This window comes from Pristiophorus japonicus, chromosome 14 (assembly GCF_044704955.1).
Source record: "Pristiophorus japonicus isolate sPriJap1 chromosome 14, sPriJap1.hap1, whole genome shotgun sequence".
NCBI classification, from domain to species: Eukaryota; Metazoa; Chordata; class Chondrichthyes; family Pristiophoridae; genus Pristiophorus; species Pristiophorus japonicus.
This window is the reverse complement of record NC_091990.1, coordinates 28,475,266-28,547,354: the sequence shown is the minus strand read 5'-3', so window position 1 is coordinate 28,547,354 and position 72,089 is coordinate 28,475,266. Positions and strand designations below refer to the sequence as shown.

The 72,089-nt window shown below is 47.2% G+C and overlaps 1 protein-coding gene across 1 annotated transcript; it reads right to left on the bottom strand.

The window, feature by feature from the left end:
- Nucleotides 1–11,819: 11,819 nt before the first annotated feature.
- Nucleotides 11,820–67,595, bottom strand: LOC139279824 (amine sulfotransferase-like). Its single transcript, XM_070899071.1, has 9 exons — nucleotides 67,439–67,595; nucleotides 57,668–58,173; nucleotides 50,263–50,569; nucleotides 36,229–36,428; nucleotides 33,354–33,480; nucleotides 31,421–31,515; nucleotides 16,012–16,189; nucleotides 15,190–15,283; nucleotides 11,820–15,082 (listed from the first exon to the last, which is right to left on the bottom strand). The coding sequence occupies exons 4-9, from the start codon at nucleotides 36,415–36,417 to the stop codon at nucleotides 15,037–15,039; spliced, it is 729 nt and encodes a 242-aa protein (XP_070755172.1). The 5' UTR covers nucleotides 36,418–36,428; nucleotides 50,263–50,569; nucleotides 57,668–58,173; nucleotides 67,439–67,595; the 3' UTR covers nucleotides 11,820–15,036.
- Between the last annotated feature and the right edge of the window lie 4,494 nt (nucleotides 67,596–72,089).

Below are 72,089 nucleotides of genomic sequence, written 5' to 3'. Positions count from 1 at the left end.
CCCTTTAGCACCCCTCCCCTTCCCCCCCCGCGCTAACGGAAGGCGCTAACCTACCGAATTTCTAGCCCAAAGTTAATCATGGGGATTGTGGCAGCCTGTGTGAAATAACTAAAGTTGCTGTTAGTGATGTAGCATTATTGGAGTCAGTATTGATCTCACCGGAGAGGAGTTATCAATAAGTTTAAAAGTTTCTGGATCCTATTAGTAGGGCATAAACTTATGTAATTGCAATGAAGAAATCCTCAAAAGTGCTTAAAATGAGCAGAATGGAACTGAGTAATACAGACCAAGAAAATCCTGTGCTAAGCTATTGATTTCAGCCAGACCAATAGTATTAACACCGCAATTGGATTCACCACCCTTGCATTCCAAAGAAAAATATCAGACAGGGTTCCCACAACTGATCACTGACCAGTAATATCCACTGAAAGTATGCCTGTGTAGAACTCAGATGGGCAAGATGCAAGTGAAACTCTCTTCCGTAAACGGCAGTTGATGCTCGGTCAATTAATTTTAAATCTGAGATGGTTAGATTTTTCTTAACCAAAGGTATTAAGGGATATGGGGCAACGGTGGGTATATGAAGTTAGTTCACAGATCAGCATGATCTCATTGAATGGCGGAACAGGCTCGAGGGGCTAAATCGCCTAGTCCTGCTCCTATGTTCCTATGATAGCTGGAGCCCATGCTTTCTGAAGAGGAAGGGAGAATTTATTGAAGAAAAATAGAAAGAGTGGCCTCTTAAATTTGATGGTAAATTTTACAAAATTAATTAAAGAACAATGTTTAAAACAAAAGCAACAACTTGCATTTGTATAGCGTCTTTAACATATGCACTTCACAGGGGGAAAAACTGACACCAATCAAAAAAAAAGTAGGCATTAGGGTAGGTGATCAAACATTTGGTCAGACTGATGGGTGGCAAAGTACTTGAGACGATTCTCCAGGAATTGAAATCAGCGAAGTTTTATTCAATGTCTGTTGATTCAACGCCAGATTTCACACACTCAGATTTCACACATTCAGATCAGCTGACATTTGTCGTCCGCTTTGTTCTACCAACTGGTCCTGAGGAAAGATTCCTAAAGTTCTTGCCGATAATCGGTCATACTGACAAGAAATAGCAGAAATAATACTGGTCTTTCTGGATGAGAACGGGATCAACATACAAAAATGTCACAGACAATCTTATGATAATGCTTCAAACATGCGTTGGAAATACATTGGTGTCCAAACTATCATCAAAGAGCAATGCCCATATGCGATGTTTATACCATGCGCAGCGCACTCACTCAACCTTGTGGGGAAAAACAGTGCTGAACACAACCCAGTGATCCTCAGATTTTTTGACATTGTACAAAAGTTGTACACTTTTCCCTCTGCATCGACATATTGCTGGCGACTGCTTTATGAAAAACTAAAGCCTTTAGGGCTGTCAGTGGTCAAACAGCTTTCTACTACTCATGGTCAGCAAGGTTCAAAGGTTACACTCCCATATGCAAAGTGTTGCAATCCCTGGCAACTGAAATGAAACAGAACGTTGAATGCCAAAATGAAGCTCAGTTGAACCTTGACAAACTGGGAGAAATAGATTCAGCTATTCTCATTGTTATTTGGAACACGGTCTTGAAGCACTTTCACCTGACCAATTCCTCGCTTCAAGAGACCAGCTTGAATCTAAGTAAGAACATAAGAAATAGGAGCAGTAGTAGGCCATTTGGCCCCTCGAGCCTGCTCTGCCATTTAATAAGATCATGGCTGATCTGCTCATAGACTCACCTCCACTTCCCTGCCCACTCCCCATAACCCTTTATTCCCTTATTACTCAAAATGTCATGATGTCCTTACCCGAGTCCTTTGACGATGTTGTCAAGACCCAGTGGACAGAGTTTGAGGACTTTGAAGACCTAGGGATTAAATTGTGTGGCCATAACGAGTACAATTCAGCTCCGAGGCGCATCCAGGCCACTAGGACAATGGAGATACTGAAAACACTGCTGTCAACCAAGGAGAAATTCAAAATTGAAGTGTTCCTTGTCATTATTCAGTACTTTGAAATACCACCTTAAAACATACAAGGAAATCAACTGTAAGTTTGGATTCCTGTCCAAGTTAGCCGCACTCTCGACTCAAGAGATCAAGTAAGCCGCAGCAAATTTTGCCCGCTACTATCCCAAAGATCTGGAACCTATGATTGAAAATGAATTCATTCAGTTTTCTAGCTTGGTGACATCCTCAACAGAGCTTCAAACCTCAATTTATGTCAAATACACTCAGCCAGCAGAGCTGAGAATGTACCAATTCCTCCATGCATACATCCTCACCCAAACCTTTTCTAACATTGAAATAGCTCTTCGGATAGATCTGTCGATGATGGTATCAAATTGCAGTGGTGAGCGGTCTTTCTCGAAACTAAAACACATCAAGGATGAAGTCAGGAACCGAATGGGACAAGATCGACTTCATAGTCTTTCAATCATGAGCATTGAGAGCTGTCTTCTTCTAAATTGTTGTCATTGTCGATTTAGTTTCAAAATGTAAGGATTATTTAAAATTAAAGTGTTTTTGTTTACTATTTATACAGAGTTTCATCAAGGTATTAGTTTGATTGTTTGGAAACATGATAAAATATGAAATGAGTGTCGTCATAGTATCAATGAGAGCATAACCTGAGATGTAGACCTGACCTGACCTTGACCTGATGCATACTTAGTATAGTGCCCTGTGACTTAGCTCACTAACGTCATTTACTGCAGGATGTGAATGGGAGTAGGGGACCCATGGCCAGGGTACTGCCCAGGACCCGAGGCACACTTAATCCATCCCTGGGCATCCTACTCTAAAGTCAAGCCTGGAGTGTGTGGTCACCTCAGTGGATGCTGAAACTCAGCCCTCCTAGGCCCACAGCTGTGACACCTGTAATAGCATTTTACAGAAATGCTCATCTGTGACATGCAGGGTCTGGGCTCCACAATCTTCTCCACCTTGGACCAGCTGGGAGACAGAATGGAAAAGGGCTTCAAGCGGGTCACAGTCCTACAACTTGCTCCTCGCAGATCAATGGGGGAGGCAGTCTTTTGGCGGAAAGGGAACATTCTGTCTCCCAGCTGGTCCAAGGTGGAGAAGATTGTGGAGCCCAGACCCTGCATGTCACAGATGAGCATTTCTGTAAAATGCTGCTATCTCTCAGGATGTCATAACGTCTGGACTCTCACCACTGTCCGCCCCCCCGCCCCCACAACCAACGCTTCGGTCCCAGGAAGCCAGCCTGGATATACTGTCCCAGCAAACGCAGAGTTATTGCAGTCAGCAGCTAGGCCCTCTCATGCCTGAATGCTCCGTCGCTGACCCCTTATCTGTGCCACAGCAGCCTTCCACCTCCCATGCTGCAGCCACTGGGAGAACATGCGAGTGGGAACACGAGTATAAGTAAGAGAGCACTTACAGACGTACCACATGGGGCAGTAGCGGAACAAAAATCACTCCAACTAGGTGATGTGAAGACTGCATCCCATTGCTTGTCGGGACCTTGTAAGAGAATTCGGATTGGAGACCAAATATGGTTGCAAAAAATCTGTTTATCGTGTCATGACAAGATGCTTCAGCAGATGTCCTTCTAGCGGAAATAAGGTCCAGAAGTGAAGGTCTCCTCGAGACGGAGGGCAAGAAGCCCATTCCAGAAGGTGGTCCAGATTTTATGGTGGAAGATGGGGCAGAGAGTGCAACTCCACCACCCCACAAACTGCTACACAGTCCAGGAAGGGATTTAATTACCTCACAATGATGGCCATGCATGCCGACCCCTCCACTGCCTCCGATTTGCCACGCTGCCTGTCCGACATCGTGTCTTGAAAGAGCAGAAATTTCCTCCAAATAAATATTGGGAAGACCGAAGCCATTGGTTCCCCACCACAAACTCTAGCCACCAACTTCATTCCTCTCCTTGGTCACTGTCTGAGGCTGACCCAGACCGTTCACAACCTTGACAACCTATTTGACTCTGAGGTGAGCTTCTGACCGCATATCCTCACCATCACCAAGACTGCCTACTTAACATAACAAAAACAGATTATCTGGTCATTATCACATTGCTGTTTGTGGGAGCTTGCAGTACGCAAGTTGGCTGCTGCATTTCCCACATTGTAACATTATACTTCAAAAGTACTTCATAGGCTGTAAAGCTCTTTGAGGCGTCTGGTGGTCATTAAAGGCGCGATATAAATGCAAGTATTTCTTTTTTTTTACTTCCACCTCCTGTAACAGCGCCCATCTCCGCCTCTGCCTCAGCTCAGCTGCTGCTGGAACCTTCATCCATGCCTTTGTTCTCTCTAGACTTGACTCTTCCAATGCTCTCTTGGCTGGCCTCCCATTTTCCACCATCCATAAACAAGCTCATCCAAAACTCTGCTTCTTATATGCTAACTCACACCAATTCCCTTTCACCCATCACCCCTGTGCTCACTGACCTACATTGGCTCCTGGTTCAGCAACGCCTCCAGTAAAAAAACTTCTCATCGTTGTTTTCAAATCCCTTCATGGCCTCACCCCTCCCTATCTCTGTAACCTCCTCTAGCCCTACAACCCTCCGAGATTTCTGTGCTCCTCCAATTCTGGCCTCTTGCGCATTCCCAATTTTAATCGCTCCACCAATGACAGCCGTGCCTTCAGCTGCCTAGGCCCCAAGCTCTAGAATTCTTTCCATAAGCCCCTCCGCCTCTAAGACTCTCCTTAAAAGTTACCTCTTTGACCAAGCTTTTGGTCACCAGTCCTAATATCTCCTTATGTGACTAGGTGTCAAATTTTGTTTGATGACGGTCCTGTGAAGCACCTTGGAACGTTTTACTATGTAAAAGGTGCTAGATAATTGCAAGTTGTTGTTATGGGAAGGCACTGTTCCCCATGGACACCCTGCCGGAGTGATAGAGGCATGAAACACCTGCAACAGCAACGTCCCAATTTTCCAACAACCACCTTTCTCAATATTTTTCAGTATTTTTCCATAACCTTGACATACAAGGTCTGAAAAGTTACTGGACTTCAACCTCTGGGTAAATAGCGGGATGTGCCCGCTAGGAGCCTCTGCCACTGGCACCATCGGAATACCTGGGGTCAGGGGAGGTGTCGTCATTTGCATTTTGCAGGCAGGCATCTGCGCCATTGTGGGTGAAAATCGGGCATCTGCCAGAGCTGGGGTTGTGGGAGGAGCAGCACAAGCAGCCACACTCTATAACACCCACAGCCCAGACCACCAAAAACTGCTCCATGGCCCGCATTGAAGGCTGGAGGCTTGTTTTCGAGGAGAGGCTGAAAGCACGCCTCCAACTCTCAGAAACTTTAGATCTTTGCCATTTAACTTCAATGGAAATAAAATGGAGATGTGAAGCTGGCTGTCGTTTCGCTATCACTATTACACTAAAGAAAGAAAAGAAAAACTTGGAGTTACATAGCATCTTTCACAATCACTGGATGTCTCAAAGAGCTTTACAGTCAATTAAGTACTTTTGGAGTGTAGTCATAGTTGTAATATGGGAAACGTGGCAGCCAATATGCGCACAGCAAACTTCCACAAACAGCAATGTGATAATGACTAGATAATGTGTTTTTGATATGTTGATTGAGGGATAAATATTGGCCAGGACACCGGGGATAACTCCCTGCTCTTCTTCAAAATAGTGCCATGGGATCTTTTATGTCATAACTATGGCACAACCTCTGGGTAAATAGGGGGAATCATCAGCCACGATTGGAGCACCTGATCACTGTTCAGTGATTCCTGCTGCAGAATTTGTGCAAATGTGTGTCTGAAAGAAAGGGGGAGAAATCGGGTGCATTTGTGCCTCCCATTAGTGGGGCACAAATGACTTTGCGACCGGACACTGCACCGCTAACGACTGCCACATTACAAGAGTGACTACACTTCAAAAGTACTTCATTGACTGTAAAGCACTTTGGGATATCCAATGTTTGTGAAAGGCGCTATATAAATGCAAATCTTTCTTTACTTCTTTCCACTTGTTGAGGGGTCCATAAGCCATGGTACAATCCTAATCTGGGAACTACTGCAGTATCTGGGAGGTAGCATTTAGAGCACTGCACACAAACGCTGCCCTGTTACACATGTCTTTCATTGTGTCAAGCCTACACGCGCACTCCCTGGAATTGTCTGCTCTCGGTCTTTGGGTTTCACTCCCACTGCTCCTCGCTCTTTGCTGGTATACTGGATCCGCTGTTGCGCACTGCTTGTGCCCAAGGCCACGATGCATCTCCACTGGACCTTTGGATTAACCTCTGCTGGCTCATGGTTCAACCTGTCAGTGGGAGGCATTCAAGGAGGCGATCCGGAAGGCTCAGGCCAAACATGTGCCCTTAAAGAAAAAGGCTGGGGAAAATAATTCGAGCCCCCTGGATGTCTAGGACTTACAGGGGAGGATTAAGAAAAAAAGGGCGCTTATGTCATATACCAACGGCTATATACTTTAGAAACTTTAGAGGAATATAGAAAGTTAAGAGGCAAAATTAAAAAGCATTTTAGGAATGTTAAGAGAGAGCACGAAAAATTCTTGGCCAGTAAAATTAAGGAAAACCCTAAGATATTCTATAAATATATTAAGAGTAAGAGGGTAACTAAAGAAAGGGTAGGGCCTATTAGAGACCATGAGGGTAATCTTTGTGTGGAGGTGGAAGATGTTGGTAGGGTTCTTAACGAATACTTTGCATCTGTTTTCACAAAGGAAAGGGGTAATGCAGATACTGCTATTGAGGGGGAGTGTGATATTCTTGAAATGAAATAATGACACAATGAAAGACATGTGAAATAAATATAGTGAGAGAGAAAGTATTAAGGGGTTGAGCAGCTTTGAAAGAGACAAGTTCCCAGGCATGGATGAAATGCATTCAAGGCTGTTGAACGAAGTAAAAGAGGAAATAGCAAAGGCCCTGACCATCATTTTCCAGTCGCCTTTGGATCTGGGCATGGTGCCAGAGGATTGGAGGACTGCTAATGTAGTACCCTTGTTTAAGAAGGGAAAAATGGATAGGCCAAGTAATTACAGGCCTATCAGCCTAACCGCAGTGGTGGGAAAATTGTTGGAAAAAATCCTGAAAGACAGGATAAATCTGCATTTGGAAAGGCAAGGATTAATTAGGGCAAGCCAGCACGGATCCATTAAGGGAAGATCATGTTTGACTCACCTGACTGAATTTTTTGAGCAGGTAACCAAGGGGGTCGATAAGGTAATGCGTACGATGTAGTATATATGGACTTTAGCAAGGCTTTTGATAAGGTCCCACATGGTAGACTTGTCATGAAGGTTAAAGCCCATGTGTTCCAGGGCAACGTGGCAAGTTGGATCCAAAATTGGCTTGGAGGTAGGAAGGAAAGGGCAATGATAAATGGATGTTTTGTGACTGGAAGGATATTTCCAGCATGGTTCCGCAGGGCTCAGTTCTGGGTCCCTTGCTTTTTTGTGGTATATATCAATGATTTAGATTTGAATATAGGGAGTATGATTAAGAAGTTTGCAGACTTCACGAAATTGGCTGTGTGGTTGATAAAGAAGAGGAATGTCATGGACTGCAGGAGGATATCAATTTACTGATCAGGTGGGCAGAGCAGTGGCAAATGGACTTTAATTCCAAGAAGTGTGAGGTGATGCACTTTGGGAGGGCTAATAAGGGAAAGGTCTCCACATTAAGCTGTAGGCCACTTAATAGTGTAGATGAACAAAGGGACCTTGGAGTGCTTATTCAGATCCCTGAAAGTAGCAGGCCAGGTGGATAAGGTAGTTAAGAAGGCATACGGAATGCTTGCCTTTATTGGACGAGGCACAGAATATAAGAGCAGGGAGGTTATGCTTAAATTGTATAATACTTTGGTTAGGTCACGGTTGGAGTACTGCATGCAGTTCTGGTCACCGTATTATCGGAAGGACATGATTGCACTAGACAGGGTGCAGAGGTGATTTACTAGGATGCTGCCTGGAATGGAGTATCTTAGTTATGAGGACAGATTGGATAGGCTGGGTTTGTTCTCATTGGAACAGAGGAAGTTGAGAGGAGACCTCATTGAGGTGTACAAATTATTGAGGGACCTGGACAGAGTGGATAGTAAGGGTCTATTTCCAGTGGTGGAGGGTTCTATTAGGAGGGGGCATAGTTTTAAGGTGGTTGATGGAATGTTTTGAGGGGAGGGGGGGCTTCTTTACGCAGAGGGCTGTGGGGATCTGCAACTCGCTGCCTGGAAGAGTGGTGGATGCAGAAACCCTCACCACTTTTAAGAGATGGTTGGATGGGCACTTAAAGTGCAGTAACCTGCAGCGTTACGGACCTAGAGCTGGTAATTGGGATTAAACTGGATGACCTTTTGTTGGACGGCGCAGATATAATGGTCAGTACTGCAGGGAATAGAATATGGCCAGGGTGATCTCCTGGACTACTTTTGATCGCCTAGATGGGTCGGAGAGGAATTTTCCCAGATATTTTCTCCCTCGGCACTCTGTTTCCACTGGGCGACCTCCTGCAGTGCACCAGCTGATACTCTGCTCCTTGAACAGCTTCTAAATTCACTCCCTTTCCACTGCTGTCTCTCAAACTGGACATTGGTTCATTGATGCTCCAAGTTGACCACTCTGTCTACAAATGAACATCACCCACCAGAGAACCTCAGACTTTAATTTTGGACTCTCTCATGTTGTCTCTTCCCTGTATTTACAACCAGAGCATGTCTCTCGTAATGGCTGCCACCCCAATGTAACCTGACTGCCCTCTATGTCCATTTGTGTGCGCATTTGGGCTGATGTTCCGGACCCGAGCCCATTACTTCCATCTCCCTATTTTTTATTTTTTATTGGCCTCTCTCGGGCACTACTCATCTCTCGGGAACTTCCCTTCGATCTCCTCACCTTCAAGTCACCCAGTCATGCCACCTATAATTTCTTCCTCCACTTTAATCCCTACACCAACCCATCATTACTTCTCTGCCTGCCTATTCTCCTGCCACTGTCATAAGAAATAGGAGCAGGAGTAGGCCATTTGGCCCCTCGAGCCTGCTCCACCATTCAATAAGATCATGGCTGATCTGATCTTGGCCTCAACTCCACTTCCCTGCCCGTTCCCCATAACTCTTGACTCCCTTATCATTCAAAAATCTGTCTATCTCCACCTTAAATATATTCAATGACCCAGCCTCCACAGTACTTGAGTAGAGAATTCCAAAGATTTGTGACCCTCTAAAAAATGAAATTCCTCCTCATTTCCATTTTAAATGGGTGACCCTTTATTCTGAAACTATGCCCCTTAGTTCTAGATTCCCCATGAGGGGAAACATCCTCTCTGCATCTACCCTGTCAAGCCCCCTCAGAATCTTATACGTGTCAATAAGATCACCTCTCATTCTTCTAAACTCCAATGAGTATAGGCTCAATCTTTCTTCATAAGACAACCCCTTCATCTCAGGAATCCACCTTGTGAACCATCTCTGAACTGCCTCCAATGTAAATATATCCTTCCTTAAATAAGGAGACCAAAACTGTACACAGTACTCCAGGTGTGGTCTCACCAATGCCCTGTACATTTGTAGCAGAACTTTCCTACTATTCTATTCCATCCCCCTTGCAATAAAGGCCATTGTTCCATTTGCCTTCGTAATTACTTGCTGTACCTGCATGCTAACTTTTTGTGTTTCATGTACAAGGACCCCTAGATCTCTCTGTACCTCGGCATTTTGTCATCTCTCCCCATTTAAATACTAATTTGCTTTTTCATTTTTCCTACCAAAGTGGATAACTTCACATTTTACCACATTATACTCCATCTGCCAAATGTTTGCCCACTCACTTAGCCTCTCAATATCCCTTTGCAGACTCTTTGTGTCCTCCTCATGACTTGCTTTCCCACCTATTTTTGTATTATCAGCAAATGTGGCTCCATTACACTCGGTCCCTCCATCGCAGGCTTGAATCCCCCTTCGATAATCACACAGCTACCCTCTGTGCCTCTCTCACCATTCCCCAAAACGCTCATCGACGCCAGTCACTGCCTCATTACGATCAGCAGCTCCAACTGCCCCATCCCCTTCCCTCACGGATCTTCCCACCCAGCTTGGCCGCGGGATGTTAATCTCGCTAAATTCCTTTCTATGCTGCTTTTTCCAACTGTACGGCCAATCTCTCGTTAAGAAAGCCTACTTGAGTGGGCTCAGTTCCAGGATTACCAGTGCACTTTATATACTCCATCTACCAAATGTTTGCCCACTCAATGTGAAGTTATCCACTTTGGTAGGAAAAATAAAAAAAGTAAATTATCAGTTTATATGATGAGCACAGCACTGCAGGCAAACATGTAAAATCTGCCTAGTTCCTCATTTGAATATTTTTCAAGCCTTTAATCAGGCTCCAATGGGTGGCGGTCCCGACCTGCGAGAGACCATCAGCGGCAGGTCGGGACCATTGAAAGGAGCGGCGAGCAGCGGCCATTGACAGTGTGGCAGCGTACCACTGCAAGGTACAGCGCGAGCTGGTGCAGGAGGGCGACGGCAGCGAAGAGGGACATCATCAAGGTCCAGGTCGGTGATTGGAGCGTGGGCGCATTCCATACATCCTTGGACTTTGCTGAATTATTCTAGTCAAGAGTATTTGACTAGTCATTAATTCTGTGTGTGAAGGTTTGCATCACTAAGTACAATTCCTACGTTGAATGGTTTGTTAGTTGATTTTTAAGTGAGGTCATCATAAGTCACATGTTGAGAGTTTCTATTCAATAATGCAACAATTATTCATTGCATTAAATTAACATACAAAATTGAACGGGTAAGTAGCATGTACTTCTAGTCACTGGAATGCACTGGCAACTACAGTTATCAATAAAAATAGAACTTAAAGTAAAAATACATAAAGACTATGAATTTCCTCACTTAAACTGGTGCACTGAAAAAAGTTTTGTATTTATATAGCACCTTAACAACCTCAGGATGTCCCAAAATGCATTACAGACAATGAAGTACATTTGGAGTGTAGTCACTGTTGTAATGTAGGAAATGTGGCAGACAATATACGCACAACGTCGACCATTTCCCATACCTCGGGAGCCTCTTATCAACAAGAGCAGACATTTGACGACGAGATTCAACACCGCCTCCAGTGCGCTAGCGCAGCCTTCGGCCGCCTGAGGAAATAAGTGAAGACTAGGCTCTCAAATCCACCAGCAAGCTCATGATCTACAGGGCTGTAGTAATACCCGCCCTCCTGTATGGCTCAGAGACATGGACCATGTACAGTAGACACCTCAAGTCGCTGGAGAAATACCACCAACAATGCCTCCGCAAGATCCTACAAATTCCCTGGGAGGACAGATGCACCAACGTTAGCGTCCTCGACCAGGCCAACATCCCCAGCATTGAAGCACTGACCACACTTGATCAACTCCGCTGCGAAGGCCACATCGTTCGCATGCCAGACACCAGGCTCCCAAAGCATGCGCTGTACTTGGAACGCCTTCACAGCAACGAGCCAAAGGTGGCCAAAGCAAACATTACAAAGACACCCTCAAAGCTTCCCTGATAAAGTGCAACATCCCCACCAACACGTGGGAGTCCCTGGCCAAAGACCGCCCTCAGTGGAGGAAGTGCATCCGGGAGGCGCTGAGCACCTTGCATCTCATCAATGAAAGCATGCAGAAATCAAGCGCAGACAGCGGAAAGAGCGTAGGGCAAACCAATCCCACCCACCCTTTCCCTCAACGACTGTCTGTCCTGTTGTAACGGCTGTCTTACTCTTTTCGCTTCGTTGCTTTAAACATCAAATTACACACGCACTCAGTTGTAGTAAAGGCAGGATCATGTCTTTTATTTAAACATTCATATTAAACAAACCCAGTATGAAAGTTACTGAGGTACTTCACAAAGGCAGCTCTCTGCTTTCCGTGGCTGCTTGTGACACACCTTCCGACACGTCAGTGTCTGGTGCCCAGTGTCTAAATTCTCATCTTTATATTAAAAAAGCCTTTGAACTCTATTAGTACATTTAGACCATTAACATGCAGACAATCCTGAAATCACGGCTAACTGCTTTCTGAATTACGATACACAAACCAGATCGTTTAACATACAGATGATGTCATCAAATAGTAACAAGATACACTCAAATATAGACAATATCATGAAGTACTTTTCACAACTCAGATGATCAGCAGAGGAGTTTCTTTGATTCCATGCATAGATTATTATTCGCATAGTAACGAGTTACACTCAAATACTCAATATACACAGACAATGACCAGCTACGCATTATCCCAAAGTCAAGTCTCACTGCCATAAATCCACTCCCACCATGAAGTACTGTAAGCATACAGGCGATCAGAATGTCACATTTGAATGGCTAAGTGGCTCCGATCATCGAGCGGCCTCTGTTGATCCAAACATCCAATCTTCCTGTTTTTAATCCAAACTTCAATCTTCCAACTTTTAACCTTTTCAGTCTCAGACCGCGCCGAAGCAAAGAGTTCAGAAATGCAGGCTTGTGCTCCCACATGTCCCACCTGCGTCAGGGACTGTGGTTCTTTTATTGGACTGTTCCTAAGGACTCATTTTTAGACTGGAAGCAAGGGACTGCCTATGGTGATCCACGGTCACCTCCTTCGCACAACCTATCTCACCATTGACAGATCGCTTCTGTCATCTCAACTTCAGCTGCCATCCATTACATCAGCATTGGTGCCTTTGAAAAAATGTCACCATAGTCCTCAGAATTCCACAACGATCAGCTCCAATACCAACATCACAGGCACCCCAGCAACAACACCAACCTTCTCCGCAATCACCTAATGCTGCACAGGACATAGGGCATCAGCACCCGACTACATTGCTGCCCAGGATGGCCTCACCATGGCCACATTTACTTCACTTGATGCCGTACACCCTGGCTGCCACATGATGCGCTAGGTTGGCACCACCACACACCAACATCATAAAGCATCCCTACAATGCCCAAACCATTCCTTTCATACTCATCACCATTGCAGGGGGGAACCGTTATGTCTCACCATTCACTACAACTTACTAAACCAATTCCAAAGAAGCACACTAATATGTCCAACAAGGCAAAGTGTTAAAAATAAAGATTTCAATGTTTGACAACATTTTAACAGAAACTTGAATATTGGCTAAAATACCCAAGTATCTACTCTTGTGTGTTGTTAGTTGGTATGATTGGACAATAATGAGTATGAGGGGTGATTAGTGAGATGGGGATGTGATAGTGTAGAGAGAGAGAGAGGGATGACTGGAGGGACAAGGTAAGTTGGTGTGAGTAAGGATGTGCAGGAGTCGGGTAGGAAAGGCAGAGTATTGGGGATGTGAGGAATGGCTCAGCAGGATGAGGTTGAGTTTGGCTTTGCAGTAGTGTTTTGTGGTCAAATGTAATCATTGAAAGGTTTGTGCCACTGCAACCAGCTCCTCCAGATGACATGCCTGCTTGTAACCTCCTGTGCATTGAGCAAGCAGGCTGCATTGTTGTCCTGGGGAGTTCTCTTCTGCCCATTGGAAGGGAAGAGATCCTTTCTGCATGCTTATGGAGGGAGTGATGAAAGGGTTTGGGTGCAGCCTTGCACCTTTGTACCTTGTTTGTCAGCGTTTGCAAAACCTCAATGCACCAGAACAATGACAGCACAACTGTCAAAATGAATGTGACCATGGTCCCTTTAAGGAAACCGGCTGATGACACATCATCAAATGATGTCATCAGACCCGCTTCCTGTTAATTGGCCAGGATCCTCGCAGGTCGGGCTTAATAAGGTAAAATCACTTCTACAGAGCTGCAATCAGAAGCGGGGTTCCAATCCGCACCTGAAGTCACCCGCCTCTCTCCCAACCCGGTAGGAAAAGTCGCAGCCTATATCCCTTGGACTTAAGGGAATGAAAATGGGAGCCGCACCAAGGGGAATGACCAGGGTGGGAGAAAGTAAAGTGTTACTGGGAACAAGGGCATTAAAGGTGGAAGTGATGGTGTGATTAAGCACATTGGTCGCTGTAGAAGTGTTGTAGCAAATGGAGGGACATAGGCTAGATAGTTGGGAGTGAGGTTTTTCCAGGGGTGGATGCAGAAGGAAGTGAGGTTAGAAGATGAAGTGGGATGTGAGTGGTGAGGGATGCAAGAAGCGATCAGAGATGGCCTTGTCTGTGATTGGGTCGATAGGAATAGAGAGGTCACTTAAGATGGCCGAGTTGAGGGGGTGGGCGTGAACATGGGTAAAAACGTTTGTATGGAGGGAGGACATTCTGGAGGGAGACATGGCGAGGGGCGATGATTGCTGATCCACTGGCAGGGTTGAGTGGGACGGGGAGGAAGTTGATAAAATTAGCTACCAGCAAACGTGCTGGGTAAGAAGGTTGGTGAGAGAGTAGGATGGGGCAGTTAAGGTTGCTGCTCGTAAGGAGGCAGCGACGAGTGCCTCAATGGTCCCTTCAACAGTGACTGCACTCCAAAAGTACTTCATTGCCTGTAAAGTGCTTTGAGACATCCAATGGTCGTGACAGGTGATATATAAATGCAAGTCTTTCTTTCAGAGCATGCCGAGAGAGGCATTGTGGGAAGCTGTGGGCTTATCCAAGAGGGAGTCAAGCCTGGGATCCCTGCAGGAGAGTTTCTAAGATCAGGGAGTAGTGAAGAGTTGGGATCGGGATTTGTGGGGGTAAAACACCCAGGAGGGGAGAAATGAAAGTAGGCATGACTGGATAACAGGAAGCGAGGAGACAGGAGAGAAGGGCTCAAGAAGGATGAAAAGAAATTGCACAATGAAGTAATAGGCTCGGTTCTGGGGCAACAGCCAACGCTCACTCAAATGGACACATGGAAACCCAAGGTACAGAGGAATGGCATTGATTAGGATAAATATGTCCTGGTAGTAAATAGCAAATAAGAAGGAGATCACAAGAGAGAGTCCAAGGTTAAATTCAGAGGTTCTGTGTTGGGACTGAAATTCACTTGTAAGTAAGATGGAGTCAAAGTTCGATATCCAAGTTCGGAGGGCGAGTGAGACCAGGAGTTATTTGAAGGGTGGAGTATCAATGAAAACAATGTTAGAGGTATTTCTGTGGAAAATAGAAAGACAAGGAGGTGTGAAGAATCGGACATGAGCCAACCTTTAAATGCTTACAACATTTTAAAGTTACTACTTTAATTAATATCATAGTCAAACTTCAAGGGGAAGTCTGCCATCCTCCCCTGGTAGATGGCATCAAACCATTCACTCTGAGTCACGAGAAAGTGATTCTTCCAGTCTCCAACGATCCCTAAAAAATAAATCATCCCAGAATTAAACATCAAATAAAAGTAAATATGTACAGATCACATCAATTTAGAATTAGTAACAGATTAACAATTCCTAATATTATACAGGTAGAATAATGCATATCATTGCAATACTGAAACTGGAACAAAAACACAAATTGGGTGATTTTGTGATCCAACAATCCCAATGGGAAGTGGTATTCATCGGAAGTGTGTCTTGGGAAAGCACAGGCCATTAAAATGAATGGATCCAAAACCATGGACTGTGCACCAACGATTTCCTGAGATGCACAGGGAGCATTGGGTGGTGGAATCACACTTCGAGACTGCAAGTAAAGGTCTGCTGTACAACCATTCCTGCATCACTCAACATGTTCCACTAACGCTTGCATTATTTTCCATTTGATGTTGTACTTTAAGCAATAAGCTTTGATGTTGTAAATAAGTCCAACAGTATTTCACAATTTTGGCGCAGAATCTAACCCAATGCAAACTAATTTCAAATACTCACTGGTAGCTACAAACATTTAGAAAATCGAAGAAAACCATCCCTGAAGACCATTATGGTGAAAGTGCTCAATCACAACCAAATTATGTCTGCATGTTTCCCATTGATTTTAAATTTCTTGCCAGTAGAAATAAGGACAGGAACAGAGACCAATTTTTTAAAACAAATTTAAGACTTATATGTACAGACTAGTCCTTTCCTGTGATCAATAGCATTACTTACCTTTTCTATAAAAAGAGCTTTTTTCAGCATCGAACAGCCGCGCTGAAAGTTCGAAGTTGGTTTTCGGGTTTGCTTTCATATGATTAAAGGTGCATTGATCCAAAATTGACTCCAAGGTTTCTCCATCCAACTTCTTATTAAGAAAAATTGCAACTTTTTTGATCACGCTCCTGAGATCCTTTAACAAATTAAAATTATAGTTAGGTTACTCAATTATAAATCCAAAATATAATTCCTTTTTAACACACATTAACCTGACTAGCATTCTGATACTATCAAAGTATATATTCAACCACCAGCAAACTCAGCAACAATCTTGAATAAAGATGAACAAATGTTCTGTACCCTGCCTCAATTGTTATAAGCCAAAAGGTGCCGAAATTGCCATGTTTTACACCACCCATTAGCGCCTTCGGGGGGCACTAATGGGGCACGAAACTGTTTTCGTCTGGGGAAGGTGGTGGGGGACGCTACCGGCTCCCGTGAAATTACGTGGGAGTTGGGGGAGACGCAGCCACGGTAGCCCATTGGGCCGTCGCGAAACCATGATGATGTCATCGCTGTGCGCGGTGACCACCTGGCGCCGCGCACCAACCCCTTCCCGCCACGTGGCGGAAATTGGCCAGCTCCCCGCGAGGTTGCTGCGAGCGGTAACGACTCACAGGTTGATTCCCTTAGTGACCAAAAATCTGCCATTCTCAGTCTTGAGCATGCTCAATAACTGAGCATCTTCGTCAGCCAGAATGGGCGGGTAGTGAACTGGCATTTAAATGAGTTTCTGGAGTTAAAATAGCCCAGGCATGAAACTTAGGCCAGCGAATGTGTTTTGCACTCGTCCCGCCCAAACCCCGCTTCAGGTTAAAATCGATCCCCAACATAACTTAATCCCCAAATCCATTCTGTGCAGAAAATAGTGATGAAATGAGACAGTGAATGTACTCAGATCTGACTCTTCTCAATTGAATCTGAACATACAATTTTCAGTCAATCAAGTTACTGAGTTTGATATATGACAAAAGAACATTGAGATATAACAATATTCTAAAATTAGCCTGTATTTCATTCACAGGCCTAGGCCAATAGATGGAACCTTTATTAGCGACAGCCTGCTTCACCTCAGTAGTAAGGAGGACAACGGATCCACACTTTGTCTCAAGCAAAACCTGTGGTCCAGACCATCCTGCCAAAGAGGAGCTGTGATGGTGGCTCGCAGCAGTCAGGTTGAATGGAGAGAAAATAAAAAGGAAGAGTGAAACAAAAAAGAAATGATAGAAATAAATCTCAGAAGAAGAAAGAAAGAAAGAAAAAGAAAGACTTGCATTTATATGAAAACAGAAAATACTGGAAATCACAGCAGGTCAGGCAGCAGCCGGAGTATTTTGCTTTTGTACATGCATTTATATAGCGCCTTTCACGACCAACGGACATCCCAAAATGCTTTACAGCCAATGAAGTACTTTTGGAGTGTAGTCACTGTTGCAATGTGGGAAACGCAGCAGTCAACTTGCGGACAGCAAATTCTCACAAACAGCAATGTGATAATGACCAGGTAATCTGCCTTTGTTCTGTTAATTGAGGTATAAAAAGGAAGAGAAGCAGAAAAAATGTAACCATCAGAGGTAATAATGGGGGTGAAGTTGCTTTAAAATGGGCAATAGTGAATTGTTGGCCCGTTTTATATCAAACCCCATTTAAATGCAGTGAGTAAAAGAAGATTCCTATTCACTATGGCCCCCTTTCCACAATCACCTCATTTCAGCTTCATCCCCAATATATTTTAACACTTAAAGTATTCGTTTGAAGAACCAAATTAATCATTACAATTCATACAAAACTCGGGGCTCAATTTTCCCCAGTTATCTGCGTCATTTTTTTGGCGCGCGCCACTTTTTTTGGTGTTAATTAAAATATCCAAGTTTCCCCAAAGTTTCTGCGCCAGCGTAACTCAGTTACGATTTATTTAGGTTCTTTTTTCTCGCGTCATAGGAGGCGTAGCGTGATGTATGCGCCAGTTTTTCATATTTATACAAGTTTGGCTAACTTACATTTCTCCGAGGATGGCGTACGTGGCCACCCCCGAAAAACTTTCTGGGCACTTAAGGAAAAACAGCACATATTACGAAATCGGTATTGAAAGCTGCCATTGTTTTTATGCAAAGTTTTGGAGGGAGTCAGGAATACATTAAATATGCATCATGAAGCTTAATTCTTTCAAATTTAAAACGGAGAAAATGGAAGTCTAATTGAACTCTTTCATTTTGGATTTACTTCAAAGTGCCACACCACCACCGAACGTCTCCTCACCGAGCTCAAGGGTTGGAGCGTCGGCCGGCAGAATCGCTCCCTCGTCCCGACACAGGGGCTCAACTTCAAAAGAAGCCCCGGGGGGGGGGGGGGGGGGGGGGGAGGGGGTTGGGTGGACAGTGAACCCCTGTGTCCGGGCGAGGGAGCGATTCTACCGGCTGACCCTCAAGGCCGGTGAGGAGACTTTCGGTCAGTGGTGGGGTGGTACTTTGAAAAAATTCTAAAATTAATTAATTGCATTAGACTTCGTTACCCCAAATGGCCTCATTTGAATGCCTAGCTTCCCGTTCTAAGCAAGCCTATTGCACATGCGCAGACATGGGTGTGATCCATACTAGGGCGTTGACATTGGGGAGAGAGAGAGAGAGCAGAGAAGCTTTAACTCCTTGTCCTGTTGTTTTGAGCTTCTTGCAAAGGTACAATTTAATTATGGGGACAATATTGACAATGCCATACCTCGTGCAAGCCTTCTGCATGATGGTGCTGTGGAGGAGACGATTGATTCGACGCCATGGCACGAGGAACCTAAGAGCACATAGGATGACGGGTAGAATGGCTTACCCATATCGAGACAGGTGTCCATACCTGCACTTGAGTGATGCAGACTGTGTGGAAGGCTGTGCTTCCACAAAGAAGCTGTAACCGAGATCTGTGAGTTAGTAAAAGCAGACCTGCAACCTAAAAGCGTCAAGAGGACTGCTTTGTTAGTTAAGAAATTAAGAAATAGGAGCAGGAGTAGGCCACCTGGCCCCTCGAGCCTGCTCCGCCATTTAATAAGATCACGGCTGATCTGATCATGCACTCAGCTCCACTTCTCTGCCTGCTCCCCATAACTCTTTATTCAATTATCGCTCAAAAATCTGCCGATCTCCGCCTTAAATATATTCAATGACCCAGCCACCGCAGCACTCTGGGGCAGAAAATTCCATAGATTTACAACCCTCAGAGACGAAATTCCTCCTCAGCTAAGTTTTAAATGGGTGGCCTTTTATTCTGAGATGATGTCCCCTAGTTTTAGTTTCCCCATGAGTGGAAATATCCTCTCTGCATCCACCTTGTCAAGCCCCCTCATTATTGTCATGTATCTTACATTATTATATATAACTGTATCCTAATATGCTATACATGACTGTAATAAGATATGACCTGTAACCACCAGCATACCTTACCACCAGGGGTGCACTTGCAAGAGACAGGTATATGAGAACAGGTCTCAGGCAAGAGCAGCATTCCAGAGCTGTGAAATAAAGGTGCAGGTCCAGAGTGACCTTGACTTCACTACATGCCTCGTGTGAATCTGTACTGAGGGGACAGGACTTTACAGTGGCGACGAGTTACGGGATTATAGAATCCACAGAATGGCAAACAACGGATCCGATGAAAAGCACAATGCGGGAGACAATTGGGACGACTTTATAGAAAGGCTCCAGCAAAGCTTTGTAACCAAAGACTGGTTAGGCGCCGATAAGGCAGACAAGAGAAGAGCCCATCTCTTGACCAGCTGTGGCTCGAAAACATACGCTTTAATGAAGGATCTGTTGGCACCCAAGAAACCAGCAAGCAAGTCGTTTGAAAAATTGAGCACACTGGTAAGAGACCACCTGAAGCCAGTGAGCAGCCTACACATGGCCAAACACAAGTTCTACAACTACAGACGCTGTGTGGGCCAGAGTATACCCGACTTCGTGGCGGAACATCAGAGGTTGGCTAGTTTATGTGAGTTCTCCGATGAACTGAGGAGAGAAATGCTGAGAGACTTTTTCATTGAAGGAATAGGCCACGCAGGCATATTCCGAAAGCTCATAGAAACCAAGAACCTGACCTTAGAGGCAGCAGCACTGGTTGCACAGACATTCTTGGTAGGGGAAGAAGAAACGAGGTTGATTTACAATGCAGGTACGACAACTAACGAAATATCGGAACAAGAAGTTCACAGCACTAAACAAGCTGCTACCCCCACACACAGACAAAACCGGGAGAACAGGATCTCGACAGCAGACAGAAGCCATCAAGGGCCACAGGAACGGCCGTTCACACCTCATCAACCCACAATGCGAGCAATCAACTACAAACTGAGAGAAGCTCAAGAGAGATCAGCCTGACGCAGCTCATTCTTTGGGAACACTTTGAACAATGGAACAGATCTGTGCTGGAGGTCTGGGGGTGGGCACTCGTCAAGGGGATGTTGATTTCAGCAGGCTGTTTGCAGAAATTGTGAAAATACAGGGCATTTGGCCCGCATGTGCAAAAAAACGGCAGCTCGGCTGGTATACGAATCGGATAGGTCGGAAAGCGCACCACATGACGGTGGGGACAATACCCGGGACACCGGTGTACAGCGGGTCAACACGATCAATGGCCGCTGCTCCTACAACAGGACGCCTCCTATAATGATGAGCATCCTACTCGATGGGATACCTGTCAACATGGAGCTGGATACGGGAGCAAGTCAATCTATCATGGGCGCTCAACAATTTGAACAACTGTGGCCGCATAAAAGAGACAGACCAAAACTCACAAGGGTCGACATCAAACTAAGGACTTATACCAAAGAAATCGTACCAGTCCTCAGCAGCGCCATGCTCTCTGTCACACACAAAGGGACAGTGAACCGACTTCCCCTGTGGATTGTCCCCGGAGACCCCCCAGCACTGCTGGGGAGAAGCTGGCTGGCAAAACTAAACTGGAAATGGGATGATGTCCATGCCATGTCATTAGAGGAACGGACCTCCTACTCAACAGTTATAAAGCAATTTGAACATCTCTTTCAGCCAGGTGTGGGCACTTTCAAAAGGGGCCAAAGTCAAAATCTACATCACACAGGATGCTAGACCGGTCCATCACAAGGCCAGAGCTGTACCCTATGTGATGAGGGGAAAGATTGAACACGAACTAGACAGGCTTCTGTGGGAAGGCATTATATCACCTGTGGAATTTAGCGACTCAGTCCCGGTCATGAAGCCTGATGGATCTGTACGAATCTGTGGGGACTACAAATCTACCATAAACAGAGTCTCCCTACAGGACCAGTACCCGCTGCCCAGAGCGGAGGACTTATTTGCCACATTGGCTGGAGGTTAACTTTTCTCAAAACTAGACCCCACATATGCGTATATGACGCAAGAATTGACCGAGGAATCCAAGCTACTCACCACCATCAACACACATCGAGGCCTTTTCATGTACAAACGATGACCATTCGGCATCAGGTCGGCTGCTGCCATATTCCAGCGCAACATGGAGATTCTGCTCAAGTCCATCCCGGGGACGGTTGTATTTCAAGACGACATACTTATCACGGGCAGAGACACCGACTCCCATCTCCGTAATTTGGAGAAAGTACTAAAGCGGTTGGATCGGGTAGGCCTACGAGTCAAGAAATCCAAGTGCCTGTTTCTCGCACCCGAGGCTGAATTTTTGGGCAGAAGGATTGCCACTGATGGAATCCGCCCAACAGAGTCCAAAACAGAAGCAATTCGCCTGGCACCTAGGCCCCGGAATGTCTCAGAACTGCACGCCTTTCTCAGGCTACTCAATTACTTTGGGAACTTTATACAGAACTTAAGCACGCTGCTGGAGCCTCTTCACGTGCTACTCAGGAAGGGGTGCGATTGGTTTTGGGGGGACGCCCAGGAACGCGCCTTCAATAAGGCACGCAACCTTGTGTGTTCCAACAGTGTTTTGACTTTCTTTGACCCAGGTAAAAAGCTAGTTCTCACATGCGATGCGTCAGCGTATGGGGTCGGGTGCGTTTTGCAACATGTCAATAGTGCGGGCAAATTACAACCCATAGCTTATGCCTCCAGGTCACTTTCGCGGGCGGAGCGCGGGTACGGAATGGTAGAGAAGGAGGCGCTCGCGTGCGTGTACGGTGTCAAAAAGATGCACCAACACCTTTTCGGGGCCAAGTTCATGTTAGAAACCGACCACAGCCCTTCACGTCCCTCCTATCCGAGAGCAAGGCAATAAACACCAACGCCTCAGCGCAAATTCAACGGTGGGCACTCATGCTGGCATCCTACGACTATACCATAAGGCACAGACCAGGCACAGACAACTGTGCCAACGCGCTCAGCAGGTTACCCCTGGCGACCACGGAAGGGTCTGACGAACAGGACTGTGAGATAGTCATGGCAATCAATGCCTTTGAGTCCACAGGTTCGCCCATGACGGCTCACCAAATCAGAGCCTGGATGGCCAGCGACCCCACGTTATCCTTAGCAAAAAGATGTGTCCTAACCGGTGACTGGGCAGAGGCTTGCGATGCCTGCCCCAAGGAATTAAAACCCTTTCACAGGCGCATGCATGAGTTATCACTACAAGCAGACTGCCTGATGTGGGGCAGCCGAGTAGTCATGCCTCTGTGAGGCAGAGAGGCATTTGTTCGGGAGCTCCACCGCGAGCACCCGGGGATCATTCTCATGAAGGCCATAGCCAGATACCACGTCTGGTGGCCTGGTATTGACGCGGACTTGGAGCTCTGCGTCCGAAGGTGCACCATTCGTGCCCAACTCAGCAATGCCCCCAGGGAGGCTCCACTGAGCCCCTGGCCCTGGCCTACCAAACCGTGGTCGCGGGTGCACGGAGACTATGCGGGCCCATTCATGGGCAAAATGTTCCTCGTAGTTGTAGATGCATTTTCAAAGTGGATCGAATGCACCATTTTAAACTCGAGCACAACCTCCACCACTGTGGAGAGCCTCGCAACGCACGGAATCCCTGACATATTGGTCAGTGACAAGTCAAAAGCAGATTTACCAACAACACTGTGGAACCAGAGGCAGACTACAATGTAGAACTCGCACCACAACTGGTGGACAGACAGAGGGAACAACCTGAGGAAAGGGCAATCCCAACAGACAGCCCATGCAAGTCAACAACAATCACACCAATCGAAACAGACAGCCCAGGCGAGATACCAGCATCCACACCGAAAGAAAAACAGACACCAAGGCAAACAACTGAACCACAACTCAGACGCTCCACGCGAGAGCCTAGACCACCTGAGAGACTGAACCTATAAGACCTTGGGGGAGGGTGATGTCATGTATCTTACATTATTATATATAACTGTATCCCAACATGCTATACATGACTGTAATAAGATATGATCTGTAACCACCAGCATACCTTACCACCGGGGGTGCACTTGCAAGTAACAGGTATATAAGGACAGGTCTCAGGCAAATGCAGCATTCCAGAGCTGTGAAATAAAGATACATGTCCAGAGTGACCTTGACTTCACTACATGCCTCGTGTGAATCTGTACTGAGAGGACAGGACTTTACAATTATCTTATATGTTTCGACAAGATCACTTCTCATCTTCTGAACTCCAATGAGTATAGGCCCAACCTACTCAACCTATTTTCATAAGTCAATTCCCTTATCTCCAGAATCAACCTAGTGAACCTTCTCTGAACAGCCTCCAATGCAAGTATATCCTTCCTTAAATACGGAGACCAAAACTGTACGCAGTCCTCTCGGTGTGGCCTCACCAATACCCTGTACATTTGTAGCAGGACTTCTCTGCTTTTATACTCTATCCCGCTTGCAATAAAGGCCAACATTCCATTGCCTTCTTGATTATTTGCTGTACCTGCAAACTAACTTTTTGTATTTCATGCACAAGGACCCCCAGGTCCGTCTGTACTGCAGCACTTTGCAGTTTTTCTCCATTTACATTTTAAATTGCTTTTCTATTTTTTTTGCTGAAGTGGATAACCTCACATTTTGCCACATTATACTCCATCTGTCAAATTTTTGCCCACTCACTTAGCCTGTCTATATCCCTTTGCAGATTTTGTGTGTCCTCAGAATTTGGCTTCCCACCCAGCTTTGTATCATCAGCAAACTTGGCTACATTACATTCGGTCCCTTCATCCAAGTCATTAATATAGCTTGTAAATAGTTGAGGACCCAGCACCGATCCCTGCGACATGCCACTAGTCACTGTTTGCCAACTGAAAAATAACCCATTTATCCTGACTTTCTGTTTTCTGTTAGTTAGCTAATCCTCTATCCATGCTAATAGGGTAAGTGATTGGTGAGTAGTTTTTCTTTTTTCTCTTCTATATCAGTGAGTAACTTTTAACATTGTTGTTGCCAATTTAAGTGAATATAAGGGTTAAATCATGGCAGGAGAGCTCGGTCGGGTGTTATGCTCCTCCTGTACCATGTGGGAACTCAGGGACACTTCCGGTGTCCCTGACGATTACGTGTGCGGGAAGTGTATCTGCCTCCAGCTCCTGACAGACCGTGTTGCGGAGTTGGAGCTGAGGGTGGATTCACTCTGGAGCATCCACGATGCTGAGAATGACGTGAGTATCACGTGTAGCGAGTTGGTCGTACCACAGGGAAAGGGTCCACAGCCAGATAGGGAATGGAAGACCAACAGGAAGAGCAGTGCAAGGAAGGTAGTGCAGGAGTCCCCTGTGATCATCCCCCTGCAAAACAGATACACAGCTTTGGGTACTGTTGAGGGGGATGACTCATCAGGGGAGGGCAGCAGCAGCCAAGTTCATGGCACCGTGGCTGGCTCTGCTGCACAGGAGGGCAGGAAAAAGAGTGGGAGAGCAATAGTGATTGGGGATTCAATGGTGAGGGGAATAGATAGGCGTTTCTGCGGCCGCAACCGAGACTCCAGGATGGTATGTTGCCTCCCTGGTGCAAGGGTCAAGGATGTCTCGGAGCGGGTGCAGGACATTCTAAAAAGGGAGGGAGAACAGCCAGTTGTCGTGGTGCACATTGGTACCAACGACATAGGTAAAAAGAGGGATGAGGTCCTACGAAACGAATTTAAGGAGCTAGGAGCTAAATTAAAAAGTAGGACCTCAAAAGTAGTAATCTCGGGATTGCTACCAGTGCCACGTGATAGTCAGAGTAGGAATCGCAGGATAGCGCAGATCAATACGTGGCTTGAGCAGTGGTGCAATAGGGAGGGATTCAAATTCCTGGGGCATTGGAACCGGTTCTGGGGGAGGTGGGACCAGTACAAACCGGACGGTCTGCACCTGGGCAGGACCGGAACCAATGTCCTAGGGGGAGTGTTTGCTAGTGCTGTTGGGGAGGATTTAAACTGATATGGCAGGGGGATGGGAACCAATGCAGGGAGACAGAGGGAAACAAAAAGGAGGCAAAAGCAAAAGACAGAAAGGAGATGAGGAAAAGTGGAGGGCAGAGAAACCCAAGGCAAAGAACAAAAAGGGCCACTGTACAGCAAAATTCTAAAAGGACAAAGGGTGTTAAAAGAACAAGCCTGAAGGCTTTGTGTCTTAATGCAAGGAGTATCCGCAATAAAGTGGATGAATTAACTGTGCAAATAGATGTTAACAAATATGATGTGATTGGGATTACGGAGACGTGGCTCCAGGATGATCAGGGCTGGGAACTCAACATCCAGGGGTATTCAACATTCAGGAAAGATAGAATAAAAGGAAAAGGAGGTGGGGTAGCATTGCTGGTTAAGGAGCAAATTAAGGCAATAGTTCGGAAGGACATTAGCTTGGATGATGTGGAATCTATATGGGTAGAGCTGCAGAATACCAAAGGACAAAAAACATTAGTGGGAGTTGTGTACAGACCTCCAAACAGTAGTAGTGATGTTGGGGAGGGCATCAAACATGAAATATGGGGTGCGTGCAATAAAGATGCAGCAGTTATAATGGGTGACTTTAATATGCACATAGATTGGGTTAACCAAACTGGAAGCAATACGGTAGAGGAGGATTTCCTGGAGTGCATAAGGGATGGTTTTTTAGACCAATATGGCGAGGAACCAACTAGGGGGGAGGCCATCTTAGACTGGGTGTTGTGTAATGAGAGAGGATTAATTAGCAATCTCGTTGTGCGAGGCCCCTTGGGGAAGAGTGACCATAATATGGTGGAATTCTGCATTAGGATGGAGAATGAAACAGTTAATTCAGAGACCATGGTCCAGAACTTAAAGAAGGGTAACTTTGAAGGTATGAGGCGTGAATTGGCTAGGATAGATTGGCGAATGATACTGAAGGGGTTGACTGTGGATGGGCAATGGCAGACATTTAGAGACCGCATGGATGAACTACAACAATTGTACATTCCTGTCTGTCGTAAAAATAAAAAAGGGAAGGTGGCTCAACCGTGGCTATCAAGGGAAATCAGGGATAGCATTAAAGCCAAGGAAGTGGCATACAAATTGGCCAGAAATAGCAGAGAACCCGGGGACTGGGAGAAATTTAGAACTCAGCAGAGGAGGACAAAGGGTTTGATTAGGGCAGGGAAAATGGAGTACGAGAAGAAGCTTGCAGGGAACATTAAGACGGATTGCAAAAGTTTCTATAGATATGTAAAGAGAAAAAGGTTAGTAAAGACAAACGTAGGTCCCCTGCAGTCAGAATCAGGGGAAGTCATAACGGGGAACAAAGAAATGGCGGACCAATTGAACAAGTACTTTGGTTCGGTATTCACTGAGGAGGACACAAACAACCTTCCGGATATAAAAGGGGTCGGAGGGTCTAGTAAGGAGGAGGAACTGAGGGAAATCCTTATTAGTCGGGAAATTGTGTTGGGGAAATTGATGGGATTGAAGGCCGATAAATCCCCAGGGCCTGATGGACTGCATCCCAGAGTACTTAAGGAGGTGGCCTTGGAAATAGTGGATGCATTGACAGTCATTTTCCAACATTCCATTGACTCTGGATCAGTTCCTATCGAGTGGAGGGTAGCCAATGTAACCCCACTTTTTAAAAAAGGAGGGAGAGAGAAAACAGGGAATTACAGACCAGTCAGCCTGACATCGGTAGTGGGTAAAATGATGGAATCAATTATTAAGGATGTCATCGCAGTGCATTTGGAAAGAGGTAATATGATAGGTCCAAGTCAGCATGGATTTGTGAAAGGGAAATCATGCTTGACAAATCTTCTGGAATTTTTTGAGGATGTTTCCAGTAGAGTGGACAAGGGAGAACCAGTTGATGTGGTATATTTGGACTTTCAGAAGGCTTTCGACAAAGTCCCACACAAGAGATTAATGTGCAAAGTTAAAGCACATGGGACTGGGGGTAGTGTGCTGACATGGATTGAGAACTGGTTGTCAGACAGGAAGCAAAGAGTAGGAGTAAATGGGGACTTTTCAGAATGGCAGGCAGTGACTAGTGGGGTACCGCAAGGTTCTGTGCTGGGGCCCCAGCTGTTTACACTGTACATTAATGATTTAGACGAGGGGATTAAATGTAGTATCTCCAAATTTGCGGATGACACTAAGTTGGGTGGCAGTGTGAGCTGCAAGGAGGATTCTATGAGGCTGCAGAGCGACTTGGATAGGTTAGGTGAGTGGGCAAATGCATGGCAGATGAAGTATAATGTGGATAAATGTGAGGTTATCCACTTTGGTGGTAAAAACAGAGAGACAGACTATTATCTGAATGGTGACAGATTAGGAAAAGGGCAGGTGCAAAGAGACCTGGGTGTCATGGTACATCAGTCATTGAAGGTTGGCATGCAGGTACAGCAGGCGGTTAAGAAAGCAAATGGCATGTTGGCCTTCATAGCGAGGGGATTTGAGTACAAGGGCAGGGAGGTGTTGCTACAATTGTACAGGGCCTTGGTGAGGCCACACCTGGAGTATTGTGTACAGTTTTGGTCTCCTAACCTGAGGAAGGACATTCTTGCTATTGAGGGAGTGCAGCGAAGGTTCACCAGACTGATTCCCGGGATGGCGGGACTGACCTATCAAGAAAGACTGGATCAACTGGGCTTGTATTCACTGGAGTTCAGAAGAATGAGAGGGGACCTCATAGAAACGTTTAAAATTCTGACGGGGTTAGACAGGTTAGATGCAGGAAGAATGTTCCCAATGTTGGGGAAGTCCAGAACCAGGGGACACAGTCTAAGGATAAGGGGGAAGCCATTTAGGACCGAGATGAGGAGGAATTTCTTCACCCAGAGAGTGGTGAACCTGTGGAATTCTCTACCACAGAAAGTTGTTGAGGCCAATTCACTAAATATATTCAAAAAGGAGTTAGATGAAGTCCTTACTACTAGGGGAATCAAGGGGTATGGTGAGAAAGCAGGAATGGGGTACTGAAGTTGCATGTTCAGCCATGAACTCATTGAATGGCGGTGCAGGCTAGAAGGGCCGAATGGCCTACTCCTGCACCTATTTTCTATGTTTCTATGTTTCTATTACCTCTAACCCTGTGAACTTTTATCTTGTGCAGTAACCTTTTATGTGGCACTTTATTGAATGCCTTCTGGAAATCCAAATACACCACATCCACTGGTTCCCCCTTATCCATCCTGCTTGTTACATCCTCAAAGAACTCCAAAAAATTTGTTACACGTGATTTCCCTTTCATAAAACCATGCTGATTCTGCTTGATTGAATTGAAGGTTACAGTTACATTTTCATTCTATGCATCTGGATCATTCCAGGCCACAACTGGAGATGTGTCACACCATTTCTCAACATGCAAGTCATATCTGAATTTGGCAGGTGACTGCTGCACTATATGCCCTAAGGAATTATTACATAACCACCCAGGTAATGTGTGAAAGAGCTGTGGGTTTCTCCTGGATTGCTGGCTTCCCAAAGGTACAAGGCTGCATTGATTGTACCCACATCGCCTTGCGAGCACCTTTGGAGGATTCTGAGAAGTACAGGAACAGAAAAAGCTTCCACTCCATTAATGTATAGCTCGTGTGTGACAACATGCATCACATCATGTCAGTTGATGCGAGGTACCCTGGGAGCACCCATGATGTGTTCATCCTGCGTGAGAGCGCTATATCTGCCATGTTTCAGCAGCAGCCAGAAGGGCAGAACTGGCTGCTGAGGGACAAAGGATATGGGCTCGCCATCTGGCTCATTACACCCCTACATGTAACCCGGACGGAAGCTGACCGAGAATACAACATGTCGCACATTGCGACTCGCAGCATAATAGCGTTTCCGATGCCTGGACCATTCCGGAGGCTCCTTGCAATACTTCTCTGAGATTGTCGCTCAGTTCACTGTTGTGTGTTGCATGCTGCATAACTTAGCCATCATGAGGCAGCAGCAGCTGATAGTAGAAGACCCACCTGAGGTGAGAATGGCTGATGATGAGGAGGAAGATGCAGATGACGAGGAGGAGCAGGACAAGGACGAGGAAGCCATGCAACTACCTGAACCCAGAGCACGATGTCGTGCCCCTTTAACGATTACTCGAGCCTTGCGCCAGCAGCTCATCCGTGGATGCTTTGTTAATTGAAGTCTCAGTGGCAACTATTCCAAATGGACCATGTTTACTGTTTGGACCTGTTCTGTAATGTTTTGTGTTAATGGGACAAATAATGAAAATGATTCTTCTTTACTTCAAAAAATTGTGCTAATAATGGAATGATTCAGTTGTAATTTTAAATATATTTTATTCAAAAGTTTAGCACTTGTTTGTACTTAACTTTAATAAAAATATTCTTGTATCAAACTTTAAAGTTTACAGTTAAGATCACTTACAAACTTTATCATTTACAAACTTTCACATCACTTTGTAAAGACTGGAAGCATTGAACCCCCAAGGATTTATTGGACATTGTGTTTAATATTTTTCTCACCACAGAAAGAAAGCTGGAAGCTGTTTGTGGGAGGGGCCCAGGTGCGGCTCCATGTTGGACTTGGAATGATGGGCATGGAGTCTGGAATGACAATGGGCAACAAAAGGCAGGAGGTGGGCTAATGGAGTCCATTGTTAGGCAAGTTGACCTTGTCAAGCAGTGATTACCTGGATGAGTTACCAGAACAATAGAGAGCCATTAAGCCCAGACTACCTGGAAGCGAAAACCCATCACTGGACTCAAACACAGGAAGCCTAAAAAACAAGGAATTTTATCGGGTAAAAGCAGAAGACACACCCACAGGAAGCCTCGAAACAAAATTTATTCAGCCTGAAAAGGCAAACGAAGTTGGGATATAAAGCATGCCATGTGGACACAGCTCTCTCTCTTGCCTCGCTGCTTCACCCCTCCAAGAATCCAACCCTCCATATTGTGATGGAGAGAAGAAACCAGAAGAGACACCTTTTCATCGGAGAAGCAGCGAGTAAGCCAGTGAAATCGGTGAGCATTTCTGCACACACATCTTTTAAGATCACAGCCACAGTGTGAGGGGGTATCGTGCGTTCTCCCAACCAGATTCTTAGAGGTTTACAGGGGAGGCTTTTTTACATTGGGGTACTTCGCGTTAAGCGCCTGTTAGACAGGCCACACTGTGTCTTTTACTGCATTTGTTTATTTTATACACTGGGGTGTGTGTGGTCTTACTGTGTATAGGTGTGTGTTTAGCTTTAATAAAGCATTGCCGGTTGAATCTGAGGTATTTGTCAGTGACTCATTCATCTGTTCGGTACAGCAATCACTCCCAGGTCTAGAACTAGTGTAACATGGGGGTATGTCGAAAACAGCTAAGGGAAACCACTTACACAATACAAACGCTAATATCACTTACAAACTTTTAAACTTGTAAAACGTTTAATTTGACAACAGTTATAACAGTAACAACAATAATAAAAAGAGCAGCAGCAGCAAAGAAAGGCTGCACTCATCTCTCCTCCACATTATTCTAAGACTGCCCGCTGCACTTGGTCTTGTTGACTCCACGCCTGCCCGCAGGCGGTGCGCAGCGTTTCTCGGGTTGGTACCAAGCTTATTCTTTCGAACATCTCGGGCAATACGCACATCTTGATGATAGGTGGGGGGGTGTTGGCGGGCAGGCAGTAATGTGGAAGGCCCGGCTTAGGCCTTCTCAGAGGCTGGTCTGGGGATTGGAGCAGGAGTGGCAGTTGATTCTGTCAATGGGCGCGGGATCTGGGCATGTTCCCTTATTGCAGCAGCTAACTCTGACATACCCTCCCTCATGTGCTCTGACAGTGTATCAACTACCTGCAACATTGCCTGTAAGCACCCGGAGGTGCTTACCACCACCATTGCCACCCCTCTGGGTCATTAACAGGCAGCAGATGACCGAAAATCCAGCCCCTATAATCAGAGCTCTGATTTAACAATATTCTTCCTGCTGTAATAGTATCAGGTTCCGCATAATTCATGATTAATTCAAACATCTTTAGTTACCATATATAAGTATTACTTACTTTCTGCATATTCTCGTAAGTCACAAACAATATGTCAAGTTCATCCTTGTGGCTATACCAGTCTCTGATATGGTCAAACCAAGATCCATAAAGCACTTCAAAGATAAATAAGTGTGTGAGTGAACAATACTGCAGAGTACCTTTGCTGCAAAGAAATATAATTTCCATATTTGTTCCGATCCATAACCACTTTAAATTTTGCTGCAGCTATTCCTTCAAAAACTTTGCAGGCATTGATGTAAAGAAACAAAATGCTCTCTATTTGTGCATAAATAGTCAGTGCCCAGCTTACATTTGATTTACATAGCAGACCACAAATTTCTATACTTTTGAAATGTAGGTAAAAACAATACACCTGAGCAATGATCTGCCGCTGCATATGCAACATTTGCAACATTCTACAGCAGGATTCTAAATTCAATTTCACTTACAAAGTATGGAACAGAACTCTTTTATATGTTAGTCTAGGTTACATTTAAGCCCTCTGTTTATGTTGGAAGGATTATTGATCCATGATGGGGGCAATTCTTAGTGTAGTGATAAAGATGCACCAACGCTCTCGAGTGATGTCGTTTTTATTTATTAGTTCACAGGATGTGGGCGTCGCTGGCTAAGCCAGAATTTATTGTCCATCCCTAAATGCCCTTGGGAAAGTGGTGGTGAGTCGCCGCCTTAAACCGCTGCAGTCCGTGTGCGTGTGGTGAAGGTACTCCCACTGTGCTGACTTTGTTGTAGCGCTTTGGTATAACTGACTGGCTTGCTAGGCTATTTCAGAGGGCAGTTCAGAGTCAACCACGTTGCTGTGGGTCTGGAGTCACATGTAGGCCACACTGGGTAAGGGCAGCAGATTTCCTTCCCTAAAGAACATTCGTGAACCAGTTGGGTTTTCCGACAATCCGGTAGTTTCATGGTCACCATTACTGATACTAGTTTTATAAATGTATTTATAATTAACGGAATTTAAATTCCCCCAGCTGCTGTGGTGGGATTTGAACTAGTCCAGTAACATAACCACTCTGCTACTGTAGCCCGTGGGGATATGTTTATGATACCTGATGGTTTGGAGATGCTTCAGTGCTAGTCCACGAATCAATGATCAAATTTTAGGAGCTGCGATGCAGAGGTGATGTCAGGTAGGACTTCTTCATGCAAAGGGTAATGGGAAACTGGAACTCTTGCCCCCAAAAAGCAGTTGAGGTTGAGGGTCAATTGAAAATTTCAAAACTGAAATTGATGGATTTTTTAGGCAAGGGTATTAAGAGTTACAGAACCAAGACAAGTAGATGGAGTTAAGATACAGAGCAGCCATGATATACTTGAATGGCAGAACAAGCTCAAGTAGCTGAATGGCCTGCTCCTGTATGTTCCAATGTGAAGCCCAAAAACATAAATATTTCTCTTTACTACAGAGGGATATAAAATCTCACTAAAAATATCCAATATGAGTTTATATAAATCCATTAAATATATATTTTTAAGAACATAAGAAATAGGAACAGAAGTAGACCATTTGGCCACTCGAGCCTGCTCCACCATTAATAAGATCATGGCTGATCTAATCATGGACTCAGCTCCACTTCCCTGCCCGCTCCCCATAACTCTTTACTCCCTTATCGCTCAAAAATCTGTCTATCTCTGCCTTAAATATATTCAAAGACCCAGTCTCCACAGCTTTCTGGGGCAGAAAATTCCATTGATTTGCAACCCTCAGAGAAGAAATTCCTCCTCATCTCAGTTTTAAAATTGGGCGGCCCCTTATTCTGAGACTAAGACTATGTCCCCTAGTTTTAGTTTCCCCTTTAATTGTTCTGCACGTATACAAGATTGTTTCCATGATATAAAAAATCTTAAATAAATCAGACAATTTTGAGCAAAATATTAGCACAAATAATATTATTGGTAACAGCTGAGCAAAACTGTTAAAAAAAATTACCATTTCCTTCAGCAAATTGCTCCAGAAAGTGCTGAAAATCTTTTGGCGTCATCAAGAAATTACAGTACTTGTGAAAGTGATAGAATGACACGATCACATCCTTGGGATTTCTGGCAACATAAATGATCTGGATTGGGAAATAAATGCAAGGACAGTAAATTCAATTTGCCAAGAACTGTGCACTTAGTTCAGTTTATATTGGGCCATAAGAACATAAGAAATAGGAGCAGGAGTAGGCCATTTGGCCCTTCGAGCCTGTTCTGCCATTCAATAAGATCATGGTTGATCTGATCTTGGCCTCAACTCCACTTCCTTGCCTGCTCCCCATAACCCTTGACTCCCTTATCGTTCAAAATAACCTACCCAAACAATTGAATGTATCTGTTTGTCTCAACATTTTCCCCACCCTTCATTCTGTATTTCTCTCCATTTTCTTATTTTAATTGATTTGTCTATCTTATAGAATCGACACATTTCATAGGGGATTACAATCAGGCCTTTGACAAGATCACAAGGTACTTATGGATCACGAAGGGCATCTAAATTCATTCATAAAGAACCTACAGCATCCAACTGACTCCAGTGGGTTTTTTCTAGCTATTTTCTATCACTGTATGAAAAGCACTTCCTGTTATCAGTTCCAAATTTATCTTTTACTATTTTGAACTTGTGACCCCTTGTCCAACTCTCAAATTTAATTTAAGGTAGCATTCAGGATTTATCTTCTCCATTCCTGTGACTGTTATATTCCTCTATAAGATAAGCATTTAAAAGCCTCCTTTGCATGCTGAAAAAGGCAAGTCTCTCCATTCTGTACTCATAACATAGCCCTCTGCCAATAGGGATCGGTCTCATGGGTTTGCTTTGCCTATTTTGTCACATATTTTATCAAATTTATTCGATGATATCTGAGGTGCCTCCCTCAATTCCACTCCCGCACCTAATTTGGTATTGTCATCAAACTTGATTGATTTGGATTGAGTTTCTGAATCCAATTCATTGTTTGAATTAGAAACAGTAATGGTCCAAACTCCCAGCTCTGGGGCACCCCACTCAGTACTCCCGCACCCCGCCTAGACATTTATCTTTATTCGTTCATGGGATGTGGGCGTCACTGGCAAGGCTGATATTTATTGCCCATCCCTACTTGCCCTTGAGAAGGTGGTGGTGAGGCGCCTTCTTGAACCGCTGGTATACATCTTTGTAACGGTTTTTGATACAACTGAGTGGCTTGCTGGGCCATTTCAGAGTCAACCACATTGCTAGGGGTCTGAAATCACATAAAGGCAGATTTCCTTCCCTAAAGGACATGAGTGAAACAGATAGGTTTTTACGACAATCTAGTAATTTCATGGTCACCATTACTAGCTTTGCTTTTTTAAAAAATTACAGATTTATTTAATCACTAAATTTGAATTCCCCAGCTGCCATGGTGGGATTTGAATGCGTATCTCCTGATCATTAGTCCAGGCCTCTAGATTACTAGTCCCGTAGCATAACCACTATGCTACCCTTGCCCTCAACAAGACTTCACTAACAAGTAGCCATTCTTTTCTATGCTTCGACCAATATCTCCATTTTGAAAGGGGTCTTCTCTCAGGCAGCTGTTGTCGGCGGTAGGCTTCTTTACGATGCAAATCAAGTTGCTATGATGTAGTTCAGATCCTGATTGCAATTTTAAGGGACATGTGGGCGGTGAGTGTGCATCAGGCAACATCGGGTCGGTCGCTTGACGCCCACAACTCCCCTGTTCTATTTAAATTAGGCCCAGACCCTCCAGAATGGGCAGCCAACCTGAGTTAAAAGCTACCCGAATGGGCAGATCTTTCAACTTTGGGCGGTTGAGGATGGGCAGCTTGTTATTCACCCCTCACAATTTTCCTAACCATTGACTTCGAAGTTGCAAGTCTGAGGATCAAGAACAATACATTCTCGAGGAATTGGCACCTTCCAGCCATCTTAAAGTTTACAGGCACAACCCTGCCATAGCTTTTAATTTGTACAAGGAAAGTGAAATATATGGACAAGGCTACCCCAATGTAAACTTATACATGGCAGCAGACCCTGTCATACTGGGGGAGTGCCCAACAACAGACTTGGTTGGGGCTGCTGTCCCTCAAGACAACCATAGAGGGTAACATTGATCAACGGAGCTAAGTCCACGGCCAGATCAGCCGTGATCTTGTTGGGTGGCGGAGCAGGCTCGAGGGGCTAGATGGCCTACTCCTGTTCCTAATTCTTCTGTTCTTATTAATGTTGGGGAGGTCCAGAAACAGAGGTCACAGTCTGGGGATGGGGGGGTGGGCCATTTGGGACCAAGATGAGGAGAAGCTTCTTCACCCAGAGAGTGGTGAACCTCTGGAATTCTCTGCCGCAGAAAGTTGTTGAGGCCAATTCACTGGATGTGTTCGGGGGGGGGGGGGGGGGGGCGGGATAGTTAGATATGGTCCTTGCTACTGGGGGGATATGGCGAGAAAGCAGGAATGGGGTACTGATGTTGCATGTTCAGCCATGAACTCATTGAATGGCGGTGCAGGCTCGAAGGGCCAAATGGCCTACTCCTGCTCCTATTTTCTATGTTTCTATGTTAACTCCGGAAGTAGCCTCAGTGTGATAACTGCAGGTTTTAGTTGTTCCAGAAGAACATCTATCACGTTGACTAAAGAAATGTCAATAATATGCTGCTAGAACATTATAGCAGCAGTACGATCAGAGTTTCTTTTCTGCACATTTGAACCAGATAATAACTTGAAAAAATTTAATCATTGCTGAAAAATATATTGGTCAATATAACTACAGGTAACAATATGCAATATCAATGTATCGAGTAACTTCTTATGTTCCAGTTCTATTTAAAATTTGTTATAAAACCAACCTTGGTCATTTTGTTTTTCACACCGTTTGGAGTCATGTGGTAGTTCAAGTGTGTTGTCAACAGTTGGTAGTCAGTGGAGTGTGTCTTGAATGTGGAATACTCTATCCATGGGGCTCTTTTACAGAGGAGTCTGTCTTTTACAGAATCAATATTGCCACTGGCTACAATCAGACTTATCACCTGCTGCATCCAAGTGGTTCCTGTATCAAAGGGCATAAAATAATTACTGGTAAAAATAGGTTGGAAAATGGTACTTTACTTTCTTAAAGTTGGTGTGGGGAGCTTCTTCTTCAAGTCTATGATGTAATTTATTTTTAACTTTACGAATAAGATTTCTCTGAGCTTTATTATTAACAGTAATATCGTCACAAAAGCTGCAACTCTGTGGTTACAGGGGGTGACTCTCTCATGCTTTGTGCCAGTGGTGCACATGTGCACTCAATGCAGGAAGTTCAGAATACATGGGAAATGTTTTGTTTTTATTCATTCACGGGATGTGTGCATCACTGGGGAGGCCAGCATTTATTGACAATACCTAATTGCACTTGAGAAGGTGGTGGTGAGCCACCTTCGTGAACTGCTGCAGTCCCGTGTGGTGAAGGTACTCCCACCTGGAGAGAGTTCCAGGATTGAGACCCAGCGACGATGAACAAACGGCGATTACATTTCCAAGTCAGGATGGTGTGTAACTTGGAGGGGAACTTGCAGGTGATGGTGTTCCCATGCGCCTGCTGCCATTGTCCTTCTAGGTGGTAGAGGTCACGGTCTTGGGAGATGCTATCGAAGAGGTCTTGGCGAGTTGCTGCAGTGCACCTTGTAGATGTTACACACTGCAACTACGGTGTGCTGGTGGTGAAGGGAGTGAATGGATGGGGTGCCAATCAAGCGGGCTGCTTTGTCCTAGCTGGTGTCAAGTTTCTTGAGTGTTGTTAGAACTCCACTCATCCAGGCAAGTGGAGAGTATTCCAACACTCTCCTGACTTGTGCCTTGTAGATGGTGGAAAGGCTTTGGGGAGTCAGGAGGTGAGACACTCGTCACAGAATACCCAGCCTCTGACTTGCTCTTGTAGCCACCATATCCATGTGGCTGGTCCAGTTAAGTTTCTGGTTAATGGTAGCCCCCAGGATGTTGATGGTGGGGGATGTGACGATGGTAATGCTGTTGAATGTCAACAGGCATTGGTTAGACTCTCTCTTGTTCGAGATAATCATTACCTGTTCATTGTGTGGTGTGAATGTTTCTTGCCACTTATAAGCCCAAGTCTGAATGTCGTCCAGGTGTTGCGACATCCGGGCATGGACTGCTTCATTACCTGAAGAGTTGCAAATGGAACTGAATACTGTGCAATCATCAGCGAACATCTCCGCTCCATTGAAGAGTATTCCCCCGATTCCCATTGATTTTTACTTGGGTTCCTTGATGCCACACTCGGTCAAATGCTACCTCAATGTCAAGGGCAGTCACTCTCACTTCACCTTGAGAATTTAACTCTTTTGCCCATGTTTGGGCTAAGTCTATAATGAGATAATGAGGTCCTGGCTGAACCCAAACTGAGCATAGGTGAGCAAATGCCACTTGATAGCACCTTCCATAGACCCAGGTTGGCAGCTATGTCCTTCAGGACTCAGCCAGCTCAGTCAGTAGTGGTGCTACCGAGCCACTCTTGGCAAGAGACATTGAAGTCCCCCACCCAGAGTAGGTTCTGTGACGTTGCTATAAAATTGCCCACTATTAAGTGTTTGAAATGTATTGGTTGTTCTAAACGCCTACACAAATTACACCTGCCGGCCTCAACCTTAAGGGTTTCAAAGTCTTACAAATTCTTCCCACCACATTTTCCATGGGTTGCTGCTGAAATGCAACATCATCAATGAAGGCCTGTTTAACATGGGTGAATGTGGTAACTCACTTCCAGGTGGTAAAGTGGTTTGGGCAGGAAATCCTTGGCCCCACTCCCTCGGCATAAGGGCGAGTCTTCCACTCATGAACCCACCAGGGTATCTGGGGTTAGCTCAAGAGCACAGCACTTGCAGGAGAAAGGCAGGCAGCTGCAGCACCATGGGTACATCTTGGACATCTGCCAGCAGAGAGAGCGCGGTAAATGCAGTGCCAGATGGTCTCGTAGGGGTGCCTGCTGACACAAGTGCTGGCAGCTCGCAGATCAGCCTATCTACCTATCCCATCCGGCACTGGAAGAATTTCCAGGTCTTCCAGGACACCAGTGGGTCCCATGGCTTGTATGTTGGGTTCACCCCAGCATCGAGGTCACTCAGTACTAAAGGGGCCAAGGCTGAGAAAATTGCTGGTGCGGAAATTTCCTACCCTAGGCCCTGCTGCCTCTGATGTCAGGGACCATATTTGGGGCAAGCAGACAATTGACCAATCCTGGACCTCGAAGTGAATACACAGCCAGAGGGATTCTGAGCGGAGCTTTGGCGATTCCGGATCCCACCAGAACTTCGGCTTCTGTCGGGCCTCCTGTGCCCAACTTCCACCCTGGACTGTCATTGGGGCAGAAGGCTGTCTTTTAGAGACCTTCCACTAATATTCCTCTGCAACTCTTCCTTATCTGAAAGCTCTCCGAGGGCAGGAGAAATTTACAGCGAATGCCAATTATAACAGTTTAGGCGTGAGGCTGCTTAAATATGTAAATCAGGGTCTGACGGCAATTGTAGGCACCTGATTGCAATGACCAGATATAAACGGGCGGAGCGTGCATCCTGCATCCTCTGCCTATTTGTGCCGAGCATTGCGCAGCCTAACCAGTGGCCCTAAAGGGACCACGGAAGGATGCTCACACAAGGTAATTTTTTGTGGGTGGGGCCAGGACTGCTCCTTCTGGGCCCATGTAAAAACTCTGGCCCACTGCTAGCCCATTCCAGGCCTTCCCTGGAATCGCTTTGATCCCCAGACCCGACTTAGTGGCCAGCCCAGTGTGGGAGGCAGGCAAATCCCACCCTCCCACAACAGGCGAGCTGCAGCAAGGTGCCCCTTTGGTGCCTGCAGCTCGCTGGGATCAATTAAATGAAGCCAGAACCAAAAAAGGGGGCAGACGTTCTGACACCAGTATCAAACAGGCAACGCGACAGCTTTGCCCCAGTGAGACAAAATGTGATCCTGAGGTGATGGCATGTTGGTTTGCACTTCTGTCACTAGGTTGCCACCTGTTGAAAGTGTGGTAGCACCCTCGCTTCTGAATCACAAGGTCATGGGTTCAAGCCCCACTCCACAGACTTGAGGCTGACACTTCAGTGCAGTACTGAGAGAGTACTACACTATCAGAGTTTCCGTCTTTTGGATGACACATTAAACCAGGTCTCCATCTGCCTGTTCAGGTGGATATAAAAGATCCCAGGGCAATTTTCAAAGAAGTGCGTAGGAGTTCTTCAAATCTCTTGGCTAATATTTATCTCTCAATCAACATCACCAAAAACAGATCATCTGGTCATTTAGCTCACTGATATATGCAAATTGGCTGCCATGTTTCCTAAATTATACTAGTGACTGCACTTCAAAGGCCCTTCAATGGCCATGAAGCACTTTGGTATGTCCTGAGGGCATGAAAGCTGCTGCATAGAATCATTGAATGGTTACCGCACAGCCCGTCGAGCCCATGCGGCTCTCTGCAAGAGCACTTCAGCTAGTCCCACTCCCCCGCCCTTTCCCTGTAGCCCTGCAATTTTTTTTCCTTCAGGTACTTATCCAATCCCCGTTTGAAATCCACAATTGAATCTGCCTCCCACCACCCTTTCAGGCAATATATTCCAGATCCTAACCACTCGCTGCATAAAAAAGTTTTTCCTCATGTCGCCTTTGGTTCTTTTGCCAATCACCTTAAATCTGTGTCTTCTGGTTCTCGACCCTTCTACCAATGGGAACAGTTTCTCTCTATCTAGACCCCTCATGATTTCGAACACCCCTATAAAATCTCCTCTCAATCTTCTCTGCTCTAAGGAGAACAACCTCAACCTCTCTAGTCTATCCACGTAACTGAAGTCCTTCATCCCTGGAACCATTCTCATAAATCTTTTCTGCACCCTCTCCAAGGCCTCCACATCCTTCGTAAAATCCGGTGCCCAGAATTGGACACAATGCCATTGTAATAAATGTAAATTCTTTCTTTCTTACTTCATTAAGTATCAAACTGAGAAACTAAAGTTGCAGTTAGCCACAGTTGTTACATGATTAATTTTGCGATGTGCATGGTAAATAATTTGTCTATTAAATAGATCATTTATAATAGTATCCTTTATAAAGTTACTCAATGAAAAGCAGTGTTAGTTATATGCGTTATGGATTTTTACATTGCTTGACCGTTGTTAGCCATGGGCCTGGCATGGAAGCAGCCGCCTATGATGATGACATGTCAATCATAACATATTTAGACATTGAAGGATGACATGATGGCCCATGTTATGCAAATCCTGCAACTCTTGTTTTAAACCTCCTTGCGTGTTGAATATTTTTAGATTCAACTATGCTATACAATTACATTTTAACACATTTCTTAACGATATATCATATAAATGGATTCTGTTGCCCCCTACAGCTTGGTCGGTATGTGCACTGCCTAGATTTGAATGGATCCGTATAAACCTGCGACAACCCCAGATTAGATCCATGGTCTGTGCTAAATTAGCTCATCTCAATTGGAGCAACTGTAGTGTATCTACCATTGGCTTCAAGATCCCTGGGCATGGGAGGAATAAATCCATAAACTTTTCTCGCTCCTAATCGCTATTCAATGAGCAGGAGATTTTATGGGCATTGGGCAAGAACAGTATTAGACTTACATGTGATGCTCCCTATGACATTCTGACACTCGCTGTCTAAGCTGTGAAATAAAAAAAATTCAGCACTTGGGCAAGATACTGGAGAGTTTCCAGAGCTTGTGGTTCTAATCCCACAGCAATGGATAGTGCTTAACGAATAGAGGGGGGAAATTAAAGGGGGGGAATTAATTGTGCAGCAACTCTGAACACAGCCGTATCCATTCTGAGAGAGTCTGACCAGATTTGGGGTAAGTAACAATGAGCGGAATTTCTTGGTCTATTTTGATATTTTTCATCCATTCGAAGTATTCAACTGAATGTAGCGGTGAAATAAACTTGATGCCATTGTGTTGAAAATACTCAAAGGTGCTCTTGGTTTCTTCTTCCTTGTCCATTGAGAATTTATCATCTAAAAAGAAAAGATTAAATCTGAAGTTATTTACTGCAGGGGTTTTTTTTTTGCATATTTGTAGTCGCCAATTGTAAAATCAATCCACAATGCTGCAAAATATTACAAGGCTGATTTCCCAGATCTTTGTTCCAAAGAACTGAGCCTTTCCTGGGTGCAAAATAATAACTTCACGGTGGAGCGGACAATAATCAAGAGAATAATGGAGGCATGTGAAAAAGGAACGGCAGTAATCATGGGGGATTTTAATCTACATATCGATTGGTCAAATCAAATCGCACGGGGTAGCCTTGAGGAAGAATTCATAGAATGCATACGGGATTGTTTCTTAGAACAGTATGTTACAGTACCTACAAGGGAGCAAGCGATCTTACATCTGGTCCTGTGTAATGAGACAGGAATAATAAACGATCTCCTGGTCAAAGATCCTCTCGGAATGAGTGATCACAGTATAGTTGAATCTGTAATACAGATTGAGGGTGAGGAAGTAGTGTCTCAAACGAGCGTACTATGTTTAAACAAAGGGGACTACAGTGGGATGAGGGCAGAGTTGGCTAAAGTAGACTGGGAACACAGACTAAATGGTGGCACAATTGAGGAACAGTGGAGGACTTTTAAGGAGCTCTTTCATAGTGCTCAACAAAAATATATTCCAGTGAAAAAGAAGGGCGGTAAGAGAAGGATTAACCAGCCGTGGGTAACCAAGGAAATAAAGGAGAGTATCAAATTAAAAACCAATGCGTATAAGGTGGCCAAGGTTAGTGGGAAACTAGAAGATTGGGAAAATTTTAAACGACAGCAAAGAATGACTAAGAAAGCAATAAAGAAAGGAAAGATAGATTATGAAAGTAAACTTGCGCAAAACATAAAAACAGATAGTAAAAGCTTTTACCGATATATAAAACAGAAAAGAGTGACTAAAGTAAATGTTGGTCCCTTAGAAGATGAGAAGGGGGATTTAATAATGGGAAATGTGGAAATGGCTGAGACCTTAAACAATTATTTTGCTTCGGTCTTCACAATGGAAGACACAAAAACCATGCCAAAAATTGCTGGTAACGGGAATGTGGGAAGGGAGGACCTTGAGATAATCACTATCACTAGGGGGGTAGTGCTGGACAGGCTAATGGGACTCAAGGTAGACAAGTCCCCTGGTCCTGATGAAATGCATCCCAGGGTATTAAAAGAGATGGCGGAAGTTATAGCAGATGCATTCGTAATAATCTACCAAAATTCTCTGGACTCTGGGGAGGTACCAGCGGATTGGAAAGCAGCTAATGTAACGCCTCTGTTTAAAAAAGGGGGCAGACAAAAGGCAGGTAACTATAGGCCAGTTAGTTTAACATCTGTAGTGGGGAAAATGCTTGAAGTTATCATTAAGGAAGAAATAGCAGGACATCTAGATAGGAATAGTGCAACCAAGCAGACGCAACATGGATTCATGAAGGGGAAATCATGTTTAACTAATTTACTGAAATTCTTTGAGGATATAACGAGCATGGTGGACAGAGGTGTACCGATGGATGTGGTGTATTTAGATTTCCAAAAGGCATTCGATAAGGTGCCACACAAAAGATTACTGCAGAAGATAAAGTTACGCGGAGTCAGAGGAAATGTATGAGCATGGATCGAGAATTGGCTGGCTAACAGAAAGCAGAGTCGGGATAAATGGGTCCTTTTTGGGTTGGAAATCGGTGGTTAATGGTGTGCCACAGGGATTGGTGCTGGGACCACAACTGTTTACAATATACATAGCTGACCTGGAAGAGGGGACAGTGTAGTGTAACAAAATTTGCAGATGACATAAAGATTAGTGGGAAAGCAGGTTGTGTAGAGGACACAGAGAGGCTGCAAGGAGATTTAGATAGGTTAAGCGAATGGGCTAAGATTTGGCAGATGGAATACAATGTCGGAAAATGTGAGGTCATCCACCTTGGGAAAAAAAAAACAGTAAAAGGGAATATTATTTGAATGGGGAGAAATTACAACATGCTGCGGTGCAGAGGGACCTGGGGGTCCTTGTGCATGAAACTCTTTTTGGAGTTCATCTACAAAACAAAAATCATTAAACCGTGCCACCCGACCTGGGTGACACACCAGACATTTACAAGGCCCTTTTTTTTTTCCCCTTTTTTTTTGTGTTTTTCTTTTTTTGTTTTTTTTTTGGGCACTAAAATCACAATTTTCCCCAGTGCCCCGTATAAAAGGGAAGGGGGACATTAAAAGCACCGGCAATTAAAACAAATTAAACTTAAAAAACGTAAAATCAAATTAAAATTTGGTTGCCGGGCGTGATGATGCACTCCAGTCCCTCTGGTGCCCACCTCTCGCGGAAGGCCGCAAGCGTACCGGTGGACACCGCGTGCTCCATCTCCAAGGACACCCTGGACCGGATGCAAGAGCGGAAGAGAGGCAGGCAGTCAGGTTGAACGACCCCCTCGACCGCCCGCTGCCTGGACCGGCTGATGGCACCCTTGGCCGTGCCCAGGAGCAGTCCTACGAGGAGGCCTTCGGACCTACCCGCTCCCCTCCGCACAGGGTGCCCAAAGATCAGGAGAGTGGGACTGAAGTGCAGCCAGAATTTCAGGAGCAGCCCCTTCAAATAATGGAACAGGGGCTGCAACCTTGTGCACTCAATAAAAACATGGAACACGGACCCCTCCAGACCGCAGAAATTGCAGGCGGCCTGGGAGTCCGTGAACCGGCTTAAAAAGTTATTGCACGGCACTGCTCCATGCAGCACCCTCCAGGCCAAGTCCCCGATGAATAGTGGGAGGACCCCTGCGTAGAGTGCCCTCCATCGGGGACCCCCGCCTCCTCCGGACGGCAAGATGGTACGCCATGGCGTGTCCCGACGGCCGGCAAGGATGGCAAAGTTGAGAGTGTGCAGGAGCAGCCCGTACAGGAAACCCCTCCGCGCGGAACTGAAAGGCACGGAGGGGATTTCCCCGAGGCGGCTCAAGTTGTGAGGCACCGGCCCCCGAGGGAGGTTCCGGGGTTTGGCGCCGATGAGGAATTCCGTCCGGACGGGGGTCAGTTCGGACGGAATCTCCCCACGTGCTTGAGCCTCCTCGATGCACCTAACGGAGTCAGGGCCCAGAGCTGTTTTTAGCGACTCGATGGCATCGGCCGCGTGGCGGACGTTGGCAGAATTTAGGCGCCGCGCCAGCGTGTCTGGCGCCATCCAGCCCGCTCCTCCGCCATCGAGCAGGTCCCTGACCCTGGTCACCTCACCAGCCACAGCCCTCTCTTCCGACCGCCACATAAAACCTCGGCCGTGGAGGTACGGATTCCCGAGCAGCGGCTCCTGCAGGACGGCCGCCACTCCAGCCAGCGGAGAGCTGCGCTTGGTGGAGACTTTGTTCCAGACCCTGATGAGGTCCCTGTAAAAGACAGGCAGCTCCCGGAGGGTGGTCCTGACACCCCCCAAGTTCACAAACAGGAGCTGCGTGTCGTAGTTGAGGTCGCGCTGCTGGCGGAAGAAATACGTCGCCAGAGCGCACCACCTAGGAGGGGGCTCGACGTAAAGGTATCTCTGCAGGGTCTGAAGACGGAAAGTCGCGAGCTGGGCGCTGACGCACACCAACGACTGACCGCCCTCCTCAAGCGGGAGACTCAAGACCGCAGCAGAGACCCAGTGCTTCCTGTTGTTCCAGAAGAAGTCCACCAGCTTCTTCTGTATCTTGGCGACAAACGCAGGGGGAGGGGTCAAAGTGACCAGCCGGTACCACAACATTGCGGCCACCAGCTGGTTTATGACTAGCGCTCGACCCCTGTAGGACAGCACTCGGAGCAGTCCTGTCCAGCGCCCTAGGCGAGCGGCGACCTTGGCCTCCAGCTCCTGCCAGTTCGCCGGCCAGGCTCCCTCGTCGGGGCTAAGGTAGACTCCCAGATAGAGGAGATGGGTCGTGCTCCAGGCAAAAGGCCTGAGCTCCTCCGGCAGGGAGTCCACCCGCCACTGACCCACCAGGAGTCCGGAACATTTCTCCCAGTTGATCCTGGCGGAGGACGCGGCCGAGTAAATCTCCTGGCACTCACACATCCTCCGCAGGTCAGCGGGATCCTCTACCGCGAGGAGCACGTCATCGGCGTAAGCCGAGAGGACGACCTCCACGCCCGGCCCTTGCAGAGCCAGTCCCGTCAACCTCGTCCGCAAGAGGCGCAGGAAAGGCTCCATGCAAACGGCGTATAACTGGCCGGACATGGGGCATCCCTGGCGCACCCTTCTCCTAAAGCGAAGGGGCGCCGTCAAGGACCCGTTAACCTTAATCAGACACTCCGCGGCGGCGTACAAAAGTCGGATCCGGGCGACGAAATGCGTCCCGAACCCGAAAGCGCGCAGAGTTCCGAGCAGATAGTCGTGATCCACCCTGTCGAACGCCTTCTCTTGGTCGAGGGATAGGAAGGCGACCGACAGACCAGCCTCCTGGGAACAATGGATGAGGTCCCGGACCAGATGGATGTTATCGTGGATTGTCCGGCCCGGGACCGTGTAGGACTGGTCGGGGTGGATCATGTGGTCCAGCACGGCACCAAGGCGAGCAGACATCACCCTGGCGAAGATTTTGTAGTCCGTGCTGAGGAGGGAGACCGGGCGCCAGTTCTTAAGGAGGCGGAGATCGCCCTTCTTAGGCAGCAGGACGATGACTGCCCTGCGCCAAGAGAGGGGCATCTCCCTGGTCGCCAGACTTTCCCCCAGGACCCGCGCGTAGTCGCTCCCCAGGACGTCCCAGAACGCCCTGTGGAACTCCACGGTCAGCCCGTCCAGCCCCGGGGATTTTCCCCTCGAGAGCCGGTCGAGGGCACCGGTCAGCTCCGCCAGGCTTAGCAGAGCTTCCAGATTTTCGGCGCCCTCCGGGCTGACCTTTGGCAGGTCCTCCCACAAAACTCTACGCACTTCCTCGCTGGACAGATCCGGAGAGAACAGAGCCCCGTAATATTCACGGGCCCTGTTGTTGACGCCCTCCGGATCCGAGACGAGAGAGCCGTCGTCGGCCAGCAGCGTCAAGAGCTGCTTACGGACACTCTGCCTTTTTTCCAGCGAGTAGAAGAAGGGGGAGCCGCGGTCCAGATCCCGCAGGAACCGGATCCGCGACCTCACGAACGCGCCTCGGGACCCGACGAGCTGCAGGTCCTTCAGCGCGGCCTTCTTCGCTTCGTACACCGTCCGCAGGGCCGGGTCCTGGACGACTTGACCGAGACGGGCTTCCAGGTCGAGCACCTCTTTTTCTAGGCGCCCGACTCTGGCCGCCCGCCTCTTGGTCGACCCCCTCGCGTACTCTTGACAGAAGACGCGGACGTGAGCCTTGCCCACGTCCCACCATAGTCTCAAGGAGGGGAAGCCCCCCTGCTTCCTTCTCCAGTCGGACCAGAATCGACGGAACGAGTCCTGGAACCGCACGTCCTCCAGCAGCCGGTTGTTAAAGTGCCAGTACGCGGACCCCGTCCTCGCGCGGAGCAAAGCGAGCTCCGCCCACACCAGGTGGTGGTCCAAACACGGCACCGGCTGCATGGAAGCCGCCGGGACGCAGGAAACATACGCCCGAGACACGTAAAGGCGGTCGACTCTGGACCATCCTACTCCAGGCCTCACCCAAGTAAAGGCGCTGGAGTCGGGGTGGAGATTTCGCCAGACGTCCACCAAGTCGAAGGACCCGACCAGGTCCCTCAACTTCTCCATCGCCGTCATGCACTGCGGGGCACCGGAGCGGTCCCTCGCCTCGAGGGTGCAGTTAAAATCCCCCCCCCCCCCCCCGAGGACAATGCAGTCGCCGACGTCGACGGAGCCAAGAAGAGCAGACACCTCTTCAAAGAAGCGCGTTTGCTGCGGGCCGGGCTGAGGGGCGTACACGTTCACGAAATGGAGCGGCACGTCCCCCAGGCGAACCGTTACGTGCAGCAAGCGGCCTGGCACGGGCTCCTCGACCCCCAAGATCTCCGGCTGAAAATGCGGGCCCAGCAAGATGGCCACCCCACTAGAAATGGCGGTGAGGTGGCTCATGCGGACCTCTCCTTGCCATTCCAGGAGCCACGTGGCTTCGTCTCCCGGAACGGTGTGGGTTTCTTGCAGGAAGCACACCGCATATTTCCCCTCCCGCAGGAGCGAAAAATTGTCAAATCTACGGCGTGCCCCTCTGCCGCCGTTGATGTTGAGGCTGGCTATGGTTATCTTCATGGCAAAAGCATAGTGCAACCTCTACCTAACCTATTGTGGGGGAGGAGTGGAGTCGTTTGTTGACCTCCACTCCTTCAGCAGCCCAGCGAGGAACTTTTTGAGCCGGCGCAGCTCAAGGCCCTGAGCCTTTGATAAGGGCCCGCCCGCGGCCATGGTTTTAGCGGCGGCGCGGACGGACGCGACGAGCAGCCCCGGCTCGGACCATCTTTCCAGGGCCAGACGGGCTTGGTCGCGGCGACCCCGGCACTGGACCAAAAAGTCCCGGAGTTCTTCTACGGGAATGAGGAGGGTCTCAGTGGCGGCCGCGAGCAGATCCACCGCCTCACTGGCGATGGACTCAAGATCTTCACCCGCGTCCTCCACCGAGTCCCCGTCCCCCTCCGAGAGGTCGCCGCTAGCAGCCGGCCCGTCGACCGCACGAGGTACGGCAAACGGCCCGGCCGCTCCATCTGGCCCTGGCTCTGCTCCGATCCCACCCCCAGGATCGTCGGCAGAGGAGTCCCCACTGGGCTCTTTTAAAATTGGTGCTGGGTCGGGAAGCGACAGCTGAAGGGGTTCCCCCTCTGCCCCAGGAACCGGGGAACAGGGAGAGACCTGGTCAAAGTAATGTTCCAGGTCCTCCAATTCCCCCAGCTCCACAGTAGGGGGCGAGGGTTGTTATTCTTCTCCCTCCCCGCCGCCACCCCCCAGCCCAGCGTGTACGGATTCAATAAAATTGGCATTTTCAGTTTCTACCGAGTCGAGCAAATCCCGGGGGAAGTTGGGTATTGGCTGGGCGGGCTCAGGTTCGGCCTTTTCGGCCCCGCCCGCCTCAGTCCCCGGGACGCTCGACCCAGCGGCTACGCATTCTTCCACTGGCCCCACGCCCCCCACGACAGGCAGATCTTCCACGCCATCCCCAGGAGGCAGCGGCTGGGCAGCCTCGACTGCCTCACCCTCCCCGGGGACAGATTCCTCGCGCCTACAGCGCAATTTGGGGGCGCTGGTGGGGGACGTGGGACACGCGGCGGGCACCGACTCCTCCATGGAGGGATGTTGTTCCCCCTCCGCCTCATTGGGGCGGTGCCTCCTTTTGTTCCTGGGGGTGCGCGGAGGCAGGGAGACCTCCATGTCTGCCGAGGCCTCCCGCTCCGCCACCCCCTTTTTCTTATCTTGCCCGCGCCCGAGCCCCTCTGCGGTATTGGTCAAGGGCTCGGGCACGGGCTCAGGGCACCCCGCGCTCGCCGGTGACTAGGTTGGGATGAGCGCGGTGGTCAGACTTTCCGGCGCACTGAGGGGACCCGCCTCTAGATGTCTCATCTTCTTCCGCGCCTTCTTTTCGATCGGACGCTCTCCCTCCCCCCCGCCGGAGGCCGTGAAAACAAAGGCCCCCGACGATGCCCGCGCACCTACGGCTCCCGGCACGCGGACGCAACTAGGGGGAGGGGTGGCGGCAGCGCCAGCCTTGGCCGCCTTCGGTGGTTTGGCGGCCTTGGAGGCGGGGCAGTTCTTGCGAACGTGCCCCACCTCCCTGCAGGCATGGCACCGCACGCCGTCCGACGTCCAGAAGACGCGGTAGGCAGTCCCCTCGTGCACCACATTAAAATACCCCTCTGTCGTCTGTCTGGCTGGCGCGGGAGGAAAGAGCTGGCGGCGGAAGGAGAACACGTGGCGCAGGCTGTTCTCCCTGAGGCCGAGCGGTATGGGGTTGATCCCTGACCTTACCTCCCCCAGTTGGTGTAGGTGAGGGAGGAGGAGCTCAGCGGGAACAAAGGGCGGGACGTTCGATATGATGACCCTCTGCGCGGTGGCCTCGAGAGGATCCACCGGCAGGAACGTCCCGCCCACCGTGAGCCCCTTTTCGAGGGCCAGGGACACCGCCCGCTCCGACCCCAGGAAGAACACGGCCTTCCCAGACATCTTGGAGGCCGCGACAATGGCCGAGGGGCCGACTACCCCAGCCATCGCCCGCACGCACTCCTCGATGCTCATTGTGGGGTGAGTGTAGCTCTTGACCCCGTGTTTCTTAGTTATTAGTTTGAATGGTGGCAGGGCAGCAGGTGGCGCAGGAGGCACCGTGGATGTGGACGCATCACGGGGTCCAGGACTCACCCAGTCACAGGCCTTAATGTCTTAATTGGCAGAGGAGCTTTAAAGCAATTGGGGAGGGGCCTTGCTCCCTCTGCTCAGTTGTTTTTTTTTTTTGTTTGTTTTTTTAAATTAGGAGGAAGGGCTCTCAGAGAGAGAGGGGAGAGACAGAGAGAGAGAGATAGAGAAAAGGGGGTGCAGGAAAAGAGGGAGGCTGCGAGGGCAGGTCTCCCCTCACAGCGATGGGTGGGTGTTTTTCTTGGGGTGCACTCCCCAGATGGCAAAACAAAACAAAAACACAGTCTTTGGGTTGGTCTTCAGGTGGGGGGAGAAGATGTCTTCACCTGGGGCAGCTAGAGCCAACCAGGCACACACTCCCAACGATGTTCTTAGGGTAATTTAAGAAATCTTCAGCCTGGTAGCTCCAGCTATCCCAGGCTAGGCAAATGTGGGGGGGGGGGGGTTTCAATTGTGGGGGGGGCCTAGTTGTAAGCAAGGCCCCCACACACACACACACACACACCCCCCGCGATGTTCCGGCCCTCAGTGGTCTTCTTTCCTCCCCCCACCGATACAACAAAGTCTTTTAGGGAAATGCACCCACACCTACCTATAGAATGGTAGAGTCTCCCTCCTTCCACACTGGATGTTGTTGTTGTTGGTCTTTCCCCCTTTCTCCAACTCTTTGCAGAAATGGTAAATTGTTGTTGAAGGTTTTCTGCTTCCTCCTCTCCCTCTGGGTGAAAGTTGGTGGTGAAGCCCCTTCCTTCCTTCTCTTCCTGGGCTGTTCTCAGGGCTCTCCAGGCAGGAGCAAAAGTTGGTAGCTCCTCTCCTCACTGCAGCTCAGCTCCAACTGTGCAGGACACGCCTCCACTGCTCCACAATTGGTCCTTGTGCATGAAACTCTTTGAGTCTACCTGCAAAAACATAACAAAAAGTTAGTTTGCAGGTGTAGCAGGTAATCAGGAAGGCGAATGGAATGTTGGCCTTCATTGCGAGAGGGATGGAGTACAATCCTTCGCAAACTGTTGACTGTAGAAACTCCGACTCTGAGTAAAGCTATAATGATAGCCCAGGCATTTATGTCCACCAGTGAACAAAGAAGTTTTGGCCAGTAAGTACAGTGCATGAAGTAACATCAGTTTTGAGCAGAAATGTACATGGCAGAGCGTACACGCCTGCTGCTGTAGCCTGACCTCAATTGACCCAGAGTCCGCCATCATCTGGTAACCCCACGAGGCAGCTAACACCTTGTTGGCGCTGCGGAGGCGATCATTGGCCCCATCAATGCTGCTGTAAGCACTATGTGTGCAATGGTTGCAGAACAATGGGACGCCTCCAACGAATGTGCAGTCGTGCTGCAAACCCTGCAAACCACCACGTTACAGAGGAAGATCGATCCACAGTGGATCAGACTGAATTGGAAACTCGTACTGAGGAGGCAGAGGTGTGCGGGGTACACATGTTCACGATGAAATGCCCACCAATGATGTTGAAATTTGAACTGAACGGCATTTCAGTATCTATGGAGCTGGACATGGGTGCATGTCAGTCCATAATGAGTTAAAAGGCCTTCGACAGTTCCTTACATCAAGGAACTAATGCCTATAATTGGCAGTGCTGAAGTCAAAGTCTCCTATGATGGAGCAGTACATGAACTCCCGCTGTGGATAGTGCCAGGGGATGGCCCCACGTTGTTTGGCAGAAGCTGGCTGGGGAAAATCCGCTGGAACTGGGACGACATCCGAGCGCTTTCGTCCGTCGACGACACCGCATGTACCGAGGTTCTAAGCAACTGCCCATCATTATTCCAACCAGCCATTGGAAGCTTCTTGGGGGCGAAACTGCAGATCCATTTGGTTCCCAGTACATGACCCATCCACCACAAGGCTCGGGCGGTACCATACATGATACGTGAAAAAGTGGAAATCAAGCTGGACAGGTTGCAACGTGAAGGCATCATCGCGCTGATGGAATTCAACGACTGGGCCAGTCCGATTGTCCCGGTGCTCAAGGAGAAAGGTACGGTTAGAATTTGCGGGGACTATAAAGTAATGATTAACCGTTTTTCGCTGTAGGACCAGTACCCGCTACCCAAGGCAGATGACCTATTTGCGACCCTGGCTGGAAGGAAGACGTTCACCAAGCTGGACCTGACCTCGGCCTACATGACCCAGGAGCTGGAGGAATCTTCGAAAGGCCTCACCTGCAACAACACACACAAAGGTCTGTCTATCTACAACTGGTGCCTGTTTGGGATTCGGTCGGCCGCAGCGATCTTCCAGCGGAACATGGAGAGCCTGCTAAAGTCAGTTCCTTGCAGTCAGTGTCTTCCAGGACAACATATTGGTTACAGGTCGGGACACCATAGAACACTTGAAGAATCTGGAGGAGGTTCTTAGTCGGTTGGATCGCGTGAGGCTCAGGTTGAAACGCTCGAAGTGTGTTTTCCTGGCAAAGGATGTAGTGTTCTTGGGAAGAATCGCGCAGATGGCATCAGACCTACCGACGCCAAGACGGAGGCCATCAAGAACTCGCCGAGACCACAGAACTTGATGGAGCTGCGGTCGTTCCTGAGACACCTTAACTATTTCGGTAATTTCCTACCTGGGTTAAGCACGCTGCTAGAACCCCTACATGCGCTACTGCGCAAGGGAGACGACTAGGTATGGGGGAATTCACAAGAGGCTGCCTTTATGAAAGCCACAAATCTGTTGTGTTCAAACAAACTTCTTGTCCTGTATAACCCTTATAAATGATTAGTGTTAGCTTGCGATGCGTCGTCATATGGGGTCGGGTGTGTGTTACAACAGGCTAATGAATCGGGGACTTTGCAACCGGTTGCATATGCATCGAGTTTGTCCAAGGCCGAAAGCATGATTGAAAAAGAGGCTCTGGCGTGCATTTATGTGGTAAAAAAAATGTACTTATTTGGCCTCAAGTTCGAGCTTGAAACTGAGCACCAGCCGTTTATATCGCTGTTCTCAGAGAGCAAAGGGATTAATACCAATGCCTCTGCCCGCATCCAAAGATGGGCGCTCACGCTGTTGGCATATAACTATGTAATCTGCCACAGACTGGGCACAGAGAACTGCGCAGATGCTCTCAGTCAGCTACCAGGGTGGAAATGGCACAGCCAGTGGACTTGTTCATGGTCATGGAGGCATTTGAGAATGAGAAGTCCCCTGTTACGGTCTGCCAGATCAGGACCTGGACCAGCCAAGATCCTTTACTGTCCTTGGTTAAAAAAAAAAACTGTCTTTCTTGGGAGCTGGTCCAGTGTCCCAGTGGAGGTGCAGGAAGCGATTAAGACGAGTTGTCCCTGCAGGCAGACTGTCTTTTGTGGGGCAATCGCGTAGTCTTGTCCAAGAAAGGCAGAGACACATTTGCAAAGTGCACAACACCCACCCAGGCATCGTAATGATGAAAGCCATAGCCAGAATCCCTCGTGTGGTGGCCTGGCATCGACTCAGATTTAGAGTCATGCGTGCGCCAGTGCAACTCTTGCTCTCAGTTGAGCAATGCCCCCAGAGAGGCACCGCTAAGTTTGTGGTCCTGGCCATCCAAACCGTGGTCAAGGATCCATGTAGACTATGCGGGCCCATTCCTAGGCAAAATGTTTTTGGCTGTTGTGGACGCTTACTCAAAATGGATTAAATGTGTAATAATGCCCAGGTCCACCATTGAAAGCCTATGAGCCATGTTCGTCATGTCCGGCTTGCCTGATGTCCCCGTCAGCGTCAATGGCTCATGATTCACCAGTGCTGAATTCAAGGAATTCATGACCCGCAACGGGATCAACCATGTCACATATGCCCCGTTCAAGCCCACATCCAATGGCCAGACAGAACGGGCAGCTCAGACCATCAAGCAAAGCCTGAAACACCTGTTGGAAGGCTCCCTGCAGACCCGGTTGTCCCGAGTACTGCTCAGCTACCACACCAAACCCCACTCACTCACCGGGATTCCCACTGAGCTGCTCACGAAAAGGGCACTTAAAACAAGGCTCTCTCTTGTCCATCCTGATCTACATGATCACTTGGAGGGTAAGCGGCATCAACAAACTGTGTACCATGACTGCGCAAATTTGTCACGCGATATTGAGATCAATGATCCTGTGTTTGTGCTCAATTATAGACATGGTCCCAAATGGCTCGCTGGCACGGTCACATCCAAAGAGAGGAATAAGGTGTTTTGGGTCAAACTGACCAATGGACAAACATTTAGACCAAATCAAATTGCAGTTCACCAATAGCGACGAACAACCTGAAGAAGACACCACCAACTTTGACTTTCCAACACACACACAAGTGGCAACTGACATCATAGTTGACCACAAAACCAAACTCATCATCCCCAGCGGCCCGGCAAGGCCTGCTGCCCAGGAGCCCAGTGACGAACTGACCAACCCACCCACACCAGCATTTCTACCGAGACGATCAACAAGGGAACGCAAAGCCCCAGATCGTCTCACCTTGTAAATAAGTGTACTGTTGACTTCACGGGGGAATGATGTTATGTATTTAACCCTTTGTAACCTGCATCACACCTGACCACCAGAGAGCCCACCTGTTGGAGTCGCAAGGGATCCCAGCATCCCTTGGGAGCACAGTGTATAGCAGGCCACCCACGAGGTAGCTGCACTCTGGAATCTTAATAAAGGAGCCAAGGTCACACTTGCTCATTACACACAGTACTCGATCTCACATTTGTTATGAGTGTAACAGGTGCAGGGACTGCCTATGATGATGATGATGCACCTGGAGGAAGCCTGTGATTCCATCAAATGCCAGAGTCCTGTTATCCTACTTTGCTGCCTCCATTGGAAAGGAGATGCAGCCGTTTGCTTTTGTAAAAAACGCATCTGTAACCTGTTTGTTTCAGGAATTCACCATGTTAGAAATGAAGAGATCATAAATGTATATGGTTGTGCGAATGAAATTGTGATGTGAATGATTGATGATTGTATTAGAACTTGAGAAAATAGTCTCTTCAGAATAGTTGGATAGATGCCTAGAATGTGCTTATGTTTTCGGTTCCCTGTGGATGTTATAACATTCTGCACTGTGATGGTCATATATGGACATCAACGGATTATGATGGTCATACATGGACATTGTAAGAGAAAAATTTGGCATTAGGGGTACCAGCAGGACAAGAGTTAAAGTGCTGGTTCCTGCACCGACCCATAAGGAGGTAAAAGGCCTCTCTTTGGCCTTGTACATTCCAGTACCAAGGCTCCAGAAGTTATCAATTCAATAATATTCCAACAGGATACGATGTGAGAACCGAAACAGACATTGATAAGACCTTGCAAAGAGGCTCGAGGCAGACTCACGGGCATCAAGGAGAATCAACAAATTCTGACCTAATGAAGTCATTCTAGTCACGGCCTAAGGTGGTCACGAGGGTCTTGGCCTGTCAATCCAAAGTAGCACTAATAAGGTAGTCCAATTAGAGAAGTAGCACTGATAAGGGAGTCCAATTAGAGATCTAGGGAGGTCTTACCAGGGAACGAAGGGGTTTTTCAGTTGTATGATTGTGCTGTTCGGAGAGCATCTCCACTCACAGGCGGCTGTGATGAGAGGTGTTCCCGGACGTTTGTAATAAAAGATCGTTATACCTTGCCATTCGTGTCCGTCTGCTAACTCTGGGGCTGTTACGCGGGTTGGGGCGAGCGTCGACCTTCTATATCAGGGGGCCCGCTCGTGGGAAGAGAAGCCTTCCCATTTTCCCCTTACATTATCAACAGATTGTAATCATCATACATGGACATCAACGGACTTGGCATATGGACTTCATAGCCATGCTGGAGAGCAGTACTGTGTAGAGTACACCATAGTGAGTAAGACTTTACAGGGTCGAATGACCTTTATCATATCCGAATCCTATGCCTAGGTCAAAACCGAGTGGTCCATCCAGTTTTGTTTTTATTCTTATTTGTAGTGGTTTGATACAACTGAGTGGTTTGCTAGGTGATTTCAGAGGGCAGTTAAGAATCAACCACATTCCTGTGGGTCTGGAGTCACATATTGGCCAGACTGGGTGAGATGGCAGGTTTCATTCTTTAAAAAAATAATAGGAGCAGGAGTAGGCCATTTGGTCCCTCGAGCCTGCTCCGCCATTCAATAAGATCATGGCTGATCTTCTACCTCAACAGCACTATCCCTACAATCCTTGATTCCCTGAATATCCAAAAATCTATCGATCTTTGTCTTCAATATACTTAAAGGGCATTAGTAAACCAGTTGGGTTTTTATGACAATCCGATAGCTTTGTGGTTCCCATTACTGATACTAGCCTTTTATTCCAGATTTATTTAATTGTGTTTTTTTTAAAACTGATTTTAAATTCTCAAGCTGCCATGATGGGATTCAAACTCTCGATCTCCGGATTACCAGTCCAATAACATAAGCACTACACGACATAATCACTACAATTAATTTAATGAATTTAAAATCGAGATGTACAATGGGCAGCTGCTCCGATATCGTCTGTTTTACACTATTACCCAAAGTCAAAATTACCCCAAACTACAGCAGACAACACATCCAGGAATAAGTTAAACAGCCCACCAGCATTCTTAGAAAAAACAACCAGCTAATTGCCCATTTGCAGTGAGAAATCCTTTAAATAATACAGGTACAGTGTCCCTTCCAATTGTTCCCACCCAGGATTTGTGGTCATGATTTACAATGGGTGAATCCAGTGCTCAGGAATTTGAAAATAGCTTAAACACTATTTGCATATATTTATTATACTCATTTGCATATATTTATTATACTCATTTGCATATATTTATTATACTCATTTGCATATATTTATTAGCTACTCGCGATTTTGGGTAGGGCTGCTGGATCACTAAAGCACACCCGACTCAAAATAGCACTGAGCACACTTTCAGTGGACTTTGGGTGCAAGATATCTCCAGGCAAAATTTGGATGTCTAACACCTCTTTTACCAGCACCACACAGGGCTCAGTACTAGGTCCCTTACTTTTTGTAGTATACATCAATGATTTCGACTTGAATGTAGGGGGTATGATTAAGAAGTTTGCAGATGATACAAAAATTAGCCATGTGGTTGATAATGAAGAAGAAAGCTGTAGACTGCAGGAAGATATGAATGGACTGGACAGGTGGGCAGAACAATGGCAAATGGAATTCAATCTGGAGATGTGTGAGGTAATGCATTTAGGGAGGGCTAACAAGACAAGGGAATACACAATAAATGGTAGGACACTGAGAAGTATAGAGGTACAAAGGGACCTTGGAGTGCATGTCCACAGATCCCTAAAGGTAGCAGGACAGGTAGATAAGGTGGTTAAGAAGGCATATGGGATACTTGCCTTTATTAGCACAGGCACAGAATATAAGAGCAGAGAGGTTATGCTTGAATTGTATAAAACACTAATTAGGCCACAGCTAGAGTACTGCGTGCAATTCTGGTCACATTACAGGAAGGAGTGATTGTATTAGAGAGGGTAGAGGAGAATTACGAGGATGTTGCCTGGACTGGAGAATTTTAGCTATGAGGAAAGATTGGATAGGCTGGAGCTGTTTTCTTTGGAACAGAGGAGGCTGAGGGGAGACCTTATTGATGTGTATAAAATTATGAGGGGCCGAGATAGAGTGGATAGAAAGGACCTGATCCCCTTAACAGGGAGGTCAATAACCAGGGGACATAGAATTAAAGTAAGTGGTAGGAGGTTTAGAGGAGATTTGAGGAGAAATTTTTCACTCGGAGGGTGGTGGGAGTCTGGAACTCACTGCCTGAAAGAGTAGTAGAGGCAGAAACCCTCATAGCATTTTAAAAGTATTTGCTATGCACTTGAAGTGTTGTAATCTACAAGAGCTGGCAAGTGGGATTCGGCTGAATAGCTCTTTGGCACCAGCACAATCAAGATAAACCAAAGAGCCTCCTATACTGTAAATTTCTCGGACTCTATGAAACCGACAACCACGAGTTGAAAATCCTCCCACGATTACTTACAAAAATAGTATTAAAAAATTACCTTAAACATTGTCTCCAACTTCTCGGTTAATGATTGCTTCTGAGGAATTCCCGATGACTGCAAAATATTTTGTTGTTATCCTTATGTAAATGAAAGATCATGTGACTCGTTTAACTGGACTTTCTTCCAAACAAAATGATTGGAGGAAAATTTTAGGCTCCAAACATGTTTTTGCCAAACTGTTTTTTCTCATTTTTTTCAATTTATTCTTTCAATACTGAATGAATGCCGTTCTCAGTTTCCTGTGTGAAGGTTCATATTGCAAACAAATGTGGGCGAGGCTGCAACATTTATTTGTCAAAACTTCTGCGTGGATTCGGTTTAACAGCCTTTATGAAGAGCACAGACAACATGGACTGTTCTTAATGCATTGTGTTTTAACAAGTAGGAGGAAACTCTTGCAGTCGGGGAGCAGCTGAACTCTCAATAACTGGGAGATTGACCTCCGAACCTTCCTAAAATTGGCTTCAAGCCGCACCCATCGCTGCTTTTTGATCCAGCTGCCACTGCAATAGGGGAGAGGTTTTCAATAACTAATGTTGCTGGTAGGAAGAGAAGCCCGCAGGTGGGTTAGATCAAGAACATTTCAGTAAGAGCCAAAACTGTCCAGCGAGCTATTTATTAAAATAAGGGAATACTTTGAATTCGAGATAGTCTTCTATTATACATACAGCACTCTATGACAGCATTGAGAAAGAAAGCATATCAACAATTTATAAATTCACAGGGAAGTCTGCCATTTTTCTAGGCATTCCCTAAAAATAAGAGCATGTCAGAATGTAACTTTTGATTGAAGATTGTAGTTGATTAGCATTGTTTTAGGTTGTAATATGTGAGACTGCAGGTGGTTTTCATATGTGGCAATACATTGGGTGGGCAGTGGGCAGGATTTGGCGAGGGATGAGGAGGGGGGCCGCTGATGATTTTGTGGCCGGGCCTCATTTAAATGCAGGTGAGCTGCTAACACTGGTCACAGTCCATGTCGGCAGCTCACCAATTGCAAAAGCAAGAAATGGGCACAATTGCCGATACTTCAAGGCAGGCAGCAGCACATTAAAGGGGAAGGTGCATTTTGCGATGGTGCACGACATTGTTCAGGAGGAGCGACTTCAACCACGGCCACAAGATTTACTGATGCAGTGAAGGTGCTCACAGACCAAGTCAGCAGCAGGATTTCTCAACATTTCTTCAAAAGGCGCTTGTTCATGACCAGATAATGTGTTTTTGATATGTTGATTAAGAGATAAATATTGGCCGGGACACCAAGGATAACTCCCTGCTCTTCTTCAAAATAGTGCCATGGGATCTTTTATGTCGTAACTATGGCACAAAGTCAACATTACCCCCATTCTCTTTTGCTTTCTTCTCATTTTGTCCTTTTTACCAGCACAAAATTCTCTTCTGTCCCCATTAGACAGTAACTTTGATAGCAGCTCACTTCTGCTGCCATGTGATATTAAAACCAACTTAGATGTGGAAAAATTATATATTTGGAACATCTGACTTCAGCCACTGGGTGGCACTGCTGACTCCAAACAATATTGGAGCGGAAATTCTGCTCCTGTGCGCTGGGGTCCCAAGCACACCGGCACAGAAGGAGAGGGGCAGAGGCCTTGGGCTGCAAAAGGCCTGTTGAAGCACTACCCAGGGTTTGCTGTCGGGTCACCATACACACGGGGAAGGGTAGAAAACTTGTGCAACTACAGTTTTATTAGTGTTTGAAGTTCTGTGACTTGCTGAGAGTAAGTAATCAGGCATGTGTAACATTTCTATTGCACTTTCTACCCTCACTTTACAACAGGCGAGTAGACTTTTTTTTAAATCATCTGCAGAATTGACCTAACCTGGCTTTCTGAATTGCCCAATGTCGAGCCTGAGCCATATGAGGCCAGAAGGCCCCAGCTGCCGTTAGCTGTAAGCTGTAAGCTGTAGAAGGGTCGCTGTGATTGGCCTGAGTATCCCTAGGCCAGGGAGGGGGAATCATCAGCCACAATCGGAGCATTGATCACTATTCAGTGATTCCTGCTGCAGAATTTGTGCAAATGTGTGTCTGAAAGAAAGGGGGAGAAATTGGGTGCATTTGTGCCTTCCATTAGCCAACGACTCCCACATTACAACAGTGACTGCACTCCAAAAGTATTTCATCGGCTGTAAAGCACTTTGGGATGCCGGTGGTCATGAAAGGCGCTATATAAATGCAAGTTTTTCTTTACTTCTTTCCATTTGTTGAGGGGCCCATAAGACATGGTACAATCCTAAGCTGGGAACTAATGCAGTATCTGGGAGGTAGTATTTAGAGCACTGTACACAAACGTTGCCCTGTTACACATGTCTTTCATTGTGTCAAGCCTGCATGGCGCACTCCCTGGAATTGTCTGCTCTCGGTCCTTGGGTTTCACTCTGACTGATCCTCGCTCCTGGATCCGCTGTTGCGCACTGCTCGTGCCCAAGGCCACGATGCATCTCCACTGGACCTTTGGATTAACCTCTGCTGGCTCATGGTTCAAACTCCATTTCCCCTCGGCACTCTGTTTCCACTGGACAACCTCCAGCAGTGCACCAGCTGATACACTGCTCCTTGAACAGCTTCTAGATTCACTTCCTTTCCACTGCTGTCTCTCAAACTGGACATTGGTCCATTGATGCTACAAGTTGTCCATCCTGTCTACAAATGAACTTCACCCACCAGAGGACATCAGACTTTAATTTTGGACTCTCTCATACTCTCTCATGTTGTCTCTTCTCTGTATTTACAACCTGAGCATGTCTCTCCTAATGGCTGCCACCCCAATGTAACCTGAATTCCCTCTATGTCCATTCATGTGCGCATTTGAGCTGATGTTCCCGACCCGAACCTATTTTTTATTGGCCTCTCTCGGGCACTTCTCATCTCTCAGGAACTTCTCTCCGATCTCCTCACCTTCAAGTCACCCAGTCATGCCACCTATAATTTCTTCCTCCAGTTCATTCCCTACACCAACCCATCATTACTTCTCTGCCTGCCTACTCTCCTGCCACTGTCATAAGAACATAAGAAATAGGAGCAGGAGTGGGCCATTTGGCCTCTCGAGCCTGCTCCACCATTCAATAAGATCATGGCTGATCTGATCTTGGCCTCAACTCCACTTCCCTGCCCGTTCCCCATAACTCTTGACTCCCTTATCATTCAAAAATCTGTCTATCTCCACCTTAAATATATTCAATGACCCAGCCTCCACAGTACTTGGGTAGAGAATTCCAAAGATTCGTGACCCTCTAAAAAATGAAATTCCTCCTCATTACCGTTTTAAATGGGCGACCCTTTATTCTGAAACTATGCCCCTTAGTTCTAGATTCCCCCATGAGGGGAAATATCCTCTCTGCATCTACCCTGTCAAGCCCCCTCAGAATCATATATGTTTCAATAAGATCACCTCTCATTCTTCTAAATTCCAATGAGTATAGGCTCAACCTGCTCAATCTTTCTTCATAAGACAACCCCTTCATCTCAGGAATCAACCCCGTGAACCTTCTCTGAATTGCCTCCAATGTAAATATATCCTTCCTTAAATAAGGAGACCAACACAGTACTCCAGGTGTGGTCTCACCAATGCCCTGTACATTTGTAGCAGAACTTTCCTACTATTCTACTCCATCCCCCTTGCAATAAAGGCCAACATTCCATTTGCCTTCGTAATTACTTGCTGTACCTGCATGCTAACTTTTTCTGTTTCATGTACAAGGACCCCCAGATCTCTCTGTACCTCGGCATTTTGTCATCTCTCCCCATTTAAATAATAATTTGCTTTTTTATTGTCCCTACCAAAGTGGATAACTTCACATTTTCCCACATTATATTCCATCTGCCAAATGTTTGTCCACTCACTTAGCCTCTCTATATCCCTTTGCAGACTCTTTGTGTCCTCCTCATGACTTGCTTTCCCACCTATTTTTGTATTATCAGCAAATGTGGCTCCATTACACTCGGTCCCTCCATCGCAGGCTTGAATCCCCCTTCGATAATCACACAGCTACCCTCTGTGCCTCTCTCACCATTCCCCAAAACGCTCATCGACGCCAGTCACTGCCTCATTACGATCAGCAGCTCCAACTGCCCCATCCCCTTCCCTCACGGATCTTCCCACCCAGCTTGGCCGCGGGATGTTAATCTCGCTAAACTCCTTCCTATGCTGCTATTTCCAACATCTATACGGCCAATCTCTCGTTAAGAAGCCTACTTGAGTGGGCTCAGTTCCAGGATTACCAGTGCACTTAGTTTATATGGATGAGCACAGCACTGCAGGCAAAGCTCGCCCCGCAAACAAGTAAAATCTGCCTAGTTCCTATTTTGAATATTTTTCAAGCCTTTAATCAGTCTCCAATGGGTGGCAGCCCCGACCTGCGAGAGACCATCAGCGGCAGGTCGGGGCCATTGAAAGGAGCGGCGAGCAGCGGCCATTGACAGTGTGGCAGCGTACCACTGCAAGGTACAGCGCGAGCTGGTGCAGGAGGGCGACGGCAGCGAAGAGGGACATCATCAAGGTCCAGGTCGGTGATTGGAGCGTGGGCAGGTACAGGAGCGGCGAGGTCGGGGCGAAGGAGTGACGAGAGATTGTAGGGGGACGTGATCAGGGCCCAGGTGAGGCGCGAGTTTGGGGCCAGAAGAGCCGAGGCCCCAGAAGAGTCAAGGGCCCAGGGGCAGCACTGGCCAGCCCACACTGTGATATGTGTGCGCACTAGGCCCATGCAGCAGAGCAGAGCAGGTCTCCAGTCGTCCTTGCCACTGGACCAAGACCTAGCTCTGACAAGCCCGTGGCTGATGTGCAACGGCAACCACACGTTAAAAAATCTACGCACAGGCATCTTCCACCCTACATTATGTAGTTCAGGCCCTGGAATATTAAGCCTTCATTGAAACACCTGTGAACTCAGCCTTTTTTGGCGTGGAAGCAAGTCACCCTCGTTTCGAGGGACTGACCATGAATGAATGAATGAAAACAAGCTCCTTTACAGCCAAGGCATTGTTGAGCACAAGGACAGCTCCATTCTACGACCCATCCTGGCCCACACCGAGGCTCCGCACTGGATGCACAACATTGTGAAATCAGGGCTAAGAACCGACATTGGTCGCATTCCGTAGATGCTAGGACTTTGCTGAATAATTCCAGTCAGAGTATTTGACTAGTCACTAGTTTTGCATGTGAAGGTTTGCATCACTTTAAGTACAATTCCTACGTTGGTCTGATTTTTAAGTGAGGTCATTAGTCAGATTTTGAGAGATTCTATTCAATAATGCATCCATTATTCATTGCATTAAGTTAACACACAAAATTGAACGGGTAAGTAGCATGTACTTCTAGTCACTGGAATGCACTGGCAACTTCAGATATCAATAAAAATAGAACTTAAAGTAAAAATACATATAGACTATGAATTTCCTCACTTAAACTGCTGCACTGAAAAAAGATTTGGATTTATATAGCGCCTTAACAATCTCAGGATGTCCCAAAATGCATTACAGCCAATGAAGTACATTTGGAGTGTAGTCACTGTTATATAATGTAGGAAACGAGGCAGACAATTTATGCACAGCAAGCTCCCACAAACAGCAATGTGATAATGACCAGATAATCTGTTTTTATTATGTTGATTGAAGGATAAATATTGGCCAGGACACCAGGCAAACTCCCCCATTCTTCTTCAAAATAGTGCCTTGGGATCTTTTACGTCCACCTGAGAGGGCAGACGGGACCTCGGTTTAATGTCTCATCAAAGACAGCACCTCCAACAATGCAACACTCCCTCAGCACTGCACTGTAACGTCAGCCTAGGTTTATGTGCTCCAGTCCCTGGAGTGGGACTTCAACCCACAACATTCTGACTCAGAGGCGAGTGTGCTACCTACTGAGCAACAGCTGACACTTTAAACATGTCTGGACAACATGTGAGAGCAGAATCTGATGTCACCCTCCTCTGCTAGTCAAGTAGCCTGCTGGCATTCACTATCCAAACTCAGACTAGCTACCATGGGGAGGTACCAGAGGACAGTGTGGCACTCCCCCAGCACTGCACTGCAGTGTCAGCCTAGATTTTTGTGCTCGACATTCAAGAGTGTGACTTGAAGATCGAGGAAATTAGCATTTTAGCACATTTAGGCACAGTTATGTGTTATTACGTGAAACACAATTCCTCATATAGATGTTAACAAATATGATGTGATTGGGATTACGGAGACGTGGCTCCAGGATGATCAGGGCTGGGAACTCAACATCCAGGGGTATTCAACATTCAGGAAGGATAGAATAAAAGGAAAAGGAGGTGGGGTAGCATTGCTGGTTAAGGAGGAGATTAAGGCAATAGTTAGGAAGGACATTAGCTTGGATGATGTGGAATCTATATGGGTAGAGCTGCAGAACACCAAAGGGCAAAAAACGTTAGTGGGAGTTGTGTACAGACCTCCAAACAGTAGTGATGTTGGGGAGGGCATCAAACATGAAATTAGGGGTGCGTGCAATAAAGGTGCAGCAGTTATAATGGGTGACTTTAATATGCACATAGATTGGGCTAACCAAACTGGAAGCAATACGGTGGAGGAGGATTTTCTGGAGTGCATAAGGGATGGTTTTTTAGACCAATATGTCGAGGAACCAACTAGGGGGGAGGCCATCTTAGACTGGGTGTTATGTAATGAGAGAGGATTAATTAGCAATCTCGTTGTGCGAGGCCCCTTGGGGAAGAGTGACCATAATATGGTGGAATTCTGCATTGGGATGGAGAATGAAACAGTTAATTCAGAGACCATGGTCCAGAACTTAAAGAAGGCTAACTTTGAAGGTATGAGGCGTGAATTGGCTGGGATGGATTGGCGAATGATACTTAAGGGGTTGACTGTGGATGGGCAATGGCAGACATTTAGAGACCCCATGGATGAACTACAACAATTGTACATTCCTGTCTGGCATAAAAATAAAAAAGGGAAGGTGGCTCAACCGTGGCTATCAAGGGAAATCAGGGATAGTATTAAAGCCAAGGAAGTGGCATACAAATTGGCCAGAAACAGCAGCGAACCTGGGGACTGGGAGAAATTTAGAACTCAGCAGAGGAGGACAAAGGGTTTGATTAGGGCAGGGAAAATGGAGTATGAGAAGAAGCTTGCAGGGAACATTAAGACGGATTGCAAAAGTTTCTATAGATATGTAAAGAGAAAAAGGTTAGTAAAGACAAACGTAGGTCCGCTGCAGTCAGAATCAGGGGAAGTCATAACGGGGAACAAAGAAATGGCGGACCAATTGAACAAGTACTTTGGTTCGGTATTCACGAAGGAGGACACGAACAACCTTCCGGTTATAAAAGGGGTCGGGGGTCTAGTAAGGAGGAGGAACTGAGGGAAATCCTTATTAGCCGGGAAATTGTGTTGGGGAAATTGATGGGATTGAAGGCCGATAAATCCCCAGGGCCTGATGGACTGCATCCCAGAGTACTTAAGGAGGTGGCCTTGGAAATAGTGAATGCGTTGACAGTCATTTTCCAACATTCCATTGACTCTGGATCAGTTCCTATGGAGTGGAGGGTAGCCAATGTAACCCCACTTTTTAAAAAAGGAGGGAGAGAGAAAACAGGGAATTATAGACCGGTCAGCCTGACATCGGTAGTGGGTAAAATGATGGAATCAATTATTAAGGATGTCATAGCAGTGCATTTGGAAAGAGGTGACATGATAGGTCCAAGTCAGCATGGATTTGTGAAAGGGAAATCATGCTTGACAAATCTTCTAGAATTTTTTGAGGATGTTTCCAGTAGAGTGGATAAGGGAGAACCAGTTGATGTGGTATATTTGGACTTTCAGAAGGCGTTCGACAAGGTCCCACACAAGAGATTGATGTGCAAAGTTAGAGCACATGGGATTGGGGAGTGTACTGACATGGATTGAGAACTGGTTGTCAGACAGGAAGCAAAGAGTAGGAGTAAATGGGTACTTTTCAGAATGGCAGGCAGTGACTAGTGGGGTACCGCAAGGTTCTGTGCTGGGGCCCCAGCTGTTTACACTGTACATTAATGATTTAGATGAGGGGATTAAATGTAGTATCTCCAAATTTGCGGATGACACTAAGTTGGGTGGCAGTGTGAGCTGCGAGGAGGATGCTGTGAGGCTGCAGAGCGACTTGGATAGGTTAGGTGAGTGGGCAAATGCAAGGCAGATGAAGTATAATGTGGATAAATGTGAGGTTATCCACTTTGGTGGTAAAAACAGAGAGACAGACTATTATCTGAATGGTGACAGATTAGGAAAAGGGGAGGTGCAAAGAGACCTGGGTGTCATGGTACATCAGTCATTGAAGGTTGGCATGCAGGTGCAGCAGGCGGTTAAGAAAGCAAATAGCATGTTGGCCTTCATAGCAAGGGGATTTGAGTACAGGGGCAGGGAGGTGTTGCTACAGTTGTACAGGGCCTTGGTGAGGCCACACCTGGAGTATTGTGTACAGTTTTGGTCTCCTAACCTGAGGAAGGACATTCTTGCTATTGAGGGAGTTCAGCGAAGGTTCACCAGACTGATTCCCGGGATGGCGGGACTGACCTATCAAGAAAGACTGGATCAACTGGGCTTGTATTCACTGGAGTTCAGAAGAATGAGAGGGGACCTCATAGAAACATTTAAAATTCTGACGGGGTTAGACAGGTTAGATGCAGGAAGAATGTTCCCAATGTTGGGGAAGTCCAGAACCAGAGGTCACAGTCTAAGGATAAGGGGTAAGCCATTTAGGACCGAGATGCGGAGGAACCTCTTCACCCAGAGTGGTGAACCTGTGGAATTCTCTACCACAGAAAGTTGTTGAGGCCAATTCACTAAATATATTCAAAAAGGAGTTAGATGAGGTCCTTACTACTAGGGGGATCAAGGGGTATGGCGAGAAAGCAGGAATGGGGTACTGAAGTTGAATGTTCAGCCATGAACTCATTGAATGGCGGTGCAGGCTAGAAGGGCCGAATGGCCTACTCCTGCACCTATTTTCTATGTTTCTATGTTTCAATCTTTTTAAACTTTACTCCCATTCAAGTCCCTCAGACGTCATTTGATACACACAAGTGTGCTGAATTTTTGCTGCTCCTGGAATCGTGCAGAAAGTGTACACCCCATAGAAATGGTCCAACAGCTGACCCTATCACCAGATAAGTGTAAGTGAGGAGGTGCTGAGCTGAACAGAGCACTGACATCACTTACTGATTTCAGGCTTCCAAGGAACTTTTTTTTAACCCGTTGCTTCGGGGGGTGAGGAAGCGGGTCGGGTCGGGTCGGGGCGGGGGTGGGGAGCGTGTGGGATGGTGGGGAGCGGGTCGGGGGAGGAGTGGGTCAGGTGGGGGAAGTCGGTCGGGGAGAGGGAAGCCAGTCGCGGGGGGAGCGGGTCAGGACGGGGGTGGGGAGCGTGAAGCATGTCGTCAACAACTTACACAATTTCCAGGTTCAAGTTACACCAGAGTTGCGGCAAGTTTATTTAAATTAATGTGTAAGTTACTCGCACAACTACAGTGCAACCCGGCATAACAGACATCGAGGAAATTCCAGGCCACATGTAAACCTTTCATCAATAGAATTAGAACCCAGCGGGTTTAAATCCTGGAAACTACAAAACACCAACAGAGCAGCAATTCAAGAATCCTCACTCCAAAAATGTCAGATGCCCAATCGTTTCCCCATTTCAAATGTTTTAGGCACTCAGCCACTTATAATCTGTTAGTTCCATCGCTTCACAATCATTGGGCTCAATTTTCCCCCGAGCCCGTTTTCTAACATACTTGCCCGAGTTGCGCCGCTTAATTACGTGAATAGATGCACCAGGAAAAAAATCTCCGTTGTTTGCTCTCTATTCTGCAGCCACGCAGCGTGGCCAGTCGCCTGACGGTCTGCGCTGGAAAAAGGAGCCGGGGCTTCTGCAAATGCACAGGGGGGAAAAGTGACGTTCTTGACGTCCTAAAATGGCCCCGCATGCGCAATAGAGCTACGAGTCTGGGAGGCTTCCTTCAGCTTCATAATAGTGAGTAGCCTTCGAGGTCTTCCTTTTTCTAACCAGCATTTAGGAATCACAATACATGAATTCCTTCCCCATTTTTCCCAGGAGAACTGAAATCCAGTGGCCGAGCAAATCACGCGGGGCAATAAATTACTTGCTCTGATGAGGAGGGGGTCATGAGACCTGATATCTCCAGCCAGCAGTGGCCCAACACCACAGGAGAGGAAAGTGGTGCCCTTAGATTTGCTGTCATTAAATAAGATTAGTTCCATTCATCACCGAGACATGTAAGTAGCAGGCAAAGAACACGAGAGTTAATTCCTCTGCAAAATATGGACGTTCCCCTTGGCAACTTTACACTCACACCCTCTTGCCCTGCTGCCTTGGGGCATCTGGCATGGTAGACGCCAGTAGTCCTCTTCATACGGCCGGCCAGTTCGCTCTCCCCCACCACCTCCCCGAGCCTCTCCGGTGCCTTCCCGCCGCTCTGTGACCCCCGATGCCGGCCAATTTGCTCCCTCCCACCACCCCCCTCGCCCCCACAGCCTCGCGGTCTGCTCCCCCGCCCATAGCCCTGGCCGAAGGGCTTGCCAGTGCGCTCCCCCGCCCTTAGCCCAGGCCAAGTGGTCTCCTCCCTCCCAGTCCCCGCACCTAACTACACCCGAAAGGCTTCCCCCCCACCCCCTCTCCCTCCCCCCCCACCCCCTCTCCCTCCCCTCACCTCTCTCTTCCTCCCCCAACCTTAGCCCAGGCCAAGTGGTCTCCTCCCTCCCAGTCCCCGCACCTAACTACACCCAAAAGGCTTCCCCCCCCACCCCCTCTCCCTCCCCTCACCTCTCTCTTCCTCCCCCAACCTTAGCCCAGGCCAAGTGGTCTCCTCCCTCCCAGTCCCCGCACCTAACTACACCCGAAAGGCTTCCCCCCCCCACCCCCTCTCCCTCCCCCAACCTTAGCCCAGGCCAAGTGGTCTCCTCCCTCCCAGTCCCCGCACCTAACTACACCGGAAAGGCTTCCCTCCACCCCCTCTCCCTCCACCCTACCTCTCTCTTCCTCCCCCACCTCACTCTTACCTCTCCTGCTGCTGTTGCTGTCCGGGCATCTGCTGCACTTACCTGCGCAGATTTCTTTAACTCTCCGCAAAGGTTTTCTCGAGTGGCCACATACACTGGTCTAAGTAGAAATGGTGTAACTATTAGCTGGCCAAAATTATCTAAATGGCCAGAATTGGCGTAGGTGGCTGGTAACGCCCCCTTTTGAGTAAAAAAAAACTTACCTAAAAAAACGTAACTAAGTCAGTTATGCTTGTGCAAATTGATTGGGGAAACTTAGGATTTTTAAGTTAGGCCAGAAAAAGCAGCCTACTCCCCAAAAAACTGAACAAAACTGGGGAAAATTGAGCCCATTGTTTTTTTTCTGAGGAATATACTTAGAAAAAAATATATTGCATTATTGTTTCTCAAAATTCATTCGTAACCAAAACGTGTTGATTTGAACATATTATAAGGAAGAGAAAGAACTTGCATTTGTGTAGCAAATCTCTCAGAAGCATCTCAAAGCATTTCGCATACAGTGAGTTGCTTTGGAATGTAATGTCTGTTCTGTGTCCCAAACAAATAAAAGTTAACAGTAAAACATAATTGTAAATGTGCCTGCCAAACCAGTGACAAAAAAATAGTAATTAATTCACTGTGCAACACTTTGGGATGTCCTGAAAATGTGAAAGGTGGTATATAAACACAAGTTTTTTTTCATATATTTATAAATATAAGTCTGGATAGAGGTAATCGATAGAAATGTTTCGGAGCGGATATTTCCATGGTTGAGATGGGAAACCTGAAAAGTACACAAGACAGTAAAATAAATAGTACATTATCGCTGTAAATTTAGATGGCAGGTTCCATTAACCTTGAGAACATAAATTCAGTTGAACCGGAGTTTGTGTGGGTGCAGCTCCTGTTATATACAGTGGTTATCAGTGTTAGTTTGTTCAATCAATAATGACAGCATTGCTTTGTGTCCTCAGCCCACCACAGTAAACTCTGTGGGATGATTTTCAACGGTCGGCCATCCATTGCTTGCCGAATAAACAGGTCACTGGCAGTTGCAAGTCAGGGTGCGGGGGCAGCTTGAGCACCCCATTGACAGCCTAGGCCCGCCTGACATGATTGTCTGCCAGGCCTATAAATGGCCGTGCGCAGTCCACTTGCCTGTTTCCCGCGAGGGTAAGCAAATTGGAATCCTCCATCGGTTGTAGGACCCCGACTGTATTTCCAGGAACAAGTGGGTGCAACATGTGCCACATGTCTAGGCTTTGGCCACCTGTACTCGACGCTGGGTGGCCCGATTCCAAGTCCTGCAAGGGGCCACTGCCCAGCACCAGTCGAGAGGATGCAGTCTGCAGTCGGGACCTCTCGGGTCCAAGTTTCTTCAGGTCGCTGGCTTGAATTAGCTAAAGTTTAATATTGGCTACAACAGCCACAGCGGTGAAAGCAGAGCACCAGCAGCCCAAATTGAACAAACCCAAAATTTTACCTGAAGAAACGCTGATGCTCCCTTTTAAATATCGCTGGAAATAGCACCCTCCGGACTGGAGCTTCCCCCGATTTGGGGGTTTATTGCCCAGCTGGTAAATAGCACGCGGTCGTTGTTCGAAATGACAGTTGGTTCGCGAGACAGATGCAGGGCCCTCATTTACATATATTAAAAGTCGCCCTCCAACAGCAGGCCTCGTGCCGAACAAGGGACCCAATCCAAAATGGCGGCCGCTTCCCGCGCTGAACGGGTGGCTGAGACGGCAACCATATTTTCGGGGTCCTAACGCCCATAGGCTGAGCATTAAATAATTACTTCCTAATTCTCGATCATTTGGAAGTTTTTAAAAAATCGTCTCGTGTTCTCATATCATCATCATAGGCAGTCCTTCGGAATCGAGGAAGACTTGCTTCCACTCCTGAAGTGAGTTCTTTGGTGGCTGAACAGTCCAACACGAGAGCCACAGACCCTGTCACATGTGGGACAGATATTCGTCAGGGGAAGGGGTGGGTGGGACTGGTTTGCTGCACGCTCTTTCCGCTGCCTGCGCTTGATTTCTGCATTCTCTCAGCGCCCTCTCGGATGCACTTTCTCCACCTAGGGCGGTCTTCGGCCAGGGTCTCCCAGGCGTCAGTGGTGATGTCACACTTCACCAGGGAGGCTTTGAGGGTGTCCTTGTAACGTTTCCGCTGCCCACCTTTGGCTCGTTTGCCATGAAGGAGTTCCGCATAGAGCAGTTGCTTAGGGAGTCTCGTGTCTGGCATGTGAACTAAGTGGCCTGCCCAGCGAAGCTGATCGAATGTGGTCAGTGCTTCAATGCTGTGGATGTTAGCCTGGGCGATGACACCGATGTTGGTGCGTCTGTCCTCCCAGGGGATTTGCAGGATCTTGCGGAATCATCGTTGGTGATATATCTCCAGCGACTTGATGTGTCTTCTGTAAGTTGTCCATGCATCTGATCCATACAGGAGGGCGGGTATTACTACAGCCCTGTAGACCATGAGCTTCGTGGTAGGTTTGAGGGACTGGTCTTCGAACACTCTTTTCCTCAGGTGGCCGAAGATTGCACTGGTGCATGGAGGCGATGTTGAATCTCCGCATCAATGTCTGCCTTTGTTGACAAGAGGCTATTACTACTAGGGGAATCAAGGGGTATGGTGAGAAAGCAGGAATGGGGTACTGAAGTTGCATGTTCAGCCATGAACTCATTGAATGGCGGTGCAGGCTAGAAGGGCCGAATGGCCTACTCCTGCACCTAGTTTCTATGTTTCTATGTTTCCTGAGGTATGAGATGTGGTCCACGTTGTCGAGGGCCGTGCCGTGGATCTTGATGACTGGGGGCAGTGCTGTGCGGCGAGGGCAGGCTGGTGGAAGACCTTTGTCTTACGGATGTTAAGCGCAAAGCCCATGCTTTCATATGCCTTGGTGAATACATCGACTATATCCTGGAGTTCAGCCTCAGAATGTGCGCAGACGCAGTTCAACGACAGAGGTTGGGGTGATCTTGGACCTGGTCCGGAGGCGGCGTAGTTTAAACAGCTTCCCACTGGTTCTGTAGTTTAGTTCCACTACAGCGAGGAGCTTGTTGACTGTAAGGTGGAGCATGGCAGCGAGGAAGATTGAGAAGAGGGTTGGAGCGATGACGCAGCCCTGTTTGACCCCAGTTCGGATGTGGATTGGGTCTGTAACGGATCCACTAGTTACAGGCGAAGGATGTTGACAAACTTTTGGGGGCACCCAAAATGGAGGAGGACTCTCCGTAAGCCTTCACGGTCGACAGTGTCAAAGGCCTTTGTAAGATCGAAAAAGGCCATGTATAAGGGCTGGCGCTGCTCCCTGCATTTTTCCTGCAGTTGTCGTGCTGCAAAGATCATGTCCGTTGTTCCCCATGTTCTCATAATTAG

Excerpts from the sequence above, each read along its gene's own strand:
- LOC139279824 (XM_070899071.1), bottom strand. The coding sequence starts at position 36,417 with ATGCAGCAGGTGATAAGTCTGATTGTAGCCAGTGGCAATATTGATTCT. Across the intron at positions 15,284-16,011 it reads AAGCTCTTTTTATAGAAAAG|GGATCGTTGGAGACTGGAAG; the intron begins GTAAGTAATGCT and ends TTTATTTTTTAG. Across the intron at positions 15,083-15,189 it reads ATGGCAGACTTCCCCTTGAA|AAATACCTCTAACATTGTTT; the intron begins GTTTGACTATGA and ends TATTTTCCACAG.